General features: G+C 44.5%; 2 protein-coding genes across 6 annotated transcripts; one reads left to right on the forward strand and one right to left on the reverse strand.

The window, feature by feature from the left end:
• The first annotated feature begins 24,362 nt into the window (after positions 1-24,362).
• LOC125545340 (WD repeat-containing protein ATCSA-1-like) lies at positions 24,363-27,464 on the forward strand. 4 transcript variants are annotated; one of them, XM_048709256.1, is made up of 9 exons: positions 24,363-24,652; positions 24,862-25,119; positions 25,224-25,383; positions 25,464-25,678; positions 26,143-26,380; positions 26,500-26,654; positions 26,731-26,820; positions 26,899-26,970; positions 27,115-27,464. In XM_048709256.1, the coding sequence occupies exons 1-9, from the start codon at positions 24,500-24,502 to the stop codon at positions 27,172-27,174; spliced, it is 1,401 nt and encodes a 466-aa protein (XP_048565213.1). In that variant the 5' UTR covers positions 24,363-24,499; the 3' UTR covers positions 27,175-27,464. The 4 variants fall into 4 exon arrangements, with proteins under 4 accessions (XP_048565213.1, XP_048565210.1, XP_048565211.1 ...); XM_048709253.1 differs by having other exon boundaries at positions 25,464-25,639; XM_048709254.1 differs by having other exon boundaries at positions 25,464-25,639; positions 26,146-26,380.
• Positions 27,465-27,627: 163 nt separating this feature from the next.
• LOC125545337 lies at positions 27,628-37,397 on the reverse strand. 2 transcript variants are annotated; one of them, XM_048709249.1, is made up of 15 exons: positions 37,105-37,397; positions 36,109-36,235; positions 35,962-36,002; positions 34,870-34,963; positions 32,333-34,398; positions 32,104-32,235; positions 31,911-31,980; positions 31,760-31,799; positions 31,498-31,570; positions 31,360-31,422; positions 30,607-30,684; positions 29,521-29,693; positions 28,845-28,891; positions 28,522-28,747; positions 27,628-28,445 (listed from the first exon to the last, which is right to left on the reverse strand). In XM_048709249.1, exons 1-15 carry the CDS (start codon positions 37,314-37,316, stop codon positions 28,186-28,188), a joined length of 3,702 nt encoding a protein of 1,233 aa, XP_048565206.1. In that variant the 5' UTR covers positions 37,317-37,397; the 3' UTR covers positions 27,628-28,185. The 2 variants fall into 2 exon arrangements, with proteins under 2 accessions (XP_048565206.1, XP_048565205.1); XM_048709248.1 differs by having other exon boundaries at positions 35,962-36,017.
• Positions 37,398-72,089: the final 34,692 nt, after the last annotated feature.

Raw genomic sequence — 72,089 nt, forward strand, 5'->3', positions numbered from 1 at the left:
TGCCACGAGTGGTGGCAGCAAACACAAGGCGCTCGTATTGAATTGCATCACAGTACTCATCCGTGTACAGAAACTGATTTTTGAGCAATATCCATCGAGTGAAACCATCAAGGAAGGCAACAAGCTTGTCGAAGATAGCAACAACATCATAGTCGTTGTAATTCCAAGAGCGGTTGGGAACTCGACAAATTGCTATCTTCCGTAGAATACAGTCACCATGATCGTATTTGAACGTGCGTACATTACCGGTGTGCTCAACCTCTGGGCAGTGTGCTGAGATTTTTGGAAGTGGAACCCGGTGACGAGTGTACACATTCACAAGTTCCCACTCGCAGTTGGACCCAATGTAAACAACCCAATCTCCATTTGCGCCTGCCCAAGCCTTGCCCTCAAGCGATGGCATCTTAGCATCATACGTATCATTATCAAGCGGCATCAACTTGCACAGGGCGAGGCCTCTGTCGTGCCGGCGCCAGTCATCATCAGGGTCACGATGAAGAAGATAGGGGAGATCAAACCGCTCCTTGACTCTTGGGTTCTTTGTAATGATGTTATTAGTTGAGTCGAGAATGGGCTTGAACGAACCTGCCATGCTAGCCGGGGTGATGACGTCGCACCGATCAATGAGTTCCTCCACCACGTCATCTTTCAGACCGGGGCAAGAATAACGGGGTCGTTTCCGGCCTATTCCCTCCATGGAGAAGACGATCGAACAATGGCAGAAGAAAGGGTGAAGGGCTGCAGGAAAATGGAGGAGGGAGAGGAAGAGCGTGCGACAGCAGTTCCAAATCGAGAGGGAAAGGCGAAGAGTCGGTGGACGGTTGCGAGTTTGCCACGGTTCACGAAGAGGCGCCCCGGCCTACACGTCCGTTCGGAAATACTCCTACTACTCGCCGTCGTCTCACTGATATGTTGGAACGGGACCACATGTCAACGAAACATGGTGTGTAATTTCTCGTGCAAAATGCGATCTGACCGCATTGGCCCGAGGTGCCGCATTAGTTATCGACCTTTATTTTTTTAATGGCATGCCGATCAATTTTGAAGCACGACTAACTGGTACTGTACACAGAGAGAATATAAAATACTCTACCACTACTCCACCTCCAGTACTAGTAGTATAAAAAAGATATATAGGCTGGAGCTTGAGCGCTTTCTTGCTAAGGGCTGCCCACTTGCTTCTCACACTACCACCCTCTCTCTAGATCTAAAAAAGACGGCCCTCTCTCCCTCCTTACCGGTGGTCACAAATCCGCCGGGGAAGAAAAGGACGTGCAGCGTTGACGCACTCGTCGTCGGCGAGCGAGGTCACACACTGACGACAAGGCCGTCCTCTCAGACCTAGCGCCCGCGCGGGATGGCCTCCGTCCCCAAGCTCGCTGCCGTAGTGTGTGCGGAGGACGACGACCACGAGCGAAGCCACTTCCCGCCGACCCTCAGGTATGCTACCTCTTTTCGAACCATAACCTTGTTCTATTGCCCCATCTGCCACGTCGTTGCATGTGGATCTTTTTCCACTCCACCATCTTCCCAATTTGCTATCCTCTGCTCTGCTAGCCACGCAGACGAAAACCATAATTTGCACTATTAAAGGAAACCCTACTTCATGCAGACTAATCCATGTCTGGGTTGAATAAGGAAAGGAAGGGAGACTGTATTGTCCAAGAGAGTAGGCATCGAACCCGCATCTAGGTTGAAAAGGGGAAAATCAGTAGCTAAGGAACGAGTCTTGTGTCTCTTGGTTGAATAAGGGTAGAAAGGCATGACAACACAATAGAGAATGACCAGGTCGATCGGTTTGTTGTCCTCGCATAGGAAAAAGGTGGCTAAAGAGAGCAAAAATGGGACGTAATCCACATATGATGCCTGGATATTTGTTGCTCTGGGCAACCATACCTCCCTCACCACTCTACGTCCGTGGAGGTACATCGTACTGGTGCGCCCACTGTCCGAATGGCCCTCACATGCTCTTATTGCCACTTTTTTGCTGTTAGTATAACGCCAGCAGTCAAGTCAAGCAATGCTACTGCTAAAGTGATGCCACATTTAACTAATGCCGCTCTCAGTCTAATGCCACCGATAAATTTAAGCAACGCCAGCAGTCTAAGGCATTCTAATGCTGTTGCACAGCCAGTATACCAATGATGAAACTTGTTACTACCTTCAGATTTTTGCACTGTTAATGCTTATAGATTACATACCTCACTTTCATGAGATAAGTTAATTTTTTGTACAGTGTCACCAAAATGCCAAGGCGCTGATGTCATTTTATTTTGGTTAAATTACACAGACAATTATGAAGACAAGAGGAAAGGTCAAGAGTGGGCACCTCCTCCTCCGGCTATTTTCTTGATTCGTTCGATCAAGTTTTTATGTTTGATCGATTAGCAAGATTGGGATAGCAATTTTTAAGGTCCCCCCGAGTTTGAAATGATATTTACCTTGGAGGTACATGGTTTGCAATTTTTTTATACTGTCATTAGTTAATAATGCCAGTTACCTTCAGACTTTTGCATTTGGTTTAATGCTCATGCAGAGCTAGTATACCAATGTTGAAACTTGTTACCTTTACATTTTGTATTGTTAATTCTTATAGAAACCTTCCAGTGCTAGAGTTTATTGAAATCTGTTCAGTAAAACCATTGTACAGTACCCTGTAATAAACTAACTACTCTACTATTGCACTAGCCACTGGATTAGTGTATATTTGTAGTATTCGAATGATGTTGCATTAGCGTATGGACATAAATAAAGTGTGGCAAGCTTTCCCAGATATGTGCTCAAGAAAACTACTACCTGTTTTTCTAAATACTAGACGTTTGGGTACTTTAAATTGAACCACGAAAACGTCTTATATTAAGGAACAAAGGGTGTAGAGTTCACTCAAATTATCTCGGTAAAGCTAATCACACCTTTGTTAAAATTAATGTTCATTATGTTATCGGAGGAGGTCTGTATGTTTATCTCTAATGCCCGTCGACTACATACCTGACATCATGATGTAATGTTAAGTCATTTCCTTTTGTACAGTGTCACTGAATTGTCAAGGCGGTGATGGCATTTTATTTTAGTAGAACTGCACAAAATTTGCTTAAAAGAAGAGGAAAGGTCAGGAATGGCTCAGTTTTTCAGAAAAAACTATGTATGCCTTCCTGACATCAACCGTTGTTGCTTTATTTATTCCTTCAAACAGGTGGTTAGAAACAGTCTTGCTACCTTTTCCCATTATGAAATTGGAATGCTTATACTTGTGAGTCTATGCTTCAACTAGTGCCACTTTTAGAGTAATCACACTTTCAATATCTATGCAAACAGGGATGATCGATTTTAGTGGAACTGCACAAAAAGTCCAACTGGTTCAACATTAAGAGCATGTTTTCTTCCAAACCTTTATATCCAATTGGTGGCACTATGAGCTGTTCATTACGAAGGTACATGGTTTGCTACTATCTTGCTACTCTTTTTGTACTGTCATTAGATAGTAATACTAGTGGTTTGCATGTGGATTTATTGGCAGGGTGGACCTACATTGGAGGTGCAGGACAGGATTCAATGATTGGATGCTCAATTTCGGTTGTATTGATTTCACCTCTTCCATCACTGCGAACATGGATATCCTTGGTCCGATGAAGAATAGGCGCTATATTTCTGCTCTGAACCAGCAAATCAATTCAGTATGAAATTGTCCAGGGTAAAACATAACTGTATCAGATTGTCTAGTGCAGAACATGACAGATGCTAAGCGGAAGAGACATGTTTAAACCGAAAATACAAGGTGTGGTATATGCTTACTAGCTGCTTGATATTTGTGCAGACAGAGATGTCTGCCCGTTGCTATTTGGCAACAAACAAAGTGTCCGCAATTTTGGTTGAACTGCACAAGAGAATAGTATAGTCACTGCATGCAGTGCCATTTGAAAATAGACACAGAAAGATTGGATAGTCACTTCATGGGCTGCAGAAAAGTAGTACTGTACTATTTATTGGCCAACACTAGGTGCTTCATTGCTTTGGTCTGATTATACAATGGGAATCATTTTGCCTAAGTTAAAGTTTGTATTCCGAAAATAGTCTCGCGGTGTGATCGAGAGAAGACCAAATCATATTGCAGTGGATGTTCCTCCATCATGTGTGGTTCATTCTCATGGTTCCAGCTGTTGGTGAAACCACTTACGTTTGCAAGAGGAATTGTAGACTTCACAAACAAATTTGTCTTTCAGTCTGTACTGAACGTTGGCCAAGAGAAGCATCCATGTTAGTAGGAAGAACAGATGTTTTTTCTAGATCTCTGCTTTTGGAGCTACATATTTGTATATGATCTGTTATTGTATATCTTAATATTTTTGTTGTTGATTTGTTATTGTATATCTTAATATTTTTGTATATAAACTTGGTCAAAGTTTGTAAAGCTTGACTTTGACCAAAGCTAATATGCGAACTAAATAAAAATGGAGGGAGTACCTCCTTTCCGGTTTGCAGGGCTTAATTCAAACCTCTCACCAACCAAGGTACTTCCTCCATCCGGGATTTATTAGTCCTGTGAGCAAAGCAGCAAGACCAAGGCATGGCAATAATTAACGGCATGCAGAAGTTTAAGCCTGATTAATTCCAGTGATTTAAGTGGCTGCATGCGTGCCCTCGGCTGTGACTCGTTGCATGCTGCTTCGCGTACTGCCTGCGAGCGATTCTGAGTGCCTGCATGAAGCCGGCCGTAATTAAGGCAACTAACTGATGCGAAAAAAGATACGCTTTAAATCCGTGGAATCATTATTGACAAGGAGGGAGATGATTCGAGTGCACTTGTTTGACCGCCATGCCGGCGTGGGACCCAGACGGGACGGGACGGCACAGTCATAATTTCAGTTTCTCTAGTTTTCCACGGCGAGCTGGTACGCTAAGCCATTATGCATTGAATTCCAATGACCGTCGCGCTACCTTCCGCCTATAAGTATTGTTTCCCGGCCTTCTCAGGTGCCACCATGACCCAACTCGCCATATCCTCATAAGCCCCCACCGGCCCGACGTCGCTCGCCACGTCTGCCATGCCCCCGCCCGTCCGCGGTAGGCAACGCCGGAGGCGGTCACCGCCGGAACTAGTGTTCGGGTTTTCACCGGAAGGCAGACGGAGGGAGGAGGCATTCTATCTATCTTTAGATGGCAATGCGGAGATCGAGGAGTTGTTGGAGCGCGACCGCATGGCGGAGGAGCAGGAGTTGTTGGAGCGCGACCGCCTGGCGGAGGAGCAGCGTATCGTCGATTTGCGCCGCTAGCGGGACATGGAGCAGCAGCGCACCGATGCTCTGAGTCGCGAGCAGAGCGCCCGCAACTGGGCCGACTACGTGGAGGCCGGCGCTCGGCAAATAGCCCTGGAGGCTGTCAGGCACGCACGCGTTCGCGACGCCGATTTTTACTACCAGGTCGTCAAGTGGGTTTCCCGCTTGGAAGCCGAAGCTTCGATGGACCACGCCGGCATGGAAAGGGCCAACGCGCGCGAGCAACGCGCCCTATCACACCTCTGGCAAGTCCGAGGCGAGGCGGAGGACGCTGGTGCCAGCGTTTAGCATGGACAACAGATGGCGGCCGGCATCGTCTAGTTAGCTAAGAGTAAGTTAGTACTTGTACGCTACTAGAGTGTTAGTGGGAGTAGATAGTTAACTTGGCTATGATGGTTGTCAACGTGGAAGTTCAGTACTCTATATGTGGATCAGACCTGTTACTTTGGTCTGAATGTTGAACTTTCCGTTTGAACGTATGGAATGGGCTGTTATTTTTTTAAATGGGTTGTATTTGTCCTCCACGGTTTAGAGGCTCACTTGTGGGCCTAGCAAGTTGATGCGTACACAATCAGGAGATGATTGTACATGGAGAGGATGACAGTAGGGACCCGCCAAGGTCATGGCAGTACGCAAGCAAGTGCCTCCTTATTTCAAGCCAATAAAAAAATGGCTCCTCCTAGTGGATTTCTAACATCTGGGTCCCATGCCATTGTCAACGTAGTCAATAAACGAGAGAATTGCACAACGAGCGGCTGACACTAGGGACCCAGCAGCTCGCCTAGTTATTTTTGTTTTGGGTTAATTTGATAAATGCCACTCCAAGTCTGGTGTATCCGAGAAATGCCATTGCAATTTCCAAACTTTGAAAAATGCCATTTCATGCCATTTCTAGTGGCATTTTTCGAAGTCTGGAGTGGCGTTTTTCAAAGTTTGCAAACTACAGTGGCGTTTTTCAAAGTTTGCAAAAATTGCAGTGGCATTTTTCAAAATTTGGGAATTGCGGTGGCATTTTTATGAATCGCCATAATTGGAGTGGCATTTATCTAATTTGTTTTTGAGACGGAAGCAGGGTGTCAACTAGGCTGTGCGGGACACTCTGGCCTGTCTAGACAGCCTTTTCTTTTATGTTTACCACAGACCAGCCCAGTAGTTTTTTTTCTTTCTGAAAATGGCTAGCCCAGTTCTTTTGTGATTTGTCAAGTAAGTCGCTTTATCAGGCCTGTTGGGCTGCAAATCTTTCAAGACGAGGAGAGCTTCATTTGGCTGGCCGAGAAAATGGCCTATCAGTAATGAGAAATGGGCTGTACATTTTTAAAACACATCAAACCGGCAATTATTTTCAAATATCTTTTTTTCATTTCGAGATTTTAAATTGCATTGATTTTTATGCGTGGACAATTTATTGGATTTTATATTGATATACATTTATTTTTAAAATCAGTCTGAATGTGACTCGAAATTTTGGGATTAAAAACAGTTCAGACCGCACCGACATATGCAAAATTTCGTATAATTTTTTAACCGTGGCCACAATATGGGCTGTAATGCTAACATAAAGAATATGGGCTCCAAAAAAACACGTAAGAATTAGCAAATGGGCTGTAAATTATTTGAAATAATGGCAGATGGGTTGTATACTGTTTTCCACAGATTTGAGGCTTTCCACAGATGGCCTGTATACTGTTGGATGTCCATCCAACGGCCGTCGTGCTTCTTCAATCTCTGCTCTTCCTGCTCCAGCCGCTCAAAGAAGCGCCAGCGGGACTGCCTGCTCCCTCCTTCCCGCGGCGGGCTGTGCTGCCGCGCAGGCCTCACCGCCCCACCGTACTCCCATCGCTGGCCTAGCCATCCCTCTACTCACCCACACCTGATGTTATTCTCCGGCGACGGTAGACGAACCAGTAAACCCTCGTACAGTCGTACTCCCCTCCGCGTAGGAAACAAAAACAACAGCCGAGTCTTACCTGCCTCCGTGTCGTTCCCTTCCTAGGCCTCGCCGTCGTCCACTGCCCTGGTGCTCTCAGCGTGGCGTGGTCAACGACCGACATGAATCTGAAGTGGACTGTACGTGGAGAGGCTGATAGCTGGGTCCACGACCGCACGCAAGGAAATGCCTCCTTATTACGCGCAAAATAATGATTTCCTCCACCTGACATCTGGGACCCACCGAAACGGCCTTTGTATTTCGCAAAAAAACGTTACCGCCGCTGACAGCTCGGACCCACCAGCTATATCTTCGCACGCAAGGAAGTGCCTCCTTATTACGCACAAAAAAATGAATACTCCCCCTGCTAGCTGGGACCCAGTATAGTGGGCCTACTAAGTTGACGGGGACGAAGGGCTTTGTCAACTTAGTCAATATGCATGATTCTAGCTCGACTGACCGTACGATGTCCATCCAACGGCCGTAGTGCTTCTTCAACCTCTGGTCTTCTTGCTCCAGCCGCCCAAAGCAGCGCCGGTCGTGCCGCCTGCTCCTGCCTCCCGTGGCCGGCTGTGCTGCCGTGGAGGCCTCACCGCCCCCATACTACTCCCACTGCTGGCCAGGCCATCCCTCCACTCCACTCACCCACACCCCCTGTTATTCTGTGGCGATGGCAGCCCAGCCGAAGCAGTGGACCCTCGTACTCCTCTCCGCATGGGCATCCACTGCCGCGTCTTCCCCGGCTCCACGTCATCCCCTTCCTAGGCCTCGCCGTCGTCCACCGCCATGGTGCTGTCGGTGCGGCGTGGTCAATGTGGTCAACGACCAAATTCCATCGGAAGAATACTGTACATGGAGAGGCTGACAACTGGGTCCACGACAGCCGCAAGGAAGTGCCTCTTATTACGCGGAAAATAATTATTCCTCCACCTCACAGCAGGGACCCACCGGACGCCCACCAGTATATCACAAAGAAAACGTTTGCCCCTGACTGCTGGGACCCACCTGACGGGCCACCGTAATTCATGAAAAAAACGTTCCCCCTGCTGTCAGCTCGGACCCACCGGAAGTGCCTCCTTATTACGCACGAAAAAATGAATACCCCCTGCTAGCTGGGACCCACCTTGGTGAGAGGCTGACTTGTGGGCCTACTAAGTTGACGGGGACGGAGGGCTTTGTCAACTTAGTCAATATGCACGATTCTAGCTCCAGTCACCGTACGATGTCCATCCAACGGCCGTAGTGCTTCTTCAACCTCTGGTCTTCTTGCTCCAGCCGCCCAAACCAGCGCCGGTCGTGCCTCGTGCTCCTGCCTCCCATGGTCGGCTGCGATGCGGCAGAGGCCTCACCGCCCCCTACTACTCCCACCGCTGGCCAGGCCATCACTCTACTCACCCACACCCCCTGTTATTCTGCGGCGACAGCAGCCTCACACCGCAGCGAACCAGTGAACCCTCGTACTCCTCTACGCGTGGGCATCCACTACCGCGTCTTCCCCGGCTCCACGTCGTCCCCTTCCTAGGCCTCGCCGTCGTCCACCGCCGTGGTGCTCTCGGCGCGGCGTGGTCAATGTGATCAACGACCGACTTCCATCGGAAGAGTACTGTGCGTGGAGACGCTGACAGTTGGGTCCACGGCCACAGCAAGGAAGTGCTCCTTATTACGCGCAAAATAATTATTCCTCCACCTGACAGCGGGGACCCACTGGATGGGCCACCGTATTTCGCGAAAAAAACATTTCCCCCCTGACTGCTGGGACCCACCAGCTACACCTTCACACGCAAGGAAGTGCGTCCGGGCAAAAAAACGATTCACCCCCTGACTGCTGGGACCCACCAGCTACATCTTCGCACGTAAGGAAGTGCCTCACAGTCGGGACCCACCTGGTCGAAGCGTATGTAGCATTGTCATTCTGGTCGCGAACGTGTACGTACATATATACTGGTCGATGTAGAGGCGCGCACGTGTCGTAGTAGAGGCGCGCACGTAGCATTTACACGTATGTACAGCGGCCAGGGCGCAAGAAAGAAAATACGGCCACGTATGTGTACATATGGGCGGGGTCTCGAACGCCTACTCGCGCATACGTACGGCCAGGGCTCGTGTACATGGCTGGGTCAGAATGGAGAAACAGCGTCGTAGTCGTCGTGTTCATGGGGAGGCAACGGAATGCGTCGTGTTCATCGGGAGGGCTTGGACGGAACAGGCGATGGAAACGAGGCCTGGCGTACCGTAGAATGGAGGAAACGGCCTTGTGTTCGACCGGCCACGTTCGAAACGGGATCCTGTTCATCGGGAGGGGTCTAGCGTACCGCAAAACGGAGGAAACGGACCTCCTATGGTCGAAACGGGAGTCCTATTGATCAGGAGGGGTGTGGCGTACCGCAAAACGGATGAAACGGACTTGTGTTGGAGCACTACAGTCGAAACGGGGGTCCTGTTCATTAGGAGGGATGTGGCGTACCGCAAAACGGGACTCCACGGGATACTGTTCATATCCACCGTCGACCCTCTCCATTCTCCACGAGCTACTGTTCATCCACCGTCGACCTCCTCCAGCCTCCACCTGCGACTGTTCATCCACGGGCTCCTGTTCATCCACGGGCTCCTGTTCAGCCACGGGCTCCTGTTCATCCAGCCTCCACCGCGCGCTACTCCACCGGCTACTGTTCAACCAGCCCTCTCCACGGGCTCCTGTTCAACCACCCCTCCACGGGCTACTGTTCATCCTGCCCTCCACCGTCTACTGTTCATCCAGCCCTCCACGGGGTGGTCCTGTTCATCCAGTCCTCCACGGGGTCCTGTTCATCCAGCCCCAACCGGCTCGATCGATCGGGGTCATGTTCATCCAGAGGCACACCATGGGGTCCTGTTCATACACCCCCACCGGGAACTGTTCATCCGACCCCCCCCCCCGGCAACACTCACTGTTCATCCAGAGGCAGCATCGATCGGCTTCAGTTAGCAGCAGTAGCGAAGGAATCGCTCGATCGGGTTCAGTTAACAGCCATCGATCAATCGCTCGGGTTCAGTAACGCGTAGCCTGCAGTGCAATCGCTCGGGTTCAGTTAGAGCCCAACGCCTCGCTCGGGTTCAGTTAGAGCCAACGCCTCGCACACACGCGCGTACGTGTACGAGAGAAACGCGCATCGCTCGGCCCCCAACCTCCCACCATAACCGGGAACTCCCCGAAATTTTCCTCCTCCTCGCTTCTACCACGGTTTTTTCCGTCATGGACGGCCCAAAGAATCTCATGCAGCTGTGTCTCCGACCCGCCCAGGACGAAAAGCCCATTTTCTGTCATGATTTTTTGTCATAGAAGTAGGAGCCCACCACATCTATGATGATACCAGGTTTTGTCACAATTATCGTCATAGAAGTGTCATATGTATGACAGAAAAAAATTCGTTCGGCCCAAAATGTCACAGATGTGTCTTTTTTTTGTAGTGCACTATTATTCATGAGAAGAGTTTTGCATATCTGGAGAGTAATAAAAGTTCTATGCTTGTAGATCACGAAAAGAATGATTTAGGTGCTGGTTATATTGTTGAATTCATTCATGATGCTACTGAAAATTATTATGAGGAAGGAATATATGCTTGTAGGAGTTGCAATAATATCAAGTTTCCTCTCTATGTGCTTAAAATCTTGAAGTTTCGCTTGCTTTACCTTCCTATGCTAGTTAATTATTGTTCCCACAAGTTGTTTGCTCACCAAATCCCTATGCATAGGAAGTGGGTTAGACTTAAATGTGCTAGTAATATTCTTCATGATGCTCTCTTTATGTTTCAGTTCTTATCCTTTATGTGAGCATCGTTGAAATCATCATGCCTAGCTAGGGGCGTTAAACGATAACGCTTGTTGGGAGGCAACCCAATTTTATTTTAGCTCCTTGCTTTTTGTTCCTGTTTAGTAATAAATAATTCATCTAGCCTCTGTTTAGATGTGGTTTTATGCTTTTAATTAGTGTTTGTGCCAAGTAGAACCTTTGTGAAGACTTGGGGAAAGTCTTTGAGATCTTGCTGTAAAAAACAGAAACTTTAGCGCTCACGAGAATTGCTGCCATTTTTATTTGGAGAGTGCTATTTAGTTAATCCTTTTTGCAGATGATTAATAGATAAATTCCTCAGGTCCAGAAAATTATTTTAGAATTTTTTGGGTTCCAGAAGTATACGTTTGATCCAGATTACTACAGGCTGTTCTGTTTTTGACAGATTCTGTTTTCTATGTGTTGTTTACTTATTTTGATGAATCTATGGCTAGTAAAATAGTTTATAAACCATAGAGAAGTTGGAATACAGTAGGTTTAGCACCAATATAAATAAATAATGAGTTCATTACAGTACCTTTAAGTGGTGTTTTGTTTTCTTTCGCTAACGGAGCTCACGAGATTTTCTACTTTAAGTTTTGTGTTGTGAAGTTTTCAAGTTTTGGGTAAAGATTCGATGGACTATGGAATAAGGAGTGGCAAGAGCCTAAGCTTGGGGATGACCAAGTCACCCCAAGGAAATATTCAAGGACAACCAAGAGCCTAAGCTTGGGGATGCCCCGAAAGGCATCCCCTCTTTTGTCTTCGTTCATCGGTAACTTTACTTGGAGCTATATTTTTATTCACCACATGATATGTGTTTTGCTTGGAGCGTCATTTTATTTTATTTTGTTTTGCTTGCTGTTTGAATAAAATACCAAGATCTGAAATTATTTAATGTTAGAGAGTCTTCATATAGTTTCATAATTATTAAACTACTCATTGATCTTCACTTATATCTTTTGGAGTAGTTTGTCGTTTGCTCTAGTGCTTCACTTATATCTTTTAGAGCACAATGGTGGTTTTATTTTGAAGAAATAGATGAACTCTCATGCTTCACTTATATTATTTTGAGAGTCCTAAATATCATGGTAATTTGCTTTGGTTATGAATTTAGTCCTAATATGATGGGCATCCAAGATGGGTATAATAAAAACTTTCATATAAAGTGCATTGAATACTAAGAGAAGTTTGATACTTGATGATTGTTTTGAGATATGGAGATGGTGATATTAGAGTCATGCTAGTTGAGTAGTTGTGAATTTGAGAAATACTTGTGTTGAAGTTTGTGATTCCTGTGGCATGCACATATGGTGAATCGTTATGTGATGAAGTCAGAGTATGATTTATTTATTGATTGCCTTCCTTATGAGTGGCGGTCGGGGACGAGCGATGGTATTTTCCTACCAATCTACCCCCCTAGGAGCATGCGCGTAATACTTTGTTTCGATAACTAATAGATTTTTGCGATAAGTATGTGAGTTCTTTATGACTAATGTTGAGTCCATGGATTATACGCACTCTCACCCTTCCACCATTGCTAGCCTCTCTAATACCGCGCACCTTTCGCCGGTATCATACACCCACCATATACCTTCCTCAAAAAAGCCACCATACCTACCTATTATGGCATTTCCATAGCCATTCCGAGATATATTGCCATGCAACTTTCCACCGTTCCGTTATTATGACACGCTTCATCATTGTCATATTGTTTTGCATGATCATATAGTTGACATCGTATTTGTGGCAAAGCCACCATTCATAATTCTTCCATACATGTCACTCTTGAGTCATTGCACATACCGGTACACCGCCGGAGGCATTCATATAGAGTAATATTTTGTTCTAAGTATCGAGTTGTAATTCTTGAGTTGTAAGTAAATAAAAGTGTGATGATCATCATTATTAGAGCATTGTTCCAGTGAGGAAAGGATGATGCAGACTATGATTCCCCCATAAGTCGGGATGAGACTCCAGACGAAAAATAAAAAAAAATAGAGAAAAAAAGAGGCCATAAAAAAAGAGAAAAGGCGCAAATAAAAAATAAAAAAATGAGAGAAAAAAAGAGAAGGGGCAATGCTACTATCCTTTTACAACACTTGTGCTTCAAAGTAGCACCATGAACTTCATGATAGAGAGTCTCCTATGTTGTCACTTTCATATACTAGTGGGAATCTTTCATTATAGAACTTGGCTTGTATATTCCAATGATGGGCTTCCTCAAAATGCCCTAGGTCTTCGTCAGCAAGCGAGTTGGATGCACACACACTAGTTTCTTTTGTTGAGCTTTCATACATTTATAGCTCTAGTGCATCCGTTGCATGGCAATCCCTACTCACTCACATTGATATCTATTGATGGGCATCTCCATAGCCCGTTGATACGCCTAGTTGATGTGAGACTATCTTCTCCTTTTTGTCTTCTCCACAACCACCATTCTATTCCGCCTATAGTGCTATGTCCATGGCTCATGCTCATGTATTGTGTGAAGGTTGAAAAAGTTTGAGAACATCAAAAGTATGAAACAATTGCTTGGCTTGTCATCGGGGTTGTGCATGATTTAAATATTTTGTGTGGTGAAGATAGAGCATAGCCAAACTATATGATTTTGTAGGGATAGCTTTCTTTGGCCATGTTATTTTGAGAAGACATGATTACTTTGTTAGTATGCTTGAAGTATTATTATTTTTATGTCAATATTAAACTTTTGTCTTGAATCTTATGGATCTGAATATTCTTGCCACAATAAAGAGAACTACATGGATAAATATGTTAGGTAGCATTCCACATCAAAAATTCTGTTTTTATCATTTACCTACTCGAGGACGAGCAGGAATTAAGCTTGGGGATGCTGATACGTCTCCAACGTATCTATAATTTTTGATTGTTCCATGCTATTATATTATCTGTTTTGGATGTTTGTGGGCTTTATTATGCACTTTTATATTATTTTGGGACTAACCTATTAACCTAGAGCCCAGTGCCAGTGCCAGTTTCTATTTTTTCCTTGTTTTAGAGTATCGCAGAAAAGGAAAATCAAACAGAGCCCAATTGACCTGAAACTTCACGGAACTTATTTTTGAACCAGAAGAAGCCCATGGAGTATTGGAGTTGGACCAGGAGAGTCCCAGGCTGCCCACGAGGGTGGGGGGCGCGCCCCCTGCCTCGTGGACGGCCCGGAGGTCCACCGACGTACTTCTTCCTCCCATATATACCCATATACCCTAAAAACTTCGGGGAGCAGAATAGATCGGGAGTTCCGCCGCCGAAAGCCTCCGTAGCCACCGAAAACCAATCTACACCCGTTCCGGCACCCTGCCGGAGGGGGAATCCTTCTCCGGTGGCCATCTTCATCATCACGGCGCTCTCCATGACAAGGAGGGAGTAGTTCTCCCTCGGGGCTGAGGGTATGTACCAGTAACTATGTGTTTGATCTCTCTCTCTCGTGTTCATGAGGTGGTACGATCTTGATGTATCGCGAGCTTTTCTATTATAGTTGGACCTTATGATGTTTCTCCCCCTCTACTCTCTTGTAATGGATTGAGTTTTCCCTTTGAAGTTATCTTATCGGATTGAGTCTTTAAGGATTTGAGAACACTTGATGTATGTCTTGCGTGGGATAACCGTGGTGACAATGGGTTATTCTATTGATACACTTGATGTATGTTTTGGTGATCAACTTGCGGGTTCCACCCATGAACCTATGCATAGGGGTTGGCACATGTTTTCGTCTTGACTCTCCGATAGAAACTTTGGGGCACTCTTTGAAGTACTTTGTGTTGGTTTGAACAGATGAATCTGAGATTGTGTGATGCATATCGTATAATCATACCCGTGGATACTTGAGGTGACATTGGAGTATCTAGGTGACATTAGGGTTTTGATTGATTTGTGTCTTAAGGTGTTATTCTAGTACGAACTCTAGGATAGATTGAACGGAAAGAACAACTTCATGTTATTTTACTACGGACTCTTGAATAGATCGATTAGAAAGAATAACTTTGAGGTGGTTTCGTACCCTACCATAATCTCTTCGTTTGTTCTCCGCTATTAGTGACTTTGGAGTGACTCTTTGTTGCATGTTGAGGGATAGTTATGTGATCCAATTATGTTATTATTGTTGAGAGAACTTGCACTGGTGAAAGTATGAACCCTAGGCCTTGTTTCCTAGCATTGCAATACCGTTTGTGCTCACTTTTATCATTAGTTACCTTGCTGTTTTTATATTTTCAGATTACAAAAACATATATCTACCATCCATATTGCACTTGTATCACCATCTCTTCGCCGAACTAGTGCACCTATACAATTTACCATTGTATTGGGTGTGTTGGGGACACAAGAGACTCTCTGTTATTTGGTTGCATGGTTGTTTGAGAGAGACCATCTTCATCCTACGCCTCCCACGGATTGATAAACCTTAGGTCATCCACTGGAGGGAAATTTGCTACTGTCCTACAAACCTCTGCACTTGGAGGCCCAACAACGTCTACAAGAAGAAGGTTGTGTAGTAGACATCAGTGGGGTTCAGCTGTGCCCCGATGGATGCTGTTTTTGTAGGGTCCGTTGGGTGGACCTGGAATTTGACTATTTCATCCGCTGGTTTAAAAGAGGTGGACTTGGGTCTTTTGTCGAGTATCACGTCGTCCCTGTCCACCATGGAGCGCAGCGCAGTTAGTTTTTCGGCCGCAAGTGCTTTGGATAACGCCTCGAGGGCTAGTGCGGCGGTTTTATTTTCGGCGCGGAGTGCTATGTCCGGATCACTAGCCAGAGTGATGATTCCATTGGGCCCGGGCATTTTGAGCTTCATGTACCCGTAATGGGGTATAGCTTGGAAGATCGTGAATGCCTCCCGCCCTAAAAGGGTGTGGTATCCGCTACTGAACGGGGCCACTTGGAATGTGATTTCTTCGGACCTATAATTCTCCGGCGTGCCTAATACCACATCTAGTGTGATTTTCCCGCACATCGTGCCTCCCGACTAGGGATGATTCCTCTGAAGGTCGTGCTGCTTTGCTCAATGCGGCTCTTGTCTATTTCCATTTTGCTAAGAGTTTCCTCGTAGATGAGGTTTAATCCGCTGCCACCGTCCATGAGCACTTTGGTAAGCCGGAAGCCGTCCACAATTGGACTAAGGACCAAAGCGACTGGTGCTCGGGCTGTTCGGAATTGAGGTTCGTCACTGCATTGAAGGTTATAGCCGTGTCGTTCCATGGATTTATTGCTGCAACGTGGCAGACTTCGGCAAGGCTGCAGAGTGTTCACTTGCGCCTATTATTTGAGGTGAAGGTCTCGAAGACTGTCAATACTGTATTGTTATTTTCCATGGGATGGTGCTCTGTTGTATTGTTGATGAGGATATCCTCGCCGCTCTTGGCCAGCTGCCGGAGTATCCAACATGCTTTAAGGCTGTGTGTTGGCATGGTATCCGCTTTACTGTGAATTTTGCATGGCCCATTGAGCCATCCCTCTAATACAGTTCTATGCCCTAGAGTGGGCTTTTGTTTCTTTGTAATTGGATCGGGTGACTTACGAGAGTACACCCTTTTAGTTCAGACGAGGGGTTTAGTGAGAGTCGGAGGGTCCCAGAATTTTGTTTGGGTTTTCCAGGCGCTTCCCATCGCACAGTACTTCCGTACTATGGCCGCCAAGTCAGCAAAGTGTGCTATGTCACGGCGATTTATGGCATTGAGGATTCCCTTGTCCGTGCAATTTTTGCAAAAGAATGAAATTGCGTCTTCCTCGCGACAGTCCTTGACCTTGCTCATTACAAGGAGGAATCTAGCCCAATAGTGATGTACTGTCTCTTGGGGATCTTGTTTAATGTGGGAAAGATCACTTGAGTCTGGGTGGGTGGGCAGATTTAGGTCTGAACCGTGACCCGATCTGAGACCCAGGGGCGGAGGAGTTTCCGAGCTTGGCAGTTCGGACTCTAGGATGTTGCCCAATAGTTCTGGCCCGCTGTCTGATTCTAGATTCGAAGCTTGGGCCATGTCCTCCCATGGACGGGTATCCGGCTCGGAGAGCTCGGGAATCCGGACATAGGTTGTCCTCAAAATAGAGGAAGAATTGCTACATTGTTCCTCCACCACCGCTATCTGATGGGTGACCGGCGGAGAGTTAATCTCCCTTTGGTCGGGTTTAAGCCTGATCCGATCATACTCCGTTGCGACTCCCAGGGCGGCGATGCGATCCAAGAGCTCGTTCAAGGAAGAGAGCTCTATTGGATCCATCTGCTCGGCGAATCCCGAGCCGACGTGGAGGCTGTTTTTGATGACCCGAGAAGTCATTGTCGACGCGACGGCTGAACGGGCGGTCATGACGAAGCCGCCCAGTCGGAGAGTTTGGCCTACAGCCAGGGCTCCCCCCGAGGTAATGTTGTCCTTGACAATAAGACGAGCCATCAAGCCTTATCGTGGCGGCACAGTGGAACTTTCAATGAAAGCACCAATGTATGTGTCAAAACCGGCGGATCTCGGGTAGGGGGTCCCGAACTGTGCGTCTAAGGCGGATGGTAACAGGAGGCGGGGGGCACAATGTTTACCCAGGTTCGGGCCCTCTCGATGGAGGTAATACCCTACTTCCTGCTTGATTGATCTTGATGATATGAGTATTACAAGAGTTGATCTACCACGAGATCGTAGAGGCTAAACCCTAGAAGCTAGCCTATGATTATGATTGTTGTTGTCCTACGGACTAAACCCTCCAGTTTATATAGACACCGGAGGGGGCTAGCGTTACACAGAGTTGGTTACAAGGGAGGAGATCTACATATCCGAATTGCCAAGCTTGCCTTCCACGCAAAGGAGAGTCCCACCCGGACACGGGACGAAGTCTTCACTCTTGTATCTTCATAGTCCAACAGTCCGGCCAAAGGATATAGTCCGGCTGTTCTGGGACCCCCTAATCCAGGACTCCCTCAGCCTGGGTCAGCGAGGTCCAGCAAGAGCTTCAGGACGCCGTCAAGAAGTATGAGTCATTGGAGCGTGATTCTAAGACGCAAGCGTCCGAACTTGCGAAGGCCCGCCAGAGCGCACAAGAGGCTCGAGCCGAGGCCCAGAGCGCCCTTTAGGAAATCCAGGTGGCCAAGAAGATTGCGGCAGGTAAGGCTTTCATTATGCAAAGCAAGTCTGTGAAGGAAACGTTCCTTTTACTTACCCGAATTTGGAGCTCTCCAGGGGTGTTTACGGATTTGCCGCACAGCGTATCAGATGCTGCTGAGTTCTATCGAGCCGAAGAAGGGTGTTCTTCGGAGAAGTTGTTCTGGTCTCAATATCTTGGACCAGAACATCCGGTGCCCTTCATCGACCAGCTGAAATAGTTGGTCGAGTTGCACAAGGCGGCCGAGCTAGCCATGAAGGACCTGATAGTCCGACTATGGCCTGCCGCACCGATACCCAGCAGCTACTTCGGACTTGTGAAGCGGCTTGTTAGTGTCTGCCCACGGCTTGAGGCCATAAAGCAATCGGTCTGTATTGAAGGTGCCCGGATGGCCTTTGCCCGTGTCAAGATGCACCGGGCGAAGATGGATGCCAAGAAGCTGATGACCGAGGGGCCGCCTGAGGGCAAGGAGCACCGATGTCCTGAGTTATATTTTGATGGTGTCCTAGAGGGATCCTGCCTTATGGCGGAGCAATGTGCGAAGGATGTTATATTCACATGAAAATATTCGTATTATCATGTCATGTAACATGAATCAACGATGTTGTGTAATATAATGCTTGTTATGTTTTAATTTTTTCCTCCTGTGCGGCCGTGTTGTATGAAATCTGAGGGTTGGCCAGTCGTCGGCTTCTGCCCCCACGTAGGTAGTACGGGGGTGTTCGGGATGGAATCTAAATAATCTTTATCCAATTATATGGTCCTTGAAGGAGTTGTTTAGCGCAACGAACCAGGCAACCAGACTATACGGCTTGAATGCCCTCACTTAGCCATAGGAGTTTTATAATAAAAACATGGGCGCAGCCCCTAGTATCCGAACTAGAGTGCTATAAGCGTCTAATCGGGAAGTACCGATCCTTCGCGTAATGCGGAAGAAATCTCCAACGATTTGTAACCTCCGAACAGCATACTGGCTCTCGCCGCATCATGACAGTCAGTTTTCGTCTTTCTCTACTGAGGTGCTCCTTTGGATAAACCAAGGCACAATCATAGTAGTTCTCCCTTTACTACCTTAGCCGATATAGCGGAACGTAAGGTAGCAAGCACAGGAGCCAGGCAACCCAACTATTGACCAAAGACATGATTTGGAGCCAATGCATATAATGCTAAATTCGGGGTGCCGAACTATACTTATAAAAGGTGTTCGGACTTTTGTTGCCGTAATGTGGGGTGCTATGAAGCCCCTAGCAAACATCAAACGTACCAAAGTGTACGGGTGCTACCTGATAGGGTTATCCACAGGGGAGCTGAAAAAGAAAAAGAAAACAGAAAAGGTAAAAAGCTAGGGTCCTAAAGCTCCAGCCGCAAACTGTTCTCATTGTAATTTAATTAGTATGTCAAGGCGCATTGATACAGGTAGTGCGATAAGCAACAGGCTATTTGGCATGCCAAAACCAAGGGAGAGCTGCATGTGGGTCCTGAAAAACAGGGAGAGTTATCGTTAACGGAATCACCTAAAAAATCCCCATATGTTTGCGTTTCTCGCCGTCTTGGTGTTTTTATCCTTCAAGAGGACCGATGACCAGTACACCAGATGGGGCCTGTGGGATTGAGACCTGCAAAGGAAATAAGTAAAAGTGAAAGTATGTGTATCCGATGTCGGTTGAGCCGTACTATGGATCACAAGCTAGCTATGCCTCCGTCGATGCCCATGGGATTTTGAGTGCGTAGTTATGTATGCGCGGCACGAATGCCACCACTTTATCGGGACTGAGAAGGAGGCCTGATTGCTAGTCGAGCTCCTGACGAGCCGAGCTATCCTGCTGCAGAGTAGTTCGGACCCTCTTAACGGTGTCCGTGGGCTCGGGAGCCGAATTAAGGTTCTTCTTGAGAAGGCCGCTCTGTACTTCTGCTGCCAAGGCATCTGTGTGCTCTTCTGTACGGAGGGAGCGTTCCGTATTTTCGTTGACTGTTATGACGCCGCGTGGACCGGGCATCTTGAGCTTGAGGTAAGCATAGTGTACTACTGCGTTGAATCGAGCGAATGCAGTTCGTCCGAGAAGTGCGTGATAGCCGTTGTGGAAGGGGATGATATCGAAGATTAACTCCTCGCTTCGGAAGTTGTCCGGAGATCCGAAGACAACCTCTAGTGTGATTGAGCCTGTACAGCGGGCTTCTACACCTGGTATGACTCCTTTGAAGGTAGTCTTGGTGGGCTTGATCCGTGATGGGTTAATGCCCATTTTTCGTGTTGTATCCCGATAGAGCAGATTGAGGCTGCCGCCTCCGTCCGTAAGGACGCAAGTCAGGTGGAACCCATCAATTATTGGGTCTAGGACCAGTGCGGCTGAACCACCATGACGGATACTGGTCGAATGATCCCGGCGATCAAAAGTGATCGGGCATGACGACCATGGATTAAATTTTGGGGCGACCGGCTCTATCGCGTAGACGTCCCTGAGCGCGCGCTTGCGCTCCCTCTTGGGGATGTGGGTAGCGTATATCATGTTCACCGTTTTGACCTGAGGGGGAAACTTCTTTTGTCCCCCTATGTTCGGTTGCCGGGGCTCTTCGTCATCGTCCTTGCTTTGCGATCCCTTTTCCCTGTTCTCGGTGTTTAATTTGTCGGTCTGTTTAAAAACCCAGCAATCTCTATTTGTATGATTGGGTGGTTTGTCCGGGGTGCCATGAATCTGGCACGGACGATCAAGTATGCGGTCCAAGCTGGATGGGCCTGAATTGTTCTTTTGTAACGGCTTCTTCCGCTGACCGAACTTAGAGCCACTGAATCCGGCATTGACCACAGTTTCTTCGGTGTTATCACTGTTGTTTCGACGCTTGTATCTGTTACGTCAAGACTTGTCTTTGTTATTTTTAACTTCAGGGGTGCTGGCGTCGCTTGCATTGTTTTTGCTACGGGCCAACCAACTGTCCTCGCCCGCACAAAAGCGGGTCATGAGTGCCGTGAGGGCCGCCATGGATTTTGGCTTTTCTTGGCCGAAGTGGCGAGCGAGCCATTCGTCGCGGATGCTGTGTTTGAAGGCTGCTAGGGCTTCAGCATCCGGACAATCGACGATTTGGTTCTTTTTAGTTAAGAACCTAGTCCAGAATTTCCTGGCGGACTCTCCAAGTTGTTGAACTATGTGGATTAAGTCATCGGCGTCTGGTGGCTTCTTCCAAGTCCTCCCAGCCGCCGATAGAATTTTCAGGCAGGCTGTTTAACCAGTGCCAAGCTGGCCCCTTGAGTTTTAAAGGGAGGTATTTGATGGCGTGGAGGTCATCGCCGCGGGCTATATAAATGTGGAGAATGAAGTCTTTGATCCACAACGCGGGGTCCGTGGTTCCATCGTATGATTCTATATTCACGGGTTTGAACTCTTATGGGTTCGTGCGTGGCCTATTTACGAAGGCTAACATGCCCATCTTCCCGTTCATCTTTTTCATTAGCTGTTTCAACGGGGTCTTCGTTGTCTTCGGCACCTTCTGGAGTGTCATCTTCTCCTGTGCCGATGTTGCTGTCTTTACTGCAGCGTGACTTAGAGCGGCGCCGCTGACGCCGATGCTTGGATTGTATTTCGGAAGGTTTATCCTCAGCTGGATCTTCCTTGTCATCGTCGTTGTTCTCCTTTGGTGCATCCACCATGTATACATCATACGAGGAAGTGGCCATCCAACGTCCGGTGAATGGTGGGTTCTGGGCCTCTTCTTCTCCGGCATCGTCGTCCATACCGTCGATGTCCTCGGAGTCGTAATCAAGTGTGTCGGTTAAATCTTCGACCGTGGCTATAAAGTGGGTGGCGGGTGGGGAGCAAAATTCTCCATCGTCAGCCCCTAGTTCGAACCGGATATAGTTCGGCTATGAGTCCTCTGCCAAGGACAGATTCTTTAACGAGTTTAGCATGTCGCCCAAAGGCGAGTGCTGGAAGATGTCTGCGGCGCTGAATTCGAAGATCGATAAACGATCAAGTTCGGCGTCCGCGAGCTCACATGATTCGGAACTTACGGCCGGAAATGAGTCCGGAGTTCCGGTGGCACGGGTAACGTGTGAGATCAAGTCTATGTGCGGCTCCAACGTCGGGGAATCTGTGGCCTCTGTAGCGGGGTTGAGCTTCCTATCCTTGGATGGCGCAGCCTGCTCCGGATCTAAGGCCAGAGCGGTTATGGGAGCTGTCTCCTGGAAGCAATCCGATGACAGATTTAGGTCATGTCCCTCGGGGTGGCCAGGAGTGGTAGCCGCGGTCTCAAATCCGGTGAAGATCAAGTCCCCACGGATGTCCGCGACGTAGTTCAAGCTCCCAAATCTGACCTGATGGCCAGGGGCGCAGCTTTCGATCTGCTCCAGATGGCCAAGCGAGTTGGCCCGCAGAGCGAAACCGCCGAACACGAAGATCTATCCGAGGAGGAAAACTCTCCCTTGGGCAGCATCGTTGTAGATGGTTGAAGGAGCCACCGAACCTCTTGATGACGGCACAGTGGAACTCTCAATGAAAGCACCAATGTCGATGTCAAAACCGGCGGATCTCGGGTAGGGTGTCCCGAACTATGCGTCTAAGGTTAATGGTAACAGGAGACAGGGGACACAATGTTTTACTCAGGTTCGGGCCCTCTCTATGGAGGTAATACCCTACGTCCTGCTTGATTGATCTTGATGAATATGAGTATTACAAGAGTTGATCTATCACGAGATCATAATGACTAAACCCTAGAGGTCTAGCTTGTATGGCTATGATAATGTATCTCCTCCGGACTAAGTCCTCCGGTTTATATAGACACCGGGAGGATCTAGGGTTACACAAGGTCGGTTACAAAGAAAGGAATCTACATATTTAGTCGCCAAGCTTGCCTTCCACGCCAAGGAGAGTCCCATCCGGACACGGGTGAAGTCTTCGGTCTTTGTATCTTCACAGCCCGTCAGTCCGACCCATGGCTAACAGGTCGGACGCCCGAGGACCCCTAGTCCAGGACTCCCTCAAAGGTCGATCCATTGCATCATGGTGAACTTGATATCCTTCTTTCGTGAACATTGTCGCGGGCCCTTTGCTGAACTTGCTATCCTTCCTTCGTAGGGGAGGAGGTTGCGATTCAAGAGAATGAAACTTCTAGGCTCGTGGGATTGTTAGGTGACGACTTTGAGATTCACAAAATCAACGGGAGTCGTTTGCTGAGTATTAACTCGTTCAATTATCATCTTACTCTCAAGGTTCTCGTGAAAATGTTTCGATTAGATAGTATACACACAAAAATATAAGATTGCATGTCACACCTCCTGTTTTTCATGTCTTTTTAAAGAAGTATACAAGACAACTACCAATTAAAACACATGTGATCATTAGTAAAGAACACTCTTTTTCCAGGGAGCAAAGAACACGCTTAATCCATCTACTATTCCGTTTTTGTTATCATCAATAACGCTCCTCCCAGTACTTCACCTTGTACATATGCTAAGTCTTCCAGGTAGGTAAAAAATCTGATGTGGTAAGTTATTTAAAAGAAGAGAGATGAGTGTGGTAACCCCATGAAGAAATAATGCTAAGCGCGTGAACCTAGGCAAAACATTTAAAAAAGGAAGCCCACCAATACATGAAGAGCTTTAGTTGCTAAATCATTAAATGAAGCAAGTTTAGCAACCATAAGCTAAGCACCTATGCATTGAGGAGTATAGTTGATAAGCTATTCTAAGCACCCATACATTAGCAACAGCCTAAAGAACACACTCAATCCATCTATTTTTGTTACTAGAACAATGCTCGTTTGTTGCAACGGGATATAAATATTTTATTACGTTAGCTTGTGATTTACCTGTCAATAATAATGCAATTGTGTAAATAAATGTTCATCAAATTCTGACCGTAAATTACCTTATATTTTGATTAGAAGTTTGGTAAGTAAAGTAAAGTGAAATTTGTTCAGAAGGTAAGTAAACTAAGATGATTGATTATCATCTACATTGAAGGTTGGACAAAAGGTGGTAAGAAGAAAGGTGAAACGGGAACCTTATGTTCTTTTTAAATAGTATGATAGTGATAAGTAAAGTAAAGTGAAATTTGTTCAGAAGGTAAGTAAACTAAGATGACTGATTATCATATACGTTGAAGGTTGGATAAAAGGGTGGTGAGAAAAAAGGTGAAACAGGAACCTTACGTTCTTTTTAAGTAGTAGTGATTTACTGTTTACAATCGTTTCATCACATCCATAGGAGGACACGTGTACACCCCTGACATCTGGATATAACCGCTGAATTTAATGGAAGGGCAACAATTGAGTCCCCTACCTCACCGGTCAGCTCAGCAGGCGCCCGATTCGCGCCGCCCTCCCCCTTCGCTCGCGCCCGACTTCTGTCGCCGTTCGCCGCCGCAGAGCGCATACACCGCGGCGCGCCCCGAGTGGATGTGGTGGGAGGAGGTGAGGAGGAGGGAACGCGGGGAGCTGCGCCCGCGGCGCTTCGAGGCCCTCGCCCGCTCGCGCCGCGCTGCCTCGCTCGCGCTCTCCAACCGCAAGGAGATCGCGACCCCGCACCTCGGCGCCGTCAACTCCCTCCAGGTCCCCTTCTTCCCCCTCGCTCCCCCAATCGCCCCCTGTCACTGCCTCCCCGCCCGCCGCCCCCGCATCAGCTGCGCGTAGCGCACAGATCAGCGGTACTATTAATTTTGCGTGTTAATGCGTCGAGAAACTGCGCCTAGCGAGATCGAACTTCTGTGCGGATGCGTCAATCGACGTTGCCGGCGTTCGTAATTTGACAATATGGCCAGGTTGATTTGACAGAGGGGAGGTACCTGCTCTCGGGGGCGTCGGACGGGTCGGCCGCCGTCTTCGATCTCAAGGACGCGACGGAGTACGAGGCCGGGTTCATAGCCAAGCACAGGAGCATTCTGCTCGTGGACAGGCAGCATCAGCATGGCCACAAGTTCACCGTCTCCAAGGCCATCTGGTATCCTGTGGACACCGGGCTGTTCGTCACGGCCTCCTTCGATAACTATGTCAAAGTGTGGGATACCAATTCCAGTCAAGTATGTGTGTTTTGCTTTGTTTGATGCCGATCTTAATATTTTGCCCCGTTGAGGTGTTGATTCAGATGTTCTGGTCATTCTGGGATTGGTTTTCTTTTTCCTAGGTGGTCATGGATTTTAAGATGCCCGGAAAAGTGTACAGTGCTGCAATGTCCCCAATTGCAACAACGCATATGCTCATCGCAACCGGAAGCGCAGACGTTCAGGTCCGTTTGTGTGATATTGCTTCCGGAGCCTTCACTCACACGTTGTCCGGTCATCTTGGTTAGTCCCTTCCTGCTAGTGTGATGATGAAACACCATTCTTGTTTTGTTTTTTATGCTTATCCTCATCGATCATCTCAGATGGTATCATGTCTTTGGAGTGGTCTACCTCAAGCGAGTGGATCCTAATGAGTGGTGGCTGCGACGGGGCGATACGTTTTTGGGACATAAGACGAGCTGGATGCTTCCTTGTCCTTGATCAGTTACGGTCTCAGCTAGGAAGACGGCCTCCCATTATTGATAGCACCACGGACAACGTATGCTTGCCGTCATCCTTTACTTTTATCTGCTTCTGGGTTTGGTTATTTCTTCAGAATATATTTGCTCGCAGGGCTAATACAGAACTGCTTGCTATTATTCTGGCTACTATTCCAAAACTGTTAGGTCTCCAAGTAGGAGTGGATTTTTCCTGCAAGAAAAGGGTACAAGCGGATATCTGGTATATATTCATGTCCTAGGCCTATGTCATTGTTTTAGCATCATCATATATATATGGTATGGATCAGTGTAGTGCTCTAGTTCTTAAAAGATGGGATCTGCATTTCATTGGGAGATAATCAATGCTGCTCTACACAAGGTTCCTTCCTGCTGTTTATTGTTGTGTCCTGAAAAAATGGTTGATGTCATGCAAGTACAATGGGAGATAATTAATATTATTAGGTTCTTGTGTTGTTCATTGTTGTGTCCGAAAGATGGTTGATGACGTGCAAGTACATCTGCTAGTTGACATCTTCAATGCATATATATTTTTCGTCTTAAGCAGCATCAGAAGAACTTAGGACGTTCATCTTCATCAAAGAGTTACTCAGTTCAGCAGAGGACAGGCAATCATAAGAAGCAGTCCAAAGCACTACGCAAAAGTCTAACCATGGTACGTGGACATACGCAACAGAAAGTGCATCCCGGTATGTCATCCAGTCAAAATCATAAAACAGCTCATTATGGTGCTGTTACAGGATTAAGAACAACAACAGATGGGATGCACCTTCTTAGCTCAGGTTGAGTTAATTTCTTCTCTATTGGTTATCTGCTGCTATGCCTGAAATTGGCATGCAGTGCAACGATGATAATTTAAGCTTAAGCCTGTTATTAAGAAGAGGTTATCGTTTCTCTTCAGGATCTGATTCTCGTTTAAGACTCTGGGATATCGATTCAGGCTGCAATACTTTGGTCAATTTTGAAGCCATGCGATTGCAAACTAGCAAGCCACTACAATTAGCTGTCACTGATGATCCATCACTTGTTTTCATTCCATGCATGTCAAGCATCAAGGTATGCTGTTGCTTTCCCAGCTTTATGGCTTCATTCTGCATTTTGAAGTTCACGTCTAAGTATTATACTTGCTTAGGCATACAATACATGGTCTGGTACGACATTTCAAACATTCCGTGGGCATTATGACCATGTAAATTGCTGCTACTATAACTCACAAGACCAAGTAAGTTTTCCCTCTATTGTCCTCTCTAAGCTTTAGTGTTTCAACGTGTATTCCATTCCTAAATATTCGAGAATGCAGGAACTCTATACTGGTAGCAATGATCGACAAATTCTTGTGTGGTCTCCATCGACTCCTGCTTTGACTGAAATGGTATAAAATCTATCTATTGACACCATATGCAGTGTTTTTGCATTTTTCTAGTGAGTTAATATTCTCCCAATGGGAGTTTGAGAAGGAATTTAGTACAAAGTTTACGTGTAAATTTGATGATTTGACGCTGCTAAATATCTGCAGGAAGACGATGACAAGCGGCAAGAGGGTTTTGCAGCTGATGAGGATAACTGGAGTGACTAAGAACTTATGAGTTTTTTGAGGGAGAGAACTTATGAGTTGATCATGTGTATATACAAGGTTACTAACAATATTGACACAAGTGATGCCGAAATAAAATCAGGGGTCTTATTAGGCATTACACGAACCAGTAATTACTTGTGTTTGGTTACCACTCTGAGAGGATGCTGCACATTAGGATTTGAATTTTTTGTAGTTCATTGAAACTTATGTATTCAGACATCATCACAAAAAGAGGAGAGTACTATGTATGGTTCACCCAACTGTTATTTATGTACCTTTTTCTTGCTAAAGCATTGCACATGTTTTATGCCTTCTCTGATGCTGAAGTTCCTGAAGGGAACAACGATGAAATTAATATAAAACCAAATTACTATTGCCATTGGTCTTGTTATGAACAGGGTCCCCAGCAGCAGAAGACACATGAGTTCTACTGTTAAGTTTACATGATGCAAGTATCATGCAACTTTTGATCAAGAGCAATGGCTCCTGATTTCCATTATTCATCTATAACATATTGGTGCGACATTGTTCAGTTTGTCCATGTTACAACTGGCACGACATTGCTGAATTTGTGTGACTGCGTAAACAATAGATGTACATATGTGCCTTACAGGGAAAAAAAAACTCAGTTACAACTTGCACCAGGTTCAGAGAAGTTGCGGACGCCTAGCCCGCACTTATTCCAGACCTACCATTTATTGTGTTGCTGAGCTGCTAATATTCTCAGAACTATGATTTGCTGAGCCCAAGATATGCAGGACCTGGTAGCTCATATTGCCTGAACTTTCCTAAACTACAAGGATCTGTTGGAGTTCCTAAGATACATAGCTCTGTTATGTATAACTGTGCGTAACTGGAAATCCGCAATGGCAACCCATTGAAAGGTTGAATCGGACAAACATACCATATATTGCTGCAAGTAACAGCAGATGCTGCGACAGCTTATTGTGTAGGTGGATACATACGGATGATCCTGGGTTGCGGCGAACATTCCCCAATTGTGCTTGCCTTTTAGATCCTCTGACAACGAATGATGCCTGCGGCGCCTCCGTAGCATAACCATTTCTCGCTACCTTTGTTCATATTCCATCTCAGTCGATGCAGCGCTACAGCTTTGGGAGGGAAGAGCTCAAAGTTTTTAGTGTCTTCATCAGCTGGGACATTGCATGTGCCACCATTCTCTAGCATTAGAGAATCAGCTAAAACCAGAGTCTCTTGGCCTTTATCAGGTCCATCTTGTCGGCCCTCTCTGGGTTCTGGATCTACATGTTCTGCAGGGTAGTTCACCAGGCATGTCAGGCAGTAAGGCAACGATACAAGTTGCAGCAAAATGGAGAGAGTTTTTACCTGAGTTGGTGAGGGTTAGTACTTGCTCTTTTTGTGTATCGTGGGCTTTAGGTACTTTTTGGCATGGTTTTGGGCCCTTTTTTGCAACCAGAGGAACGTTTGACATAGGAGGGCTTTGCAATGTTCCACCAATCTTAATGGCTGTCCCCTCCTCTGCTAGCGAACCACAAAGGAAATAGGGCACACGGTTCCTCCCAGGTTCCTTCTCCCAGAATCTCGAAGTAAGCTACACGTGCAATATTTGTTTAGCACACATGAGATTCTGTATGACAAGCAGAGGTAGGAAATGACCATGGTTATGGAGTACAGGCTAGCGGGTTTACCTGGAAGCGCACAGCAGTACCATCTGCCACACAATAAGCCGCATAACCTGTATGTAGGCAAAATTAAGGATCATAGCAATTATAAGATTCCACCAATATGTGCTTAAGGTTGATATTGTACAAGAAGCTAGTCATTCTCCCTTGCTTCTATATAGAGATTCATTTATATATCTTTAATATCAAGTGTCCAAAATGTAGGAAAAATATATATTAACATAATAAGTATCACAAAAAAGGTGATCCAGTGTCCAAAACAGAATATCATACAAGGTATTAATATTACTAAACTAATAAGCTGTTCAAGTATCACTATATGCCGCAATAACATAATTATAAGCTTTATATTCATTTACTTAACACAACAGTGTATGGAGAGTCCCGCATAATGTGTTTCCAGATTCCAGATAGTTCCCTGAACAGTTTTGCTAAAGCACATCTAGATGTGCCCTAAGTATTGCACATCTAAGTCCTATCTCATTGATTTTACACAGAGATTCGTGCAGGCATTTTCTTTTGTCTTTTCCTTTCTAGTTTGACCGAGTCACTTAGATGTGCAATAATTAGGGCACATCTAGATGTGCCCTAGACAAACAAGTCAAGAATTCTTAGTAACTTGTAACTGCATACTACTTAGGCCGGATATTGAGTATGGTTAGGCATGGTTCTGGAAATGTACCGGTAATTTCTGAGACATGGACATTCCATATCAAATATTCTGACAACTGATAAGTAGAAACGCCCTGAGTTTTAGTCCCAGCAAATGGCCTTCCGGTGACTGGAACATCATTGGCAATTCTAGGTAGGCTGAGGAACTTCAATGTGCCATCTTCCAGTGAGATGACAATACCTCTGAACATGAAAGATAGCAACAGTTAATGTTATTAACCTAGTAGACAGAAAATATCTATAACCTGCATATATATACAGAGTAAGGCCCCATTTGGGAGCTCAATAGAACTTTCCGCACATACAGATTTTACCAGTGTATTTTACTAGGCAGTAGGCACAAACAATACCACTGCAAACAAGGGAATCCTAAACGTAATCATGAATGAACGCAAAAAAAGAAGTGAGGTGAACTTCAGTGTTAATAATTCAAACCAAACATTACAAGCCACACGAGTCCTATATATGTTCACTATGTTTAGGGCAACAATCACTGTTTGTTGGGCCAATGATCAAGTAATGCAATAGATCCTCCCAATAAAGGGGCAATCCTTGCACAAAAATATATTACCTCCATCCCAAATTACTTGTCTTAAATTTGTCTAGATACGGATGTATCTAACACTAAAACATGTCTAGATACATCTGTATCTAGACAAATCTAAGACAAGTAATTCGGGACGGAGGGAGTAGAATACACATGAGTAGATAAAATCATTTATGTTTTTTATAAGCTATAAAAACTAAATGCAGATTGAAATGTAAAGGACACAGAAGCATTAAAGGAACTAATTAGTTTTTATAAGCTACACATCTACCTTAGCAAGTTAGCATGCTGACATATCACACAGATCAGATGAGCCATGTATATGTGCATCAGAAATTACCTAGTTTCTCACTGACAGGGTAAAATGAAAAACAAGGTAAAACCAAGTCACTATCCTCAACTGGGTAGTGATGAAAGGTAAGTAAATGTCATGTAATGAAGGAAGCTGAGTACATTAGTGTCTGCAAGATTTATTTACTCCAGAAGGAACAGGACTCATTACTACAAACGGAATGAGATTAATTTGCCACAAATGGCACAAAACATTACCTAGCCTCCTTTAACCAATGAAGACTTAAAACAGCCCTTGGGGCAGTGGTTAGTTCCCACAGAGGACGGTATGGATCTCTGCAACAAACGAGTTATATGAGGTGCATTTCAGTATTCAAACATTGCAGCTCATTAAAAAAAACAAAGCAAGAAAAGATTGTGAATCCAGCAATCATATTACTGTTTGCTGACAGTATGTACTCAATTAAGGTTATGCTGGTGCCAAAAAAAAGTGCTCTTCAATAGTAGCTGCTACACCTATGGTTACTTGCTTCCGCTTCAAATTTTCATAAAACTTGACAACGGCCATGGGCTGTGGCAACTAAATGGCGATGTTTTTCGTTGAAAGGTGTGCTGTATTTGTTCATGTGAGGATAACAGATTCTGCAGATTAAACACACCTTCATTTATTGACCCAAATGTTATCATTGCAAAACAGCACACAAAAGATGCGTGGTTCTCAAATTGCAAAGTGCAGTCAATTCGTTTGGAAAAACCTTCCTAGGTGAAATATTTAACCAAAAAATAAATTATATTGACTATGACTAGTGAGATAAGCCTCAGCACAACTCCATATATGCAATATACCCAAAATGGGTTAGCAAATACTACCTCTGTACCAAAATATAAGACATTTTTGTAAGCTAAACAAGCCTACAAAAACGTCTTATATTTTGATATGGTGGGAGTAGTAGTTTCCTCCACAACAAAATTTGAGTTATTGATTCCAGTTCCTAGTAGAGTTTATGCTACCTTAAATCCCAGAATTTTAGGCCATCCTCTCCAGCAGTGACGAAGATATTTGTGTTTTCCTCACTGTCAAAATGATACGGAGTCAGAAGTTAGTGTTTATCTTTTGGAATGGAACAGAAGTATAACACAGCTTAGTACCTTACATATGGTGCCCACGAGAGGGCTCTGATGGGAACAGATTCAGCAGTGACACACATAAAAGGTTTTGAATCTATACATAACGAGAACAACTGGTTAATATAACACAAAAAAGAAATAAACAAGAGATATGCAGTTCAGGCATTCCAATAGCTTGCTCTTTAAACATGTGAAGTAAGCAGTTCCTGAGTCAGACATGTCATCTGAATGGCGCAAGTGACAGAAATCCTATGAAAAGGGAGGTAATAGACCAATAAAATACCTTGTGATGGCAAGTCTGTAGAGAACTTCCATAAAGCAACCTGGAACATCAAAATCGAAACACGAAACTTTCAGCAAAGCACCTACTAACCAAACAGTGCAGGTATCAGATTTAAACTAAGAAAATAATTTACTACAGGCAGAAAAGATACCGTTCCATCGTGACATCCTGCCAATATCATATCATGAGGATAAGGCGACCAATCAACTGTCAAGGGAATGCTGTTTACCATTATAAAGAGGCAATGACTTCAAAATGAAAATTCATGCTGATGAATTTGACAGAAAATTTAAATCTGCCATCTAGTTTTAATAGAAAAATGATGAAAGTAAAAGTTGGAATACCTCTGTATGTTTCCGCACTTAACTTTAGCACATCTAAATACAGGTTGCAGCTTTAGAAAGCGAGGATCGGTGCCCTTCACTGAAGAAGAGGAATATATTTTCTGGATCATGCTTGGAGATGGAACTTCCCATCTGTGCACAATAATGAATAAGTGCATAATAAGTGGTGATATTCAAAAAGTGATGGCCAAACAATTCAAAATGGTGGTCAAGCATAGGATGTACTCACACTTCAAGTGAGCCATTTCCCAACAGTACTGCAAGAAAACCCAAATGTGATTTCTGTTCTGACTGATTTGGTAAAGGAGGCTTCCATTTGATGTCCCAAGCAACTTTGCCGTTATGAGCTAAACACAAGACGACCCTTGGTAGATGAATGCCTTTGGGGATTGCAGAAAAGTTTGAGTTTTCTGCACAAGTAATAATATCATTTTTACTTGATTCTTTGGATGGAACTACTTCTGTATCTTCCACAACAATGATCTGGGCACTGTTTTCAGAAGGAACAGGCACAACTTTGTTGGCAGCTTCACTATCATTCATTTCCACAACTTCATGGTTAGCAAGTGCACTCTTACATCCAACCAAACCAGCCTCATTAGCCATGTCTTCACTTATAGATGAACCCAGTAGCTTGGGATTCTCAACAGAAGACAAATTATTATTTGGCATGATATACATGGAGGATCTCTCCATCTTCTGCGCGTCACCACTAAGAGCTAGTGAGCAGGTCTCATTTGAAGCAGGTTTCTTTGTAGGTCCTCGTACACGCCTTCTGGTGTAGACAATTAATTCTTTCTTACAATTTTGGACTGAGGCCACATTATCATTTGACTGGGGAGTTGTCTGATTGTTTTGTTCTTTGCCGCATAATGCAGTTGAAGAACTACACTCTACTGAAACAGACTTCTTTCTATGTTGGGCACTTAATTTTTCCTTGTAATTTGCATTACACAAGCCATGTGTTGGTGATGTGGCATCAGATGATACAACACTCATATTGACATTGCACTTTCCTATATGACACCTCAACGAACCAATTGAAGCAAGATCGCTTGCTATAGCTTCACCGTCACTCTTGGTCAAAGCCATGGGATTGTCCGAATTGGTAATTGTAGCAGCCGCCTTTGAGGACTCGGTACCAGAAGCAAATAAACAACTGTTTGTATTTGAAAGTGTCTTCCTTCTAGGACGTCCTCGTCTCCTACTACCACTTGATTCCTCGCCATTTGATTTAGCTGCAATATGCATAGGCAGCAAGGAATCTTCTAAAGTGGGGCCTGTGTGCACATTGCCATCACATCTTAGCATGCCAATCGAACTAAGCTCACTTGTCAAACTAGAGTGTCCATATGGCAAATGATTCTCAACAGAGTGTGCTAGATTATTTGAAATGGTCTCCCTACTCTGTGATTGGACACCAGAAACCACTGACGAAGAAAGTGCACAAGGATTTGTTTCCTTTTTAGGTCGTCCTCTACCCTTCCGACTTCTTGATCTTTTCCCACAAATTGTAAGAGATGAAGATGGAACTGGTAGTTCTGCATCAACTGTAACAAGACTTAAATTAGAATTAGACTCCGTGTATCCAGTTTCTCTTTCAAATTCAGTATCAGTGCCAGAAACATGCTTGCTGCTGCTTGGGAGTGGATATTTCCGGGGCCTCCCCCTTTTTTTCTTTGGTTTCGTGCAGCATATTAGAGCTCTAGAGATATCTTCTGTCCATTCAGTGTCAGGCGAACACTTTATTTTGTCAATTGGGATTTTCCTAGGTCGACCCCTGCCTTTTTTTGGAGCTGATTCCACAGGCTTCACAGATGGTATAGCACAAGATAATGCAAGATCGCCTGGAATAACTCCTGAAGTGACAAGAGGGTCAACAAAACTAGAACCTGGACTTCCGCTATTTTTTGTTGAATCTACCGCTTTGGCAACTGACAGTGGATATTTTCTTGGTCTGCCCCTTGGTTTTTTCAGACTAGGTTCTGCGTGATCCCTTGGTTTTTTCAGACTACTAGGTTCTGTGCAATCATCCCCAGTCGTCAGTTTTATCTTTCTCGGTCTCCCTATTGGTTTTCGAGGAACTGATGAACTCTCAATTGAATTGTTCTCGTTTGGTATTTTTCTAGGCCTTCCTCTACGATTGCTGTTACTGTATGCAAGCATTGACTGATCAGTATGTGCCTCTTCAAAGGGTGCTACAATACACCAAACTTGAATGATGCCTCTGCCAATCAGTGGCATACCAATTTTATGGTAAGAAGAACCAGGAGGATGAGCAGCAACAGCAAGATACTGCAATAGATAAAAGAACATGATCAGCAATTCTAAGACCAATAAAATACCTTGTAAATCCAGTAAATTCTTGCGAGTAAAAAAAGGTACTCCCCCCGATCCATATTACTTGTCGCTCAAACAGATGTATCTAGCACTGAAATACGTCTAGATACATCCATTTGAGCGACAAGTAATTTGGATCGGTGGGAGTACTATTCATAGACACTGAAAACAAGTGCAACCTAGCAATGAGCCTGCATGCAAAGATGCACTTGAGAAAAGCGCTGCAACGGTTGTCTGGCGGGTTTTTTGGAAGTAAAACGAATCAATATGCCATTGAAATGTGGGCTTGTGACCCACATGCCAAGCAAATAGATGATGACATTTTTCTCATTGCTAAATTTGGTGGTGAACAACATAAACTTTTTTGAAGCCACGACTTGCAACAAAAGAGCTACTAGTTCATGCTCAGAATCAGTTGATCACAACCTCGCAATTTACGGGAGAAGAAGGCTTGTCGCACAACCTCGGGCACCAGTCCAACGACCAAACATTCCCTCCAGCGAATAAAATGAAGTCAGAGCTGCAACAATTAAGAGATTTAATCACAGTTCAATCAGCATGGTTCTCTACAGTCATATGGATAATGTAACAGAGAAAACTGGAAGAGTAGAAATAAGGTCATAATTAGCACTGTATCCACATATCATCAGTTTATGACAATGCTGAAAATTAATTAATGAAAGTGCAATGGTATTTTTCATCAAGTAACTTCACTGTTAACCTACTAACAAATCCCCACCCCCCCCCAAAAAAGGACATACTCAGTGCTGAAAGCTCCCACACAAGGTGGGGGTGGGGAAGGGAATTTCAGACAGCCTTACTCTTGCATAATATTTCTGCAAGGAGGCTGGTTCGAACTCAGGACCTCCAGGTCACAAGTGGAGGGGCTCTGCCACTGCGCCAGGTCCGCCCTAATACTAACAAATCCCCCAAAAGCAGCAAAACCTTGCATGGGTTGGCGACATTTGATGACCCAACTCACTCTGCAGGATTACTCCTGGACCAAGAGAATATTGTTTTCATTCTCAAATAGTTGTTCTTTTATTGTGTATGCAGTCCAGAATTTAAAACTTGACCACTGATTACACCAAAGAACAAAATGGTATTCATATATTGGTCAATGAAAGTACTTCCATAGCACTAATCATTTTAAATTATTTTACTGGTATATAATTCGAAAGGGTACTTATCAAAGGTGTATTTGAGGTCATGTTACGTGTGAAACAGCAAGAAAATTATTATACTTTCGTAGAAAATTCTTCACCAACAAGATGAGAATAGGGACTGGCCTGCTTAACAGTCCATGTGCTGCAACCTTTGAATTGTGAGCAGACAAACAAAAATATTACATAAACAGGGCTATGGAAAAATCTTGGGTCATAACTTCAATACTCCAAATAACCAGAACTGAGGAACTTAAATCGTAATGTATCTCTCCTCAACAAACTTAGGGAGAATCATATAACAAAATAAGAAGATTCTAATAAGTTGAAACAGTCTAGCTTCTAGAAATAATACCTGTATGTATTATTATCCCTCCCATCTTCCAAGTGTGTGACCTGCATTGATTTGCACTGATGTGATCCAAGAAATCAGCAGAAAGCTTCCCTCCAATGTTATAACAGGAACTTTAGACTCAGAAATTAGCACCGTAGTTTTACTAACCTGAGGAACAGATGCAGACGAGAATTGTGGTAAGGTAATCTCATGTGTGTCATCTCTGGATGAAGTTGATCCAGTGCCGTAAGTAAAACTTACACCTTTTGGCTCATAATTAAAATGCTTCCATTCTCTGGGAAGATAACAATTGATTAAATGTCAAGCAGAATGGGTTCTGAGTAATCCAAAAAAACACTAAAATACGAAAACAGGGAAGGACAGAGTAAGCTAGTAAAAACGAAACAAGAAGACATCTTGTGCTCTCCAATTAGGTATACTGCCAATGCAACAACTGCAACTTTTCACAATGTGCTAAACTTATGGAGAAACAGAGCAATCTCCAATGAGCATGTGCTACTACTTAGCAGAAAAGGCTCAAATTAATTCCATACCAAGTCAATAAAAGTGGCCTTGTCAATAAATCTGTTCTTTTTAAATCCAAAATGAAAGCTACTACAACTGTAGATCAAGAAAAAGCCGAAAACTCCCAGTGTCCAGGCGTCCAGCCATTGACTTTAAAAGATCTTGTCATAATCAATCAGTTAACAATAAACTTGAACTTACTAAATTTTCACAACAGGTCTCATGGTACCATTCTTATCAGACAAAAACGAGCTGATAACAACACAATCACATGCGGTGACTGTATCAGACGAATTCTAGTTAACACTAACAGCAAGGAATAAATGCTACCATAGCAAGAACATGACGACTAGAATTTATCGTTTGTAATGGTGCCATAAACTCCAAATTCACAAACCATAACAAAATTCTCCCGCACAAACGACATATCAATCATTCAATCAACAAAACTAAAGAGGTTCCACGTTCCAGGCTCCACCGTACGTGCACAACCACATCTCCGTCACGCGCCACGTGTAAAAAGTTCAACCGATGAAGCAGCCATTAATTGCTGACGCCGCTGTACGGCTTGCAAGCCCACAACTGAAAGTTGCCAGATTCTATCGCGGTGATTGGGGAGCAAGGAGAGCGCGTCTTCACCTGAGGAACGTTATCGAGGAGGCGAGCCGCTCCGCCTCGGCGTCGGGGAAGCCCGGCTCGGGCTCGCCGGCGGCGAGCTCTGAGATGGCGCGTACCGCTCTGGAGAAGTCCTCTGCAGATTGCTCGAAGCAGCAGACCTCGACGCCCGCGTTGCCCTTGTGCTCCCCTTCCGGCGGGGACGGCGCGCCCGTCGTCTCCGGCGGCGCGGCCATCGCCGGCGGGGGGAGCAGGGACCAAAAGCAAGGGGTGTTCTAGGGCTTAGAGCCGCGGGAAGAGAGGGCGTGTCTGGCGGAAGTTGGGCCCAATTATACACCTTGGGCGCACCAGCGTGGGCTGGGTTTCCTAGTATGTGTTTTCAGGCCCTCGAAAGGCTCCGAGTCCGGCCCTGCTACGTACTGCCGGCGTGTCCTTTTTTTTCATCAAAAGTCAAGTACAATTCCTAAAAAAAAAAACAAGTACAAACGGACTACAACGGTTAGGAAGGCGAGAGGATAACGGCTCCCTGTAGATGGAATAAGATTTTCCCCACCTAGTCCCTCTATCTCGGTGATGCTTCTAGCATCGTTAGAGAGCATGTGGAGGTGTGTCTTCCGCAAATCTCGTAAGATTTGGTCGGTGATTGTCTTTGGTGGATTGCACAGATCCAATCTTTGTTCGACACGTCCCTGTGTCTTTAAGTTGGATCCTTCCGATCTACGTGTCTCTTTATCACGGCGGTTGTTGTTTTAATGCGCTGTTCATATGGACCCTTAGAGCATTTACAGTCGGACTTGACAAATCCGGATCTTCAAACGCCTGCGAACGCAACCGGACGCGTCCACAGACAGTGACCAGTCACGCCTCAAATTAGCTACTCTGCATTCAAGTATCCCATATATTCAACCCCTGGATCCATACAAAGCATGCAAAAGAAATCCTACGTACTAGCCTAGCTAATCTTCGTCGTCGGAGATGTCAACGAAGTCGGTGTCATGCGTCGGGTGGGCGGGCGCATAGGAGGGCTCCGGCTCCTCCTCCTCATGCTCGCCCTCATCCATGTAGGTGAACATCTCCTCCTCCTCCGCGGCATGCCGCACCTCCATCTCCTGCCGACGACGGCGTCTCGCCTCCGCATCCGACTCTGAGCGAAGGGAATTGAGGATGGCATGTTGCTCCGTGCTGCAGATCCGTGTCCCCGGTGTCCCCCACATCCTCTTTTGGCTCCTGTTCCTCAACCTCCCCCTCAACCTCCTCCAACTCCTCCTCCGGATCCACTGCATTCGGAGGTAGTCCCGCGGCGATCCGGGCTCCGTGCCTTGCCCCGATCTGCTCAAGGAGCTGCAGTCGGCGCTCCAGCGTCAGAAATGGGTGGCCCTTATCCTGCAGCGTGGGAGCATGACTACTAGTGATGGCGGATGGAGAGTGGAAAGTAGCGGCGGCGGTGGACGGGCGGAGGAAAATGTAGAGGGGGTAGGATTTCGGTGTCGGTGGTCGGCTTAAATAGCCGGGCTAGGCACTACGTGGCCCGCTAGAGCGGTGCCATGCAGCAACATTGGTCTGACGGAGGAGACGAGCTTCAGACCGTCAGGTTTCTGTGTGATTCCAAGCGTTTGAGTCCCTTTTGAGGCGCCCGGCTGGATGAAATTTCGTGACCGGTCAGTGACCGAACGACCTATCCGGTCATTCGAGGCGGGTTTATGATGCCCGGGTGTAGATGCTCTTAGCATGAAAACTTTCTGACTGTTAATTACAACAAATTTTGCCGGCTCGGATGAGAAAGGGGGATGATGACGACGCGTCTTTGACTCGCTTCACTTGTGGCCTTCACTAGGTGATCTATGAACCTGGATGTAATTTTGTTATTTCTGATGTTCGTTGTACTGTCATTATTGAAGTTTAATAGATTGAAAGTTTCCCGAAAGAAATAAATAAATTCCACACAGTATGCACTCGGTATTTTTTTCTTCCAAAAGACAGTGAGCAAATATAATTGAACACGTCACTTAGCAAGCCAATGTATGACGAGATTGCTTACATTTGCTAATTTTTCCCGTGGCAACAAACCGGCACGCCACTGGTTCCTGGACGGCCGAAGTACACTAGACGCTCAGCATGAGAAAAGAGTCAGCGTCTCGCACTCTTGGACGTCCGAAGATGCCCGATGATTTCACACCACTTGGCACGTGCGTAATCATTTTCACGAGGGTAATCTGGTGGAGATCTCAACCTGACGATGGCGGCAGTGGTCTGACTATCTCGTCAGCAACCGAAAAATCACCACGCACCAGCATGAGCTTCCTCTGCGGTTCCTCCCTCACGCATATGCCTCGCCAGAAAACGGCGAATCCGTGGTTCGCGCGTCACGTAGTCCGGGTCAAGTCGACCCCCGAATTAGGTTCCGCGTCGACGTGATTCCACGTCTGCCGAAAACCCCGCCACTCTCTCCCTCTCTCTCGTAGTACACGCACGCATCTGGGAGGTACTGTAGGACGCGACGCGCGACATCTCGGTCGCCGGTCGGCCTCGGATCCCATCCCGGACAGGAAAACAGCGGCCGGTACGCCGTACGCGCGCCCCCCAACCACCCATGGTCCGGGAAACGTGCCGCACGCACGCGCCGATGATGCGATCGAACGCCTCGCGCGTACGCCTCCGACTGACCCGACGCAAGCTTGCGTCGGCCCCGGGGAAAGCTGCGTCGTCTGTCTCCGTCGCGGTCTCGCGCGCGGGGCGGCGAGTAGGGTCACGTCCCACCGCAGCGCAGCGCAGCTGCTCCTCGTCCGCACGACGTGACGCCGCGCGGTGACCCACTGGATATCTTCGATCCGCTCTACGTGGCTGCCTCCCGAAGCGCGATTCCGATTCGAGATCTGTTTCCGCGCCTCTCGTTGGGTGGGCCGGCGACACCAGTACGGAGAGATATCGTCTGCGCGACTCGTGTCACATGCACAGGTCCCGTATTTTTTTGACCGCGCGACCCTATCCTATCCGTCCTCGTTCATTTGGGATAAACGGACAAACGAGGCGGCCCAGCGCGCGGAAGCAAATGGACTTTTATTCGTTTTGTGTCCGTTTTCGACCCATCCACGGCCCAAGTTTGCGCCGCTTTTGGGGTGAAACAGACACCACATGGACGCGCGGGCCGTCTGCGCTGTCCTTCCCTGGCCCGCCCGTCAGTGACAGGGCGGGCCATTTTCTATCCGGCCCCCTCCCTCCCTCCGGCGCACCCCCTCCACTCTGATGCGGGCAAGGCACCATTGATCGATAATTCTACTAAAGCTGAGCCATTTGATGAGTCAAGGCATGAAAAAGTTGCGGAAAATAATGTCAAGCATGCGACCAGATTATGCAGAGGAAACGATGGTCGTGTGCGATAGTTTTGTGGACCAAAAATTGCTCCTGTATTTGAAAAGGAATTAATGCATGTTGATTCTCATCATACAGTGTTTGTATCAATACCTAGCAGAATGTATAACAAAAGGTCCAGATCGAATGCTAAACAGGAACCGAAGCCAAAAGATATAATTCCAACGTTTCGTACGCCTCCGAAGATAATAAGGATCGGCACTTTTCTGTTTAAACTACAGGCATGCAATTGATAAGATCTGCCAAGGGATAAGTCTCCGTCTTTTATTTAATCAAGTCATTTTATTTTTGTGTTAGGCAGTTTCACCAAGACCTGTAATTTTGCTTGTACGGGGCAGACGTGACAGTCAAGTTGTACTATTTACGTACATGTTTTGAGTCTAGGTTAATTAAGGTGATTAATGTGGCTGGATAATTAATTAGTTAAATCCTTAGTTTGTTAGGCTGGTCATAGTGGGGAGTAACTTATACTAGTGTCATGCATATGATACTAGTCTAAGTTACTACCTTCGTAGTGCAAAGTAACATAATAGTAGTATTATAGATGACTTCATTTATTAATTTGTAGACTCATCTTGTTTTGGGAAGCGCTATATTACAGTAACATATTATGTCACCACTTCTCATTAACTACATGCAACATAAGCAAAAAATTTCTTGAAGTATATTATGTTACTAGCTAAGTTTCTCCCACTATGACTAGCCTTAGGAGAGTCCGTTTCAATTTAGTTTGACTTAGTCTTTTCCAAGTTCGCGTCGCCTATAAAAAGGGCTGGCCAGGGCCGATGTAGAGATCAGTTTTTGAGTTTTCTTTTGAGTATGAGATATACAGAAAAACGTCCAAGTTACGGGCGGCCATATCTTGTGTATTATTTGTGATTTTCCCATCGTGGAAATTTACTAGCGAAGGAGGGTTGATCATCACATCGACGGCTGTGTGCTGATCCAAGGGGGTCATTATTTTTATTCGTGTATTTTCGTACGCGGGTGAAAATTATCTTGAAATTTGCGCGGAGGAACAGGGGGACGAACTGTTGATCAAGCATCGCCGTGAAAGATCGGGCATCTACACGCACAAATTAGTATCTCACTAGTCTGTGCTCCATCACACTCTTCCCCACTCTTCCCATTGATGTCGCCGCCGCTGCCATTGCAGCCGTGCAGTTCAGGCGCGCGCTCACCCAGCCCCTTCCCCTCGGCGCCGCCGAGCTACCCAACCACGGCCACCTGGTTTGCGCACCCGCCGACCGGATTTGGGGCGGATTCGGTCGGTCTTGAGCTCGCCTGGCTGTGGGAGGCCGGGCCGCGCCATGAACTGGTCGGGCACCTCACCGGAAGGCCCTATTAGGGCCGCAAGGCCACATGCAGGCAGTGGATCCTCCTCTAGCCGCTCGGATCTGCACCGTCGGTGGTCCGCCGGCAGATACATGAATGGCGGTCGGCCGGGCTCGGTGCTTGCCCAAAAGCTCGCCGGCGCACCGTTGCCACTCATTAAGTGCGACCACTGCCCAAGGATGGTCGTGCGCTGCGTGTCTACAACGCCGGAACATCCCGGATGGGTGTTCATCAAGTGCTTAAACGATGGGGTATATGCTCTTTTTAGCTTGGGTTTGTACTAGTTTTGACTAGTTGTGCTAACCACAAATTTTATTGTATAGCATGGATGCAAGTTTTGGTATTGGGAAGAAGAGTACATCGATATATTGATAGAGTAAAATTTAATACATGTTCGTGCACTTTTAGCTAGCATAGAGGCTGTAGATGAGACAAGTGCACTTGTTGCTAGATTAGAGGCTAGACACGAGACTAGGTGTGAGGAAGCAACATCGACTTCTGGCTTGAAGAAGAAAGGAGGATGCCAGATCGAGCCTCCTCCATAGATTAACAATGAGTGCATCGAGAAGACCCTAACCCAACTCAAGGAAGCAGTTATGGAAGTTGGGTATCTTCTAAAATGTATTCTTGTTGTTCTTGTTTTTTTGGTCTTACTTTACTAGTCAAAATGTGATTATGTATTTTTCATGTACCGAAAATGAATGATGAAAAAAAGTTAAGGACTTGCAAAGGAAAATGTACGCGGACAGGATGCGGCCGGGATGCGTCCGCGCGCTGGGCGCACGGCCACCGCATCCCAGGACAGGCCCGGACACGGCCCCATCGCCCTACCCAAACGGACAGAATCCGGACAAAACGGACGAACGTTTGGGATCGCGCGGTGGAGTTGGCCTTATAGCGACTTCAAGCACGTCTGGCCCCTGGCCGAAACTAATACCAAATCTGGCCCCTGTGGTCGGCGCCAAAGTGCAGGGGGCCATATATGCACATCTCGACTCCATACGCTACGGCGCCGAACTAGTGGGCCCAATAGCTGCCCGTCAAGCCGAACGGATGGCAAAACCGGAGACGTGGCATATTCGGTGCCACGGTGTTGAGCGCTAACATACGGCGCCACGGTACTTAGCGCCGAGCTTCGGCGCCACAGCAAGCGGCGCCTTCATCCTTAGAAAAAACCAAGGCTCTTGTTTGCATCATTCTAGATGCCTTCTGGATTCGGACGACTGCTGGTGCTGAAGTGTTCGGTCTAGGCGCCGTGTAACCTGGCGTCGACGTTATTTATTTCGGTGCTACGTTCCCTGGTGCCGACCTAGTCAATCTCGACCCCACTCTCACCGGCGCCAATGCCTCCAGCTGATAGAAAATTTGGCCATGACCTCCACTCATTTTGTAGCCAACCCTGAAACATAACAACAACAGATATATAACATCTCAAATCTCGGCACAACACATCATAGCTCAACAACAAAAGCCATCACAATACAGCGCAACACTAAAATGTTTAACAAACATCATCACAAAGAGTCCAAACATAAGAGAAATGACCATAATGTCACACATACTCAGTTCATAGACATAAAAGGCCTCGAAACAAAAGCAACAGTACACAGTACACATTACACATAGTCAACGCTTTCTTTTTTGGTGGCGCTGCTCTCTTTCTGAGGGCATTTGAACCGGGGGTGGTCCTGTTCACAAGCATATGCTGCCTAGTTGTCTTACGAGGCTGAGTAGGCTGAGTCGGCTCCGGTGCTTCGAAGCATTGCGACAATATCGTCTGATCATCTATGGAGTTGTCCGCCTCGTCGCTCATATAGAGATGACTAGAAGATGTGGACGATGGTTGCACATTAGCCAAGTCTGTAGCAGGAGCCCGACATGCAAGCCTAGCAATGAGGCGACGAGACCAGTGGACCATTTTCTACAAAGCACAACATATAGTTAACTCAAGGAAATATAATGTAAAGAATTATGTACATCATGGATAGTTTACCTCGAGGCATTCACGTAGAGTAGATTCGGCTTGCGGAGTTCCTGGATACACTCGCAGAGCGTCGCCAGCTTCGTTAATCCCTCGTAGGAGCTCCCTAGCCTGCAAAAAAGGAAATCTCAATGATAATGACCTACACATAAGATGTATTGAGAGTCAGTTTATTAGGAGGAAGTATCATTACCACGCGGTCTCGCACAGGCCCATGCTGGCTGTGTCTACCACCCAAGCGCATGTTATCATCATACTCATTGCCTTCATCGCCATCCGAAGGCTCATCCAAGCAGTCAACATCAGTCCACCTAATCTTTAGATGCACTCGAGTCACCCCGTGTAGCCAACTAAGATGCTCTCCATAAGAAGACTCACGATGCATTTGCATGTTGATGCCTGGATTGTCTTCGAACTTATTCCAAACATCAATATACTCTTGGTGCTTGCACCTCCAGTCACTAATTCTCTTGTTCTTTTGCCGATCAAGCCTAACAACACACGAGTAAAAAGAGAGTAGTTCATCATGAGCATATATTGTGAAAGACGAATAATAATCACTAGGTTTCACGGGATTACTTGTGCAACTCAATAGACGTCAATATAGTCTCCGGTGGTGATAGTTGAAGCCTCCCAAACTGCCTCGCCACTCAGTATGGTAGGTGGAACTCCACGGCATAGAAGCAAATGAGTGGGCGTCTCACACTCCACATCGATTCGTCTTGGGTGCATACGACATTAAGTTGAAAGTCAATCTGGTCGTATGGCAGCCATTGTACCTATCATAAAAGTCAAATTTTGTTGCTTGGATTACAAAAGAGCACATCAGAATAAAGAATAAATGATGAAAGTAATCTTGTTGTGAACTCACATGTGAAGGTAACAAACAGTCAAGCTCGTTGGTGTAAGACATTATAGATCTTCCGTCTTCCCCCAATTGGTCCTCACCTCGTCCCAACAAATGAGTGACAGTAGACAAGTGATCCAGCTCATCATATTCCCAGTCACGACGTGTCCGGCTTATGGGTCGGCCCACCGGAAGTCTCTCCCACATCCATATCTGGAAGAGCAGCACACAACCACCAATGTTGGACGTACCAGAACTCCGCTGAGCCCCATCCAGTTGTCGGTATAGGAAAGCCAGCCCCGCTGAGCCCCAAGTATACCTCCCTGCCTCGTCCCAGTCTCGTAGTAGAGGGAGAAACATCCAAGAAGTAGAGCTACCCCCAGAGTCCGCAAAGAGCATAGTTCTGAAGACGTACATCACATAAGCCCGGGCATAGCGCTCAATAGTAGGTTCGTCAGCTCCGTATGGTAACTTGTGAAAGTGTTGTTGAAGCCAAGTGAACTTCAGCCCACCTATCTTTGAACCATTTTTATCTGGCATGGGATATGGTGGCCTAACTCCAAGAAGCTCCTCAACCATGTCCCGGTATTTTCCAGACTCTATTTCTTCAGTCACGGCCTCTCTTTTGATTGGCAAAGCAGTGATCATGGCCATGTCTTGAAGAGTGATAGTCATTGCACTTGTCAAAAGTATAAGATGCTATGGCTGTAACAGCCAACGCATGGATCCCTTTTAGAACTTTGTTGAATATCTCAGCCATGTTACTTGTCATGTGACCATATCAAACTCGATCCTTGTCGCACGCTTGTGACCATAGCCCTTTATGCGGCAAATACTCTTTCAAAAAAGCTTGTCCCTTCGCATTGGTCAAACCATACAACTCATCGTACATCTCCTGCAATACCTCCAGCTCATACACCATGCAAAGCATACGGAGATACTCGCACAATTCCCAATTACGGCAAGCCCGATAAAAATTAGCCGCAAAATTCCTAATGCACCGACGGTGCTTCACTAGGGGGTGATAACCCACAAGTATAGGGGATCTATCGTAGTCCTTTCGATAAGTAAGAGTGTCAAACCCAACGAGGAGCAGAAGGAAATGATAAGCGGTTTCCAGCAAGGTATTCTCTGCAAGTACTGAAATAAGTGGTAACAGATAATTTTGTGATAGGATAATTTGTAACAAGCAACAAGTAACAAAAGTAAATAAAGTGCAGCAAGGTGGCCCAATCCTTTTTGTAGCAAAGGACAAGCCTTGACAAACTCTTATATAGAGAAAAGCGCTCCCGAGAGGACACATGGGAATATCGTCAAGCTAGTTTTCATCACGTTCATATGATTCGCGTTCGGTACTTTGATAATTTGGTATGTGGGTGGACCGGTGCTTGGGTATTGTCCTGACTTGGACAAACATCCCACTTATGATTAACCTCTATTGCAAGCATCCGCAACTACAACAAAAGTATTAAGGTAAACCTAACCATAGCATGAAACATATGGATCCAAATCAGCCCCTTATGAAGCAATGCATAAACTAGGGTTTAAGCTTCTATCACTCTAGCAACCCATCATCTACTTATTACTTCCCAATGCCTTCCTCTAGGCCCAAATAATGGTGAAGTGTTATGTAGTCGACGTTCACATAACACCACTAGAGGAGAGACAACATACATCTCATCAAAATATCGAACGAATACCAAATTCACATGACTACTAATAGCAAGACTTCTCCCATGTCCTCAGGAACAAACGTAACTACTCACAAAGCATAATCATGTTCATAATCATAGGGGTATTAATATGCATATAGGATCTGAACATATGATCTTCCACCAAATAAACCAACTAGCATCAACTCAAAGGAGTAATTAACACTACTAGCAACCTAGTAGTACCAATCCCGGACTTGGAGACAAGAATTGGATACAAGAGATGAACTAGGGTTTTGAGAGGAGATGGTGCTGGTGAAGATGTTGATGGAGATTGCCCTCTCCCGATGAGAGGAGCGTTGGTGATGACGATGGCGATGATTTCCCCCTCCCGGAGGGAAGTTTCCCCGGCAGAACAGCTCTGCCGGAGCCCTAGATTGGATCCGCCAAGTTTCCGCCTCGTGGCGGCGGAGTTTCGTCCGAGGAGATGGCTTCTGGCTTTTTTCTCATCAAAAGACTCCATATAGCAGAAGATGGCCATCGAAGGGCCACCAGGGGGCCCACGAGGTAGGGGGGCGCGCCCCCCACCCTCGTGGGTAGGGTGTGGCCCCCCTGGTGAACTTCTTGCGCTCAGTATTTTTTTATATATTCTGAAAACGTCTTCCGTGAAGTTTCATGACTTTTGGAGCTGTGCATGATAGGTCTCTAATATTTGCTCCTTTTCCAGCCCAGAATCCCAGCTGTCGACATTCTCCCTCTTTATGTAAACCTTGTAAAATAAGAGAGAATAGGCATAAGTATTGTGACATAATGTGTAATAACAACCCATAATGCAATAAATATCGATATAAAAGCATGATGCAAAATGGACGTATCAACTCCCCCAAGCTTAGACCTCGCTTGTCCTCAAGCGAAAGCCGAAATCAAAAAATATGTCCACATGTTTGGAGATAGAGGTGTCGATAAAAGTAAAATTCGGACATGAGGGCATCATGATTATTCTTAGAACAACAACTTACATAATTCTTGTCATATGATTTCTTATGCTAGAGTATTAATTCAATCACAATTTCAAGTATGAATCGTAAACTTCATTGAAAACTAACAAACTATAGTCTCAGTCATTGGAGTAATTGCAATTTATCATAACACAGGAAAGAGACAATATATAAGAGCTTTTCAGCAAGTCCACATACTCAACTATCATATAGTCTTTCACAATTGCTGACACTCACGCAATACTTATGGGTATGGAGTTTTAATCGGACACGGAGAAAGATAGGGGCTTATAGTTTTGCCTCCCAACGTTTTACCTCAAGGGTAATGTCAACAATAATAGTTCATGAAAACTCACATCCAATTAGCCATATATACCAGGATCTTTCCAACATACTGTGCTTGCCAAAGGATAAAATGTAAAAAGGAAGGGTGAAGATCACCATGACTCTTATGCAAGGTAGGAGATAAAAGTAAAAGATAGGCCCTTCGCAGAGGGAAGCAGAGGTTGTCATGCGCTTTTATGGTTGGATGCACAAAATCTTAATGCGAAAGAACGTCACTTTATATTGCCACTTGTGATATGGACCTTTATTATGCAGTCTGTCGCTTTTATTTCTTCCATATCACACGATCGTATAAAGCTTATTTTCTCCCACACTAATAAGTCATACATATTTAGAGAGCAATTTTTATTGCTTGCACCGATGACAACTTACTTGGAGGATCTTACTCAATCCATAGGTAGGTATGGTGGACTCTCATGGCAAAAATGGTTTAAGGGTATTTGGAAGCACAAGTAGTATCTCTACTTGGTGTGATGAATTTGGCTAGCATGAGGGGGAAAGGCAAGCTCAACCATGTTGGATGATCCATGACAATATAATCTATCTCAGATCTAAGAAAGCATAACCCATTACGTTGTCTTCCTTGTCCAACGTCAACTCTTTAGCATGTCATATTTTAATGAGTGCTCACAATCATAAAAGATGTCCAAGATAGTATATTTATATGTGAAGACCTCTCTTTCTTTATTACTTCCTATTAATTGCAACGATGACCAAAACTATGTTTGTCAACTCTCAACAACTTTTATTCATCATACTTTTTCTATGTGAGCTCATTACTCTCCATAAGATCCATATGATCTCTTTGTTTCCTTTTTTATTTATTTCTCTTTTCTTTTATTCACTTAGGATCATGGCAAAAATAATCAAGCCCTTGACTCAACACTAATGTTTATTATATATAGCTCACGGACTCGATTACATAGAGGGATCATAAAGCAAAACTCAAAACTAGATCATGCCATAAACTTTATTCTACTAGATCAAGATATTACCAAAAGGATCGAACTAAGAAAAACGGTAAAGATAAAAGTGATGGTGACACGATACCGGGGCACTCCCCCAAGCTTGGCAGTTGCCAAGGGGAGTGCCCATACCCGATACTCAGTTCTTCTTTGTTGGTGGAGAAGATGGAGATGATGATGGATAGTCACACATCGAGCGTAAGAGGTCCTCCAGCTTGCGGATAATGCCCTTGACTGCAACAATATGCTCCTTCAACAAAATATTTTCACGTGTGAGATACTTGTTCTATATACGAGCTAACTCAATCATCTTGAAAGCTTCGATCTCAGTTGGGGTAAGAAGATTGTGATCAAGTTGAAGGATGTCTTCTGCTTCCGGAGCGTGATCCTCCGTGGCCTTCTTGATACCTTCATCCTTGTTGATCTCCATGGGTTCTTCCCTCTTCAGCTCTATTTTCATTAGCCAAGCATCGTTGTCACCATTGTTGGAGGAGGGGGACGACATGATGCCTGGCCTTGACGACCCTGACAGGAAACAACTCGAAACAAGAACAAAGGATATTTGCGTGATGCAGGAGTCAAAACCTTCGGGAGATTATATAATGAATTTTTACCGACCAAAATACGTGTCGTGTAAGAAAACGGAGTCCGTAGAGCGCACGAGGTGCCCACGAGGTAGGGGGTGCGCCCAGTAGGGTAGGGCGCGCCCTCCACCCTCGTGGAGGCCTCGTGTCCTTCCCGGACTGCTTCTTATTTTTCTATTTTTCTAAATATTCCAGAACGGAGAAATATTGCCTTAAAAACTGTTTTCGAGTCGGTTTACTTACCGTACCACATACCTATTCCTTTTCGGAGTCTGAAACATTCCGGAAAGTGTCCCTTATGTATTCCTCCGGGGTTAGGGTTTCAATAACATTGATTTCAACATTTATGGGATTACCTGAGATATAATGTTTGATTCTTTGACCGTTCACCACCTTCAGATTTGTGCCTTCAAAGTTGTTGATTTTTATGGCACCGGAACGATAGACCTCCTCGATAACGTAAGGACCTTCCCATTTAGAGAGAAGTTTTCCTGCAAAAAAATTTAACGAGAGTTGTATAGCAATACATAATCACCTACATTAAACTCACGCTTTTGTATCCTTTTATCATGCCATCTTTTAACTTTTTCTTTAAACAACTTGGCATTTTCGTAGGCTTGGGTTCTTCATTCATCGAGTGAGCTAATATCAAATAACCTCTTCTCACCGGCAAGTTTAAAATCATAATTGAGCTCTTTAATAGCCCAATATGCCTTGTGTTCTAGTTTGAGAGGTAAGTGACATGCTTTTCCATAAACCATGTTATACGGAGACATACCCATAGGATTTTTGTATGCAGTTCCATAGGCCCATAATGCATCATCAAGTTTCTTGGACCAATTCTTTCTAGACCTATTGACAGTCTTTTGCAAAATTAATTTGAGCTCTCTATTACTCAATTCTACTTGACCACTAGACTGAGGGTGATAAGGAGATGCAATTCTATGATTAACATCATACTTAGCAAGCATTTTACGGAAAGCACCATGAATAAAATGTGAACCACCATCAGTCATTAAATATCTAGGGACTCCAAATCTTGGAAAAATAACTTCTTTAAGCATTTTAATAGAAGTGTTATGATCATCACTACTAGTTGGAATATCTTCTACCCACTTAGTAACATAATCAACAACAACTAAAATATGTGTATATCCATTAGAGGCAGGAAAAGGTCCCATATAGTCAAAGCCCCAAACATCAAATGGTTCAATAACGAGTGAATAGTTCATAGTCATTTCTTGACGTCTACTAATATTACCAATTCTTTGACATTCACCACAAGATAAGACAAACTTACGGGCATCTTTGAAGAGAGTAGGCCAATAAAACCAGATTGCAATACCTTATGTTCAGTTCTATATCCAGCATGGTGTCCTCCATAAGCTTTGGAGTGACACTTGCGTAGGATCTGTTCCTGTTCATGCTCAGGTACACAACGTCTAATAACACCATCTACTCCTTCTTTATAAATATGTGGGTCATCCCAAAAGTAATGTCTCAAATCATAGAAGAATTTTTCTTTTGCTGGTATGTGAAACTAGGTGGTATGAATTTGGCAACAATGTAATTAGCATAATCAGCATACCATGGAGCAGTATGAGAAGCATTTATGGCATTTAATTGCTCATCAGGAAAGCTATCATCAATAGGTAGTGGGTCATCAAGCACATTTTCTAACCTAGACAAGTTGTCTGCAACGGGGTTCTCAACTCCCTTTCTATCAACAATATGTAAATCAAATTCTTGTAGCAAGACAACCCAAATAATAAGTCTAGGTTTATCATCTTTCTTTTCCATAAGATATTTAATAGCAGCATGATCAATGTGAATAGTTACTTTAGAATCAACAATATAAGGTCTGAACTTATCACAAGCAAATACAACTGCTAAGAATTCTTTTTCAGTAGTAGCATAATTCCTTTGAGCATTGTCTAGGGTTTGACTAGCATATTGAATAACGTTTAATTTCTTATCAACTCTTTGCCCTAGAACAGCACCTACAACATAGTCATTAGCATCACACATAATTTCAAAGGGTAAATTCCAATCAGGTGGCTGAACAATAGGTGCAGAGATCAATGCTTTCTTAAGTATTTCAAATGCTTCTACACATCATCATCAAAGACAAATGGTATATCTTTTTGTAATAAATTAGTCAGAGGCCGAGAAATTTTGGAGAAGTCCTTAATGAACCTCCTATAAAACCCGGCATGACCAAGGAAACTCCTTATACCTTTGATGTCCTTGGGGCATGGCATCTTTTCAATAGCATCAACCTTGGCTTTATCAACTTCAATACCTCTTTCAGAAACTTTATGCCCCAAGACAATACCTTCATTAACCATAAAGTGGCACTTTTCCCAATTCAAGACAAGATTAGTTTCTTCACATCTCTGCAAAACTCGATCAAGGTTGCTCAAGCAATCATCAAAAGAAGATCCATAAATGGAGAAATCGTCCATGAAAACCTCACAAATCTTTTCACAAAAGTCAGAGAATATAGCCATCATGCATCTTTGAAAGGTAGCAGGTGCGTTACATAAACCAAAAGGCATACGTCTATAAGCAAAAGTACCAAAAGGGCAAGTAAAAGTAGTCTTTGATTGATCCTTGGCTGACTCAGGTATTTGAGAGAAACCAGAATAACCATCTAGAAAGCAAAAATGTGTATGTTTGGATAATCTTTCTAGCATTTGATCGATAAAAGGTAAGGGGTAATGATCCTTTTTAGTGGCCTTATTTAATATGCGGAAATCAATTACCATCCTATAAACTTTAACAATTCCTTGAGGAATCAATTCATCTTTATCATTAGGAACGACAGTAATACCTCCCTTCTTAGGGACACAATGGACATGACTTACCCACTGACTATCAGCAACGGGATAGATTATACCTGCCTCAAGGAGCTTTAGTATTTCCTTTCTTACCACTTCTTTCATTTTAGGATTCAGCCGTCGTTGATGATCACGAACTGGTTTAGCATCTTCTTCCAAATTTATTTTATGTTGACATAGAGTGGGACTAATGCCCTTAAGATCATCAAGAGTATACCCAATAGCAGCACGATGCTTCTTCAGAGTTTTCAGTAATCTCTCTTCCTCATGCTCTGAAAGGTTAGCACTAATAATAACATGATATATCTTTTTCTCATCAAGATAAGCATATTTAAGAGTATCAGGTAACTGTTTAAGCTCAAACACAGGATCACCCTTGGGTGGAGGAGGATCCCCTAGGATTTCAATAGGCAAATTGTGTTTCAGAATAGATTCATGTTTAAAGAATACTTCATCTATTTCCCTTCTTTCATTCATAAACATATCATTTTCATGGTCTAGCAAATATTGTTCTGAAGGATCACTAGGAGGTACGTCAATAGAAGCAAGAACAATAATTTCATCCTTGCTAGGTAATTCTTCTTCACGGTGTTGTCTACTAAATTTAGAGAAATGAAATTCATGAGACATATCATCTAAGCCGATAGTAACAACATCCTTTTTGCAATCTATCTTAGCTTTAACAGTGTTTAAGAAGGGTCTACCAAATATAATGGGACAACAACTATCTTGTGGGGAACCAAGAACAAGAAAATCAGCAAGATATTTAGTTTTCCCACACAAGACTTCAACATCTCTAACAATTCCCATTGGTGAAATAGTATCTCTATTGGCAAGTTTAATTGTGACATCAATATCTTCTAACTCAGCGGGTGCAATGTCATGCATAATTTCTTTGTATAAGTCAAAAGGTATTGCACTAGCACTAGCACCCATATCACATAAGCCATGATAACAATGATCTCCTATTTTAACAGAAATGACAGGCATGCCTACCACAGGTCTGTTTTTATCTTTTGCACAAGGTTTAGCAATTCTAGCAGTCGCATAAAGGAAATGAATAACATGCCCATCAATATTATCAGACAAGAGATCTTTAACAATAGCAATATCAGGTTCAACTTTAATTTGCTCAGGAGGTGTATAAGTTTTAATATTGCTACTACGAACCATAGTTGAAGCTTTAGCATGATCCTTTATCCTAACAGGAAAAGGTGGTTTCTCAACATAAGCAGTAGGAACAATAGGATCATTATAAGTGATAGTCTTTTCTTCAACTTTAATAGGTGCAACTACTTTTACTTCTATGGGAGGATGATATTTAAACCACTTCTCCTTGGGGAGATCAACATAAGTAGCAAAAGATTCACAGAAAGAAGCTATATCTCAGAGTCAAGTCAATATTTAGTGCTAAATTTACGGAAAACATCGGTATCCATAAAAGATGTAACACAATCAAACTTAGGTGTCATACCTGACTCCTTACCTTCGTCGAGGTCCCAATCTTCAGAGTTGCGTTTAATTGTTTCCAATAAATCCCATTTGAATTCAATAGTCTTCATCATAAAAGAGCCGGCGCAAGAAGTATCGAGCATGGTGCGATTGCTATCAGAAAGCCGAGTATAAAAATTTTGAATAATCATTTCTCTTGAGAGCTCATGATTGGGGCATGAATATAACATTGACTTAAGCCTCCCCCAAGCTTGAGCGATGCTTTCTCCTTCGCGAGGCCAAAAATTATATATATAATTGCGATCACGATGAACAAGATGCATAGGATAAAACTTCTAATGAAATTCCAATTTCAATCGTTTGTAGTTCCATGACCCCATATCATCGCATAGCCTATACCATGTCAATGCATCTTCCTTCAAAGATAAAGGGAAGACCTTCTTCTTAATAACATCTCCAGGTACACCTGCAAGCTTAAATAATCCACAAACTTCATCCACATATATTAGGTGCTCATCAGGATGTAATGTTCCATCTCCTGCAAAAGGATTAGCTAGCAGTTTTTCTATCATACCTGAAGGAATTTCAAATCAGACATTTTCATTTTCAGTAGGTTCGGTAGGTTGAGGAGCAACTCTTTGCTCTACTGGTCGGGGGAAGATACCCCGAACAAGCCCCTCAGAGGATTACTTTCCATAGTAACAAATGACAGTAAATTTCAGCACACTATATAAATTTTTCCTTACCAAATTCCACCTACCAAAGGCGCTTCACTCCCCATCAACGGCGCCAGAAAAGAGTCTTGATAACCCACAAGTATAGGGGATCTATCGTAGTCCTTTCGATAAGTAAGAGTGTCGAACCCAACGAGGAGCAGAAGGAAATTATAAGCGATTTCCAGCAAGGTATTCTCTGCAAGTACTAAAATAAGTGGTAACAGATAGTTTTGTGATAGGATAATTTGTAACGAGCAACAAGTAACAAAAGTAAATAAAGTGCAGCAAGGTTGCCCGATCCTTTTTGTAGCAAAGGATAAGCCTGGACAAACTCTTATATAGAGAAAAGCGCTCCCGAGGACACATGGGTATATCGTCAAGCTAGTTTTCATCACGTTCATATGATTCGCGTTCGGTACTTTGATAATTTGGTATGTGGGTGGACCGGTGCTTGGGTACTGTCCTTACTTGGACAAGCATCCCACTTATGATTAACCTCTATTGCAAGCATCTGCAACTACAACAAAAGTATTAAGGTAAACCTAACCATAGCATGAAACATATTAATCCAAATCAGCCCCTTACGAAGCAACGCATAAACTAGGGTTTAAGCTTCTGTCACTCTAGCAACCCATCATCTACTTATTACTTCCCAATGCCTTCCTCTAGGCCCAAATAATGGTGAAGTGTTATGTAGTCGACGTTCACATAACACCACTAGAGGAGAGACAACATACATCTTATCAAAATATCGAACGAATACCAAATTCACATGACTACTAATAGCAAGACTTCTCCCATGTCCTCAGGAACAAACGTAACTACTCACAAAGCATAATCATGTTCATAATCATAGGGGTATTAATATGCATATAGGATCTGAACATATGATCTTCCACCAAATAAACCAACTAGCATCAACTAGAAGGAGTAATTAACACTACTAGCAACCTACTAGTACCAATCCCGGACTTGGAGACAAGAATTGGATACAAGAGATGAACTAGGGTTTTGAGAGGAGATGGTGCTGGTGAAGATGTTGATGGAGATTGCCCTCTCCCGATGAGAGGAGCGTTGGTGATGACGATGGCAATGATTTCCCCCTCCCGGAGGGAAGTTTCCCTGGCAGAACAGCTCTGCCGGAGCCCTAGATTGGATCTGCCAAGGTTCCGCCTCATGGTGGCAGAGTTTCGTCCGAGGAGATGGCTTCTGGCTTTTTTCTCATCAAAAGACTCCATATAGTAGAAGATGGCCATCGGAGGGCCACCAGGGGGCCCACGAGGTAGGGGGCGCGCCCCCACCCTCGTGGGCAGGGTGTGGCCCCCCTGGTGAACTTCTTATGCTCAGTATTTTTTATATATTCTGAAAACGTCTTCCATGAAGTTTCAGGACTTTTGGAGCTGTGCAGGATAGGTCTCTAATATTTGCTCCTTTTCTAGCCCAGAATCCCAGCTGCCGGCATTCTCCCTCTTTATGTAAACCTTGTAAAATAAGAGAGAATAGGCATAAGTATTGTGACATAATGTGTAATAACAGCCCATAATGTAATAAATATCGATATAAAAGCATGATGCAAAATGGACGTATCAGGGGGTTCCCGGCAATTTCCTCCTTCACGGCATTCAATATGCTATGATGGCGGTCAGATATGACACAAACCTCCCGTGCAGGGCCAACAACCTTAGTTCTAAGAAAGTGCATGAACCAACTCCAATTGTCGTTGTCCTCCCCGGCAACCAAAGCAAAGGCCAACGGGACCAATCGATTGTCCGCATCGCAGGAGATCACGACGAGTAGGGTGCCTTTAAACTTTCCCCTCAAGAATGTCCCATCAACAGAAAGAAATGGCTGGAAATGCTTGAACACCTTGACACAAGGGCCGAAACACCAAAATGCTTGACCAAACACTGGGTACTTCACATTCTTCACAGTGCGGGACTTGCTTGGATGCGGCTCAATTACCTGCGTCATTCCAGGGTTGCGAAAGGCCATCGCTGCCAACATCCTAGGTAGCCTTCCATATGCATCCTCCTAGTCACCGCAAGCCATCTTTAGAGCCATTTGTTTTGCCCTCCACGCCTTCCCATACTTCACATGGTAGTTAAATATCAAGAATATGAACTTCACCAAAGAACCAGCTGAGAGGGTTGGCGTAGCTTTGATAGCTCCGGCGCACCGGTGAGCAATAAAAGTGGATGTCAATTGCGGGTGCTTGTCGCGAATAAGGATGGTGTCGCCACAATTGTGGGGCCCTTCATAGCTACTTATCTTCCACCAACCACCCGAGGTCTTCCTAGCTCTGGTCTTCCAAGGACAATCTTCCTTCTTACACATCACAACAAAACGCTTGTTTTTGTTGGACTTGAATACTATGTATGGCCGATGGTGTTTGACGGCGTACTCTTGTAGCCAAATCTGCATGTGCAACATAGTCTTGAACTTCAAGCCTTCATATATCAAAGGTCGTCGCCAAGGTCGGTCTCGTGCTTCCTCCTCGGTGACAGGATTAGGCAATCCCGGCCCAAATTCCCGCATGTTAGAGTCTGCTATGGCTAGGTGTGCATCCCTAACATCTCTAAACTCATGAATGCTTGGATGTTTGCCCCATACCTTAATAAATGCATTGATCTCCTCCTTGGTAAATTGGAACTCCGGACGGTCCTCGTTAGAGTCAGACACAAAAGCTTGAGCATAACCCTCATCCTCAGGATTATTTTCTCCAAATATCTCTGGATCTCCATCAAGTTAGCTTGATGCCACGAGAGGTACACAAGGTGAGGATGGAAACATGATTTCAGAGACGTCGACAAACTGTTCGTTGGTCCCCTCGCCTTGAGAATTATTTTCTCTCCCGATGAAAGCCGACACCCCACCGCAATGGTTGCGAGGTGGTGTGCCATATTTCCTAAAGATACTTCTCTCTCCACTACCTATATTTGTAGCCTTGACTTTCTCCTCGATGATGGCATGTGTATCCGTCAAACCTATCACCACAACACAATGATTTTGAGTTAGCGTATCTTCGTTATCAACATTTGATGGCTGGCTTGGACCCACATCATAAGCCTCCGCATAACCAACAACATTTGATGGCTGGCTTGGACCTACTTCCATAACCGAGGGACACTCATTCAGATCGATGAGAAGTTGAGGCCTCACAACACCGGTGACTTTGACGACAGCGACCACTAGAGATCTTATTTGGGACCCTTCAACAAGCTCCTTGTATAAATCCCACTCGTCAATGCCACAGATAGGTATCATCTGAGTAAACAAGCAAGATCCACACCCAACATCGTATCTTCCTTCTAAAGAAACATCATCACGAATGTCGTTCCACCCAACACTTCTCTAAGCTTCAAAGCAACCTCATTGAAACTAGGACTATGTGGAAAGAAAACAACTTGACTCATCATGTCTACAAACTCTGCACCACTGCCGGAGGAGGTCACATGCCCTCCGTGATGAACATGAAGTATCTTTGAGTATGCCATCTATATTCATTTCCCAAAATACAACTTTACCCATTAGCGCACAAATTATAAAACAAAACGCTGAAAATAGATAAACTGGACATATATTATATAACCTAACATCTACATCACTTCATATATAGCAAATATCACATCCAAATCATATCAATTTCACCAAATATCAACTTAACCTAATATCATATTAACTGCATTTGTGCTGTGAGAAGGCCAGGAGATACCTTACGATGGGTGGAGAGGAAGTCAGCCCCCGTTGTTGCGGAGGAGAAGGCCAAGAGGGTCTGGGGCGGAGAAAGGATGAGGTGGATGGGCCGGACCTCAAGCAGCGAGGTTCGTCGTGGAGGGCCTGGTCGGTTTGCGCCGGCGCATGGTCCATGGCGGGGGGCGTTGACGGCGACTGGCCGGGGCTGAGGGCGGTGACTGGCCGGGCTAGGGGGAGGCAACTAGCCGGGCTGGGGGGAGGCGACTGGTCGGGGCTGGGGGAGGCGACTGGCCGAGGTCGACGGCGGCTACCTCGGCTGGCTGCGGCGGCTCGACTAGGTTCGATAAAAAGGATATGGGGAATTTCCCCACAGTGAATCGATTGGGGGGGTGTAAACCTATCCATAGTTCGGCGCCAGCAAGTATGGCGCCGAATATGCCACGCCACCGGTTTCCCGTCCACTCGGTGTTACGATGATGATCTTGGGCCCACTAGTTCGGCTCCATACAACTTGGAGCCGAGATGTGCATATTCGGCGCCTTGCTCTTTGGCGCCGACCCTAGGGGCCAGATTTGGAATTAGTTTCGGCCAGGGGCCAAACGTGCTTGAAGTCACTGAAAGAGGCCAGTTCTGTCAAAAAATACACAGGTCACCGGCACACACGAGATATATCGTTCGACTGGTGCGGGCCCACCTCAAAGATAACCCTTCGGGCAACATGAGGTGATTGGCTGACGATCTCGGGCTTCCGCTAGGGTTTCTCATGGGAGGTGATGATCGGGATACGGTGGTGTTCTGGGCGGTGACAGCATCTCCCAAAGCACAGATCGTCTTGGTTTGGTTCTTTTGTGAGGGGGAGCCATGGTGGAGAAGGACAGTGGGAGGAAAGTTGATGCATCACCGCAAAAGACGGCAACTCCGAGATCGGGGCGAATGGCAAATCTATGTCAGATGTGACGTCATGGCAATCGCAGGGTGACGGGGATTCGCCGGCGGTGAGCAGAACACCTGATGCGACGGCAAGCCTCTCGGCTATACTCGGCGGAATGGTGTTGACAGAGAAGGAAGTCCAGGGCTTCGTGTTTACAGAATCGATGGAGGAGATACCCACCACGAGGAGGTGGTCACTGATCGGCAAAGTTTGCTCCTCAAGACCCATAAACATCAATAGCCTAGAACGGACTATGCAGAGGGCATGAGGTTTAGATCGCGATGCTCGGTTTCAGGATCTTGGAAGAAATTTGTTCATGGTTTACTTCGGAGGGGAAAGGGACCGGAAGCACGCAAGGAATGATAGACTGTGGCAATATGATTTCAACATTCTGATACTAAGGACTATGATGGAAAGACTAGGTCATCAGAGATGATTTTTAACATTGTGGGAGCTTGGGTCAGAGTAGAAAATCCGCCAATGGACAAGAAGACGAAAGGGATTTGAGGAAGCACTGGGCAATTGGTTGGGCAAGGTGGTGAAGGTAGATGTGGAAAAATATGGCTTTGCAAAAGGGAAATTTCTTAGGGTTAGAGCCAAGATATTTGTGTATGAACCTTTGGTGCGGTGCTTTGTCATCAAGGCTTTTGAAAATGATGAAAGTCCGTACATGGTTCAATTTATACTATGAAAAGATCCCACACTTTTGGTTTGAGTACGGAAGGCTGGTGCACGTGAATGATAGATGCGAGCCATCGACTGATAAATCGTCTTAGTGGGGTGAGTGGCTGCGAGCTTCTCCTTGCAGAAACATGTCATACAAAGGAGGGGTGGTAAGTGGAAAAGCGAGTAGTATCAACTCTGGTGAAAACTCTCTCACAGGCGGGAGTGGTCAAGGTGGATATGCTCATTGTCGGTGTAAAAACCAGCAGACCTCGGGGTAGGGGTCCCGAGCTGTGGATCTTAGACAGATGGTAACTAGAACAGGGGAGGCGATGTTTACCAGGCTTGGTGATACGTACATTTCACATCATGCTTTTATATTGATATTTATTGCATTATGGGTTGTTATTACACATTATAGCACATACTTATGTCTTTTCTCTCTTATTTTACAAGGATTACATGAAGAGGGAGAATGCCGGCGGCTAGAATTCTGGACTGAAAAAGGAGCAAATCTGAGAGACCTATTCTGCACAACTCCAAAAGTCCTAAAAATTTACAGAGAATTATTTTGGAATATATAAAAAATATTGGGCAAAGAAAGTAGCAGAGGGGACCCACCAGGTAGCCACAAGGGTGGGGGGAGCGCCCTACCCCCTGGGCGTGCCCCTGGCTTGTGGGCCACCTGGTAGGCCCCCGATGCCCATCTTCTGCTATATTAAGGGTTTTGACCTGGAAAAAAATCGGGATGAAGCGCCGCCGTCTCGAGGCGGAACTTGGGCAGAACCAATCTAGGGCTCCGGTGGAGCTGTTCTGCGGGGAAAACTTCCCTCCCGGAGGGGGAAATCATTGTCATCGTCATCACCAACGATCCTCTCATCGAGAGGGGTCAATCTCCATCAACATCTTCACTAGCACCATCTCCTCTCAAACCCTAGTTCATCTATTGTATCCGATCTTTGTCTCAAAACCTCGGATTGGTACTTGTGGGTTGCTAGTAGTGTTGATCACTCCTTGTACTTGATGCTTGTTGGTTTATTCGGTGGAAGATCATATGTTCATATCCTTAATGATAATTATTACTCCTCTGATTATGAACATGAATATGCTTTGTGAGTAATTACATTTGTTCCTGAGGACATGGGAGAAGTCTTGTTATAAGTAATCCTGTGAATTTGGTATTCCGTTCGATATTTTGATGAGATGTATGTTGTCTCTCCTCTAGTGGAGTTATGTGAACGTCGACTATGTGACACTTCACCATTATTTGGGCCTAGGGGAGGGCATTGGGAAGTAATAAGTAGATGATGGGTTGCTAGAGTGACAGAATTTTAAACCCTAGTTTATGCGTTGCTTCGTAAGGGGTTGATTTAGATCCACATGTTTCATGCTATGATTAGATTTATCTTAATTCTTATTTCGTAGTTGCGGATGCTTGCGAGAAGGGTTAATAATTGATAACCCACAAGTATAGGGGATCACAACAGTTTTCGATAAGTAAGAGTGTCGAACCCAACGAGGAGCTAAAGGTAGAACAAATATTCCCTCAAGTTCTATCGACCACCGATACAACTCTATGCACGCTTGACGTTCGCTTTACCTAGAACAAGTATGAAACTAGAAGTACTTTGTAGGTGTTGTTGGATAGGTTTGCAAGATAATAAATATTACGTAAATAAAAAGTAGGGGCTGTTTAGATTAAGAAAAAATAAAGTAATTATATCGAGTGTGGAAAAGTGGTGGTAGTAGTTGCGAAATTGCCCCTAAGCAATTGACTACTTTACTAGACCGATAGCAAGTATTATGTGGGAGAGGCCACTTCTAGCATGTCATCCCTGACTTGGAATTCTATGCACTTATGATTGGAACTATTAGCAAGCATCCGCAACTACTAATGTTCATTAAGGTAAAACCCAACCATAGCATTAAGATATATTGGTCCCCCTTCAATCCCGTATGCATCAATTTCTATGCTAGGTTGAAGCTTCTGTCACTCTTGCCCTCCAATACATAGTCCTATCAACATACAAGTAACCCTAGGGTGTGATCCACGCGCGCAATCATATGATGGGCACCAAAGGACAGCAACATAACCACAAGCAAATTAAATCAATCATAGAAATTCATCAACCACCGATAGGACAACGAAAATCTACTCGGACATCATAGGATGGCAACACATCATTGGATAATAATATGAAGCATAAAGCACCATGTTCAAGTAGAGGGTACAGCGGGTTGCGGGAGAGTGGACTGCTGTAGATAGAGGGGGGAAGGTGATGGAGATGTTGGTGAAGATGGCGGAGGTGTTGGTGTAGATCACGGTGATGATGATGGTCCCCGGTGGCAGTCCGGTGCCACCGGAAGCGAGGGGGAGTGAGCCCCCCTCCTTCTTCTTCTTCCTTAACCTCCTCCCTAGATGGGAGAAGGGTTTCCCCTCTGGTCCATGGCATCCATGGCACGGGAGGGGCGAGAGCCCCTCCGAGATTGGATCTGTCTCTCTGTCTCTCTCTGTTTCTGGGTTCTCAGATTCTTCCCTTTCACCGTTTCTTATATTCCCAGAGATCCGTAACTCCGATTGGGCTGAAATTTTAACACGATCTCTATCCGGATATTAGCTTTCTTGCGGCGAAAGAAGGGCATCAACCGCCCTATGGGTGGCCCACGAGGGTCAGGGGCACGCCTGGGGGGAGGCGCGCCCTCCTGCCTCGTGGCCACCTCGGGCACCGTCTCACATGGATTTTTATTCCCAAAAATCATATATATTCCAAAAAAATATCTCTGTTAGTTTTTATCCCGTTTGGACTCCGTTTGATATGGATATTCTGCGAAACAAAAAACATGCAACAAACAGGAACTGGCACTAGGCACTGGATCAATATGTTAGTCCCAAAAATAGTATAAAAAGTTGCCAAAAGTATATGAAAGTTGTAGAATATTGGCATGGAACAATCAAAAATTATAGATACGACAGAGACGTATCAGCATCCCCAAGCTTAATTCCTGCTCGTCCTCGAGTAGGTAAATGATAAAAAAGATAATTTTTGATGTGGAATGCTACCTAGCATAATCTTGATCATGTGTCTAATCATGGCTTGAATATTAAGACACGAGTGATTCAAAGCAATAGTCTATCATTTGACATAAAAACAATAATACTTCAAGCCCACTAATAAAGCAATCATGTATTTTCAAAATAACAAGGCCAAAGAAAGTTATCCCTACAAAATCATATAGTCTGGCTATGCTCCATCTTCTTCACACAAAATACTCACATCATGCACAACCCCGATGACAAGCCAAGCAATTGTTTCATACTTTTGACATTCTCAAACCTTTTCAACTTTCACGCAATACATGAGCATGAGCCATGGACATAGCACTATAGGTGGAATAGAATATGATGGTGGAGAAGACAAAAAGGAGAAGATAGTCTCACATCAACTAGGCGTATCAATGGGCTATGGAGATGCCCATCAATAGATATCAATGTGAGGAGTAGGGATTGCCATGCAACGGATGCACTAGAGCTATAAGTATATGAAAGCTCAAACTGAAACTAAGTGGGTGTGCATCCAACTTGCTTGCTCATGAAGACCTAGGGCATTTGAGGAAGCCCATCGTTGGAATATACAAGCCAAGTTCTATAATGAAAATTCCCACTAGTATATGAAAGTGATAACTCAAGAGACTCTCTATATGAAGAACATGGTGCTACTTTGAAGCACAAGTGTGGTAAAAGGATAGTAACATTGCCCCTTCTCTCTTTTTCTCTCATTTTTTTGTAGGCTTCTTTGGCCTCTTTTTTTTTGGGGGGGGGGGCTTCTTTGGCCACTTTTATTTTGATAACCTCACATGGGACAATGTTCTAATAATGATGATCATCACACTTTTATTTACTTACAACTCAATATTACAACTCGATATCTAGAACAAAGATATGACTCTATATGAATGCCTCCGGCGGTGTACCGGGATGTGCAATGATCTAGCGTAGCAATGACATCAAAAAACGGACAAGCCATGAAAACATCATGCTAGCTATCTTACGATCCTGCAAAGCAATATGACAATGAATGCTCAAGTCATGTATATGATGATGATGATGAAAGTTGCATGGCAATATATCTCAGAATGGCTATGGAAATGCCATGATAGGTAGGTATGGTGGCTGTTTTTAGGAAGGTATATGGTGGGTTTATGGTACCGGCGAAAGTTGCGCGATACTATAGAGGCTAGCAATGATGGAAGGGTGAGAGTGCGTATAATCCATGGACTCAACATTAGTCATAAAGAACTCGCATACTTATTGCAAAAATCTATTAGTCATCGAAACAAAGTACTATGCGCATGCTCCTAGGGGGATAGATTGGTAGGAAAAGACCATCGCTCGTCCCCGACCGCCACTCATAAGGAAGACGATCAATAAATACCTCATGCTCCAACTTCGTTACATAACGGTTCACCATACGTGCATGCTACGGGAATCACAAACCTCAACACAAGTATTTCTACAATTCACAACCACCCACTAGCATGACTCTAATATCACCATCTTTATATCGCAAAACTATTGCAAGGAATCAAACATATCATATTCAGTGATCTACAAGTTTTATGTAGGATTTTATGACTAACCATGTGAATGACCAGTTCCTGTCATCTCTCTAAATAGATATAAGTGAAGCAAGAGAGTTTAATTCTTTCTACAAAAGATATGCCCACGCTCTAACAAATATAAATGAAGCAAAAGAGCATTCTACAAATGGCGGTTGTCTATGTAAAGAGAAACAGGCAATCCAAACCTCAAATGATATAAGTGAAGCACATGAAGCATTCTATAAAGCCATACTCAAAAGATATAAGTGAAGTGCAAAGAGAATTCTATAAATCAACCAAGGACTATCTCATACCAGCATGGTGCATAAAAGAAAGATGAAAACTAAATGCAAAAGACGCTCAAAGATTGCACATATCGCATGAACGAAACGAATCCGAAAACATACCGATACTTGTTGAAGAAAGAGGGGATGCCTTCCGGGGCATCCACAAGCTTATACGCTTGAGTCTACATGAATATTTACTTGGGGTGCCTCAGGCATCCCCAAGATTGAGCTCTTGCCTCTCTTCCTTCTTCTCACATCGAGACCTTCTCGATCATCGAACACTTCATCCACACAAAACTTCAACAGAAAACTCGGTAAGATCCGTTAGTATAATAAAGCAAATCACTACTCTAAGTACTGTTGCAACCCAATTCATATTTTATTTTTGCATTGTGTCTACTGTAATATAACTTTCTCATGGCTTAATCCACTAATATAAATTGATAGTTTCATCAAAATAAGGAAACTATGCATCAAAAACAGAATCTGTCTAAAACAGAACAGTCTGTAATAATCTGAGCATTCACCATACTTCTGATACTTGAAAATTCTAACAAAATTAGGAAAAATAAACAATTTGTATAGGAAGACAGTGCAAAAAGAATCAGAACCATTTGACGTTCCAGCAAAAAATGTAAAATCGTGCACTACAGACAAAGTTTCTGTCCTGCACCGTACAAACCATCAAGCAAATGTAAACATTCTAAAGGCAAACCTTAGCTCATTATTTTTATAATACAATGGAATTATACAAGGGGATAATTATTTTTATTGAAAAGTTTCTGTAATCAATATTCACAAAGTTTTCATGAGCATGAACAAAGTTCAAGGCTAGCTCCCACTTCAACAATGCTTGTCTTTCTCACTTTCGCTTTCCTTTTTGAAAAAGTTTTGGGTTCCCCTCTTTATTTTTGTTGTGTTTAAACTATATGAAAGCACTCAACAGAAATAAATGACTCCCTAAAACTTCCGGGTTGTCTCCCTGGCAGCGCTTTCTTTAAAGCCATTAAGCTAGGCATATAGTGCTCAAGTAATGAATCCACCCAGATCCCAAGGTATATCAAAGCCAATTTTAATTAACAATGACTTATAATTTAGTAGTGAGCACAAAGTAACATATATCATGTAACAACGAAGTCTAACTCTCTTCCTATGCATCGGCATGTCATAAAAGAACAATTCACGCACACATAGTAAAGGCCAATGCATATTATAAACGGTTTCTTGCAATTTTATCATATTGGAAGCATAGAGAGGTGGAGATATAGTTCCTCTCTCATAATAATTGCAAGTAGGATCAGTAAGCACATGCATATTATATTCATCAAAATCATCATGTGCAACGGTAAAAGGCAACCCATCAATATAATCCTTAATAAGAGCAAACTTCTCCGATATAGTGTAGTTGGGAGAATTCAAAAAGATAATAGGACTATCATACGTGGGTGCAATAGCAACAATTTCATGTTTAATATAAGGAACTATAGCAAGTTCATCTCCATAAGCATAATTCATATTGGCATCTTGGCCACAAGCATCATCAAAAAGGGATATTTCAAAAGAATCCAAGGGACCATAACAGTCATCATAGCAATCATCCTTCGGTAAGCACGAAGGGGAATTAAACAATGTATGAGTTGAAGAGTTACTCTCATTAGAAGGTGGGCACGGGTGATCAATCCGCTCTTCCTCCTTTTGTTCTTCGCTCTCTTCCTCATCTTTTTCATCCAATGAGCTCACAGTTTCATCAATTTCTTCTTCCATAGACTCCTGCAAAATATTAGTCTCTTCTTGGACAGCGGAGTATTCCTCAATATATGGTTTAATATAAGCATTAGAAGCATAATTATCATAGCAATATTTAAGTATGGAAAACTTTTCATAATTGTAAAGAGTAGCACCATACTTTTCAATCAAAGAAGCAATTTCGTAAGCACCCTTAAAAGCAACAAATTCTTCAATTTGTTGAACATCATAGTAATTATAAACACCCTTAACATACGAAGATAAGATTCCATTATCAATAAACTCACATTGGTAGGGAAGGTGTTTCTTAGGGTTTTCAGAACAACAAGTAAAATCATATATATAACATAAATTCCAAGAATAGCATTGCAAACGATGAATTTGATCCAATAAACGTTTCCCTCTTTCAGATATACGGTGTCGCACATAACAAGCATGCTCATCTAAAGATTTGCCCTCAACTAAGCTAGTTGGGGTTTCAGCACGAGCACAAAGGGATCGAAGATGATCCAAGTAATAAGCTTCAACAGTGTGATAGATTTTGAGTGGTTCTTGAACCATTGGTTCAGTAGGTACAACTATTTTTTTTGGTATTTTGCGTTTCCTACCCATAACTAATGATAGAAAACAACTAAGAACAACAAATAAAAATTACTTAGTGATAAAGCAAACAAGCACACACGAGAATATTCACCCCACGCCATTGCTCCCCGGCAACGGCGCCAGAAAAAGGTCTTGATAACCCACAAGTATAGGGGATCGCAACCGTTTTCGATAAGTAGGAGTGTCGAACCCAACGAGGAGCTAAAGGTAGAACAAATATTCCCTCAAGTTCTATCTACCACCGATACAACTCTACGCATGCTTGACGTTCGCTTTACCTAGAACAAGTATGAAACTAGAAGTACTTTGTAGGTGTTGTTGGATAGATTTGCAAGATAATAAATATTACGTAAATAAAAAGTAGGGGCTGTTTAGATTAAGAAACAATAAAGTAATTATAGCGAGTGCGGAAAAGTGGTGGTAGTAGTTGCGAAATTGCCCCTAAGCAATTGACTACTTTACTAGGCCGATAGCAAGTATTATGTGGGAGAGGCCACTTCTAGCATGTCATCCCTGACTTGGAATTCTATGCACTTATGATTGGAACTATTAGCAAGCATCCGCAACTACTAATGTTCATTAAGGTAAAACCCAACCATAGCATTAAGATATATTGGTCCCCCTTCAATCCCGTATGCATCAATTTCTATGCTAGGTTGAAGCTTCTGTCACTCTTGCCCTCCAATACATAGTCCTATCAACATACAAGTAACCCTAGGGTGTGATCCACGCGCGCAATCATACGATGGGCACCAAAGGACAGCAACATAAACACAAGAAAATTAAATCAATCATAGCAATTCATCAACCACCGATAGGACAACGAAAATCTACTCAGACATCATAGGATGGCAACACATCATTGGATAATAATATGAAGCATAAAGCACCATGTTCAAATAGAGGGTACAACAGGTTGCGGGAGAGTGGACCGCTGTATATAGAGGGGGGAAAGTGATGGAGATGTTGGTGAAGATGGCAGAGGTGTTGGTGTAGATCGCGGTGATGATGATGGCCCCCAGTGGCACTCCGGTGCCACCGGAAGCGAGGGGGAGAGAGCCCCCTCCTTATTCTTCTTCCTTGACCTCCTCCCTAGATGGGAGAAGGGTTTCCCCTCTAGTCCATGGCATCCATGGCACGGGAGGGGAGAGAGCCCCTCCGAGATTGGATATGTCTCTCTGTCTCTCTCTGTTTCTGCGTTCTCAGATTCTTCCCTTTCACCGTTTCTTATATTCCCGGAGATCCGTAACTCCGATTGGGTTGAAATTTTAACACGATCTCTATCCAGATATTAGCTTTCTTGCGGCGAAAGAAGGGCATCAACCACCTTATGGGTGGCCCACGAGGGTCAGGGGCGCGCCTGGGGGGTGGGGGCAGGCGCGCCCTCCTGCCTCGTGGCCACCTCGGGCACCGTCTCACGTGGATTTTTCTTCCCAAAAATCATATATATTCCAAAAAAATCTCCGTCAGTTTTTATCCCGTTTGGACTCCGTTTGATATGGATATTCTGAGAAACAAAAAACATGCAACAAACAGGAACTGGCACTGGGCACTGGATCAATATGTTAGTCCCAAAAATAGTATAAAAAGTTGCCAAAAGTATATGAAAGTAGTAGAATATTGGCATGGAACAACCAAAAATTATAGATACAATGGAGACGTATCAATAATAAGTGGGAGACTTGTCCAAGTAAGTACAACACCCAAGCACCGGTCCACCCACATATCAAATTATCAAAGTAACGAACGCGAATGATATGAGCACGATGAAAACTAGCTTGACAGTAAATCCCATGTGTCCTCGGGAGCGCTTTGCTTTATATAAGAGTTCGTGGAGGCTTGTCCTTTGCTACAAAAAGGATTGGGCCACCTTGATGCACCTTAGTTACTTTTGTTACTTGTTACCCATTACGAATTATCTGTTGGGGAACGTAGTAATTTCAAAAATAATCCTACGCACACGCAAGATCTATCATGGTGATGCATAGCAACGAGAAGGGAAGAGTGTTGTCCACGTACCCTCGTAGACCATAAGCAGAAGCGTTATGACAACGCGGTTGATGTAGTCGTACGTCTTCACGATCCGACCGATCCTAGTACCGAAAGTACGGCACCTCCGCGATCTGCACACGTTCGGCTCGGTGACGTCCCACGAACTCTCGATCCAACTGAGTGTCTAGGGAGAGCTTCATCAGCACGACGACGTGATGACGGTGATGATGAAGCTACCGGTGTAGGGCTTCGCCTAAGCACTACGACGATATGACCGAGGTGGATTATGATGGAGGGGGGCACCGCACACGGCTAAGGGATCAATGATCAACTTGTGTGTCCTAGGGTGCCCCCTGCCCCCGTATATAAAGAAGCAAGGCGGAGGCCAGCCGACCCTTGGTGGCGCGCCAAGGAGGGGAGGAGTCCTCCTCCTAGTAGGAGTAGGACTCCCCCTTTCCTAGTCCAACTAGGAGGAGGAAGGGGATAAGAAGGAGAGGGAGAAGGGAGAAGGAAAGGGGGGCACCGCCCCCCTTACCTAGTCCAATTCAGACTAGAGGGGGAGGGGCGCGCGGCCCTGCCTTGGCCGGCCCTTCTCTCTCTCCACTAAGGCCCATGTGGCCCATTAGTTCCCCCGAGGGTTCCGATAACCCCCCGGCACTCCGATAATTATCCGGTGACCCCCGGAACTCATTCGGTGTCCGAATATAGTCATCCAATATATCAATCTTTATGTCTCGACCATTTCGAGACTCCTTGTCATGTCTGTGATCATATCTGGGGCTTCAAACTACCTTCAGTACATCAAAACACATAAACTCATAATACCGATCGTCACCGAACGTTAAGCATGCGGACCCTACGAGTTTGAGAACTATGTAGACATGACCGAGACACGTCTCTGGTCAATAACCAATAGCGGAACCTGGATGTTCATATTGGCTCCCACATATTCTATGAAGATCATTATCGGTTAAACCGCATAACGATATAGGTTGTTCCCTTTGTCATCGGTATGTTACTTGCCCAAGATTCGATCGTCGGTATCTCAATACCTAGTTCAATCTCGTTATCGGCAAGTCTCTTTACTCGTTCCATAATGCTTCATCCTGTAACTAACTCATTAGTTGCATTGCTTGCAAGGCTTATAGTGATGTGCATTACCGAGAGGGCCCAGAGATACCTCTCCGATACTCGGAGTGACAAATCCTAATCTCGATCTATGCCAACTCAACAAACACCATCAGAGACACCTGTAAAGGATCTTTATAGTCACCCAGTTATGTTGTGACGTTTTATAGCACACTAAGTGTTCCTCCGGTATTCGGGAGTTGCGTGATCTTATAGTCATAGGAACATGTATAAGTTATGGAGAAAGCAATAGCAACAAACTAAACGATCATCGTGCTAAGCTAACGAATGGGTCAAGTCAATCACATCATTCTCTAATGATGTGATCCCGTTAATCAAATGACAACTCATGTCTATGGTTAGGAAACATAACCATCATGGATTCTACGAGCTAGCCAAGTAGAGGCATACTAGTGACATTCTGTTTGTCTATGTATTCACACATGTACTAAGCTTCCGGTTAATACAATTCTAGCATGAATAATGAACATTTATCATGATATAAGGAAATATAAATAACAACTTTACTATTGCCTCTAGGGCATATTTACTTTAGTCTCCCACTTGCACTAGAGTCAATAATCTAGATGACATTGTAATGATTCTAACACCCATGGAGTCTTGGTGCTGATCATGTTTTTCTCGTGAGAGAGGCTTAGTCAACGGGTCTGCAACATTCAGATCCATATGTATCTTGCAAATCTCTATGTCTCCCTCCTTGACTTGATCGTGTATGGAATTGAAGCGTCTCTTGATGTGCTTGGTTCTCTTGTGAAATCTGGATTCCTTTGCCAGGGCAATTGCACCAGTATTGTCACAAAAGATTTTCATTGGACCCAATGCACTAGGTATGAGACCTAGATCGGATATGAACTCCTTCATCCAGACTCCTTCATTTGCTGCTTCCGAAGCAGCTATGTACTCCGCTTCACATGTAGATCCCGCCACGACGCTCTGCTTGGAACTGCACCAATTGACAGTTCCACCATTTAATAAAAACACGTATCCGGTTTGTGACTTAGAGTCATCCGGATCAGTGTCAAAGCTTGCATCGACGTAACCATTTACGATGAGCTCTTTGTCACCTCCATATACGAGAAACATATCCTTAGTCCTTTTCAGGTATTTCAGGATGTTCTTGACCGATGTTCAGTGATCCACTCCTGGATTACTTTGGTACCTCCCTGCTAAACTAATAGCAAGGCACACATCAGGTCTAGTACACAACATTGCATACATGATAGAACCTATGGTTGAAGCATAGGGAATGACTTTCATTTTCTCTCTATCTTCTGAAGTGGTTAGGCATTGAGTTTGACTCAACTTCATGCCTTGTAACACAGGCAAGAACCCTTTCTTTGCCTGATCCATTTTGAACTTCTTCAAAACTTTATCAAGGTATGTGCTTTGTGAAAGTCCAATTAAGCGTGTTGATCTATCTCTATAGATCTTGATGCCCAATATATAAGCAGCTTCACCGAGGTCTTTCATTGAAAAATTCTTATTCAAGTATCCTTTTATGCTATTCAGAAATTCAGTATCATTTCCGATTAACAATATGTCATCTACATATAATATCGGAAATGCTACAGAGCTCCCACTCACTATCTTGTAAATACAGGCTTCTCCAAAAGTCTATATAAAACCATATGCTTTGATCACATTATCAAAGCGTATATTCCAATTCCAGGAGGCTTGCACCAGTCCATAAATGGATCGCTGGAGCTTGCACACTTTGTTAGCACCTTTTGGATCGACAAAACCTTCTGGTTGCATCATATACAACTCTTCTTTAAGATATCCATTAAGGAATGCAATTTTGACATCCATTTGCCAAATTTCATAATCATAAAATGTGGCAACTGCTAACATGATTCGAACAGACTTAAGCATCGCTACAGGAGAGAAGGTCTCATCATAGTCAACTCCTTGAACTTGTTGAAAACCTTTTGCAACAAATCGAGCTTTGTAGGTAGTAACATTACCGTCAACGTTAGTCTTCTTCTTGAAGATCCGTTTATTCTCTATGGACTTCCGATCATCGGGCAAGTCAACCAAAGTCCATGCTTTGTTCTCATACATGGATCCCATCTCAGATTTCATGGCCTCAAGCCATTTTGCGGAATCTGGGCTCATCATCGCTTTCTCATAGTTCGTAGGTTCGTCATGGTCAAGTAACATGACCTCCAGAACATGATTATCGTACCACTCTGGTGCGGATCTTACTCTGGTTGACCTACGAGGTTCGGTAGTAACTTGATCAGAAGTTTCATGATCATGATA

This window comes from Triticum urartu, chromosome 3 (assembly GCF_003073215.2).
Source record: "Triticum urartu cultivar G1812 chromosome 3, Tu2.1, whole genome shotgun sequence".
Classification (NCBI taxonomy): Eukaryota; Viridiplantae; Streptophyta; class Magnoliopsida; order Poales; family Poaceae; genus Triticum; species Triticum urartu.

Excerpts from the sequence above, each read along its gene's own strand:
- LOC125545340 (XM_048709256.1), top strand. The coding sequence starts at position 24,500 with ATGTGGTGGGAGGAGGTGAGGAGGAGGGAACGCGGGGAGCTGCGCCCG. Across the intron at positions 25,679-26,142 it reads TTACTTTTATCTGCTTCTGG|CAGCATCAGAAGAACTTAGG; the intron begins GTTTGGTTATTT and ends TTTCGTCTTAAG. Across the intron at positions 26,655-26,730 it reads CATGCATGTCAAGCATCAAG|GCATACAATACATGGTCTGG; the intron begins GTATGCTGTTGC and ends ATACTTGCTTAG.
- LOC125545337 (XM_048709248.1), bottom strand. The coding sequence starts at position 37,316 with ATGGCCGCGCCGCCGGAGACGACGGGCGCGCCGTCCCCGCCGGAAGGG. Across the intron at positions 34,964-35,961 it reads AGGGATAATAATACATACAG|CTCTGACTTCATTTTATTCG; the intron begins GTATTATTTCTA and ends TAATTGTTGCAG. Across the intron at positions 31,423-31,497 it reads TCGTGGGCACCATATGTAAG|TGAGGAAAACACAAATATCT; the intron begins GTACTAAGCTGT and ends TCATTTTGACAG.